Source organism: Colossoma macropomum, unplaced genomic scaffold, assembly GCF_904425465.1.
Source record: "Colossoma macropomum unplaced genomic scaffold, Colossoma_macropomum, whole genome shotgun sequence".
In the NCBI taxonomy this organism is placed as follows: domain Eukaryota; kingdom Metazoa; phylum Chordata; class Actinopteri; order Characiformes; family Serrasalmidae; genus Colossoma; species Colossoma macropomum.
Genome location: NW_023494799.1, coordinates 27,310,822 through 27,371,769, shown reverse-complemented (window position 1 = coordinate 27,371,769; position 60,948 = coordinate 27,310,822). Strand labels below are relative to the sequence as shown.

At 39.0% G+C, this 60,948-nt stretch overlaps 1 long non-coding RNA gene across 1 annotated transcript; it reads right to left on the bottom strand.

Annotated features, from left to right (window-relative positions):
• Positions 1 to 3,439: 3,439 nt before the first annotated feature.
• Positions 3,440 to 26,794, bottom strand: LOC118819503. Its single transcript, XR_005008165.1, has 3 exons — positions 26,577 to 26,794; positions 15,569 to 15,684; positions 3,440 to 4,378 (listed from the first exon to the last, which is right to left on the bottom strand). It is a non-coding gene; the product is annotated as an uncharacterized LOC118819503 (long non-coding RNA).
• Positions 26,795 to 60,948: the final 34,154 nt, after the last annotated feature.

The following is a 60,948-nucleotide window of genomic DNA, read 5'->3' as shown; positions in this document are numbered from 1 at the left end:
TGCCCTGCGATGGACTGGCAACCTATCCAGGGTGTATCCTGCCTTCCACCCAATGACAGCTGGGATAGGCTCCAGCACCCCACCGCGACCCAGAAGGATAAGCGGTTTAGATGATGTATGTATGTATGTATGTATGTATATTTACACATTGTTCTCCAATGTTAAGAGAAAAGAGCTAACATAATGGCATGTGCTCCTGTCTTACCTGTAACTGATGTTGGCCTGCAGTCCATCAACACAGTGAACATGGGTGTGATTTTGTAACAAACTTACTCAAAAACCTCCTTCCTTCCTTTCTTTTTGTTGACCATCCTGTAGAGTTTTCTTTCCACACATTTCACTGGTGCCAGTTTTTAACCACAGCCACCATAATGTAGTAGCTAACATAATGGCATGTGCTCCTGTCTTACCTGTAACTGATGTTGGCCTGCAGTCCATCAACACAGTGAACATGGGTGTGATTTTGTAACAAACTTACTCAAAAACCTCCTTCCTTCCTTTCTTTTTGTTGACCATCCTGTAGAGTTTTCTTTCCACACATTTCACTGGTGCCAGTTTTTAACCACAGCCACCAAATCTGAGAACACCAAGATGTTCTTTCTGAAAATACAGCTGAAGTCTGTGGCTTTGAAATTCCTCCCTGGAAACAATAGCAAAGCAACCCACAGTACCTAATTAAAGATGCCCAAACAAAGAGCAAATAAGAGACATCAAAGGCCTTGACAGAGGCAGAATTCTGTAGTTTTCGCAATAAAAAGGCCTTTGATCATTCTCCCTAGGGTCGTCAGTGGACTACGAGGCTTTCCTAGTGGCCAACATAAGAATTTTCTTGTGGAGTAATTGACCAGCCCATTGGCCTGGTGAACCAAAGCTTAAATGAATAGTTTAATGTGTTTAGATCCCAAGGCAGTATTTTATTAGGTAGGTTTTACTTTTTAAAGAAACTTGGCTGTGCAGGCGGTGCTTCTCAGGCTTTGTGCGTGTCACTGGTGTGACACTTCCATCAACACCCCATGAAGCATATAATCACCAAGCAAACCAAAACCCGTACCACCAACACAAAGCTGCACACCGTTAAAGAAGGCAGCCATGGCAGGTTTTAGATTAAACTGTAATCTGATGTTAATTAATCCCATGGATTGACTGGCATTTCCCTCAGATAATGAAGAGTCAATCTCTGTCAGCGCTGTCACTGAGGTGCCTCTGGGCTCTCACCCACACTGATACGATAAGCCACTTCAGCTACTTGACCAATTTAATTTGGATTAATTTTTCATAAACTACCAGCCATGAGCCATAATCTTGGATTGGCCTAGAAACGGACAGTAAAACCGTTAGCCTCTAATTAAGATGCAGCTGCTAAATACTCAGCCATATCCCTCCTCTGATCTCTCAATGATCTGCTCAATTTAGCTTCAATGTGACGCATCCCGAAGTGAATTTCTTAGGGGTGGATATGCAGGCCAATGGAAACCGGTGCATAATTCGAATTAAATCCAGTGAGTCATGCGGATCAAATCCATACTTTGTATTTTTATATTTCGCTGGTGAATCTGAGCTTTAAGAATGGGGAAAAAAGAAATAAAACCTGCTTTTTTGCAATATATCTTACATGAAAAGGATTTAGTGAAGTAAAGTGTTAGTCTGCTTTTTTGGATGTAAATGGAAAATACAGAAAAAGAAGCCAACAGATTTAAAAATGTCTACATGTGAATAGATCTTTATTCCACAGTTCCAAAATACAAAAGACAGCACCTGCAAACAAGCAGCACATATTTTAAAGCAATAAATACACTTAGTTTCGACTTGTCTGAGGTAAAGCAGCTCAGAAGTAATTATACAATAAAATGAGATACAGTGAGCTAGAAATAATCCTGACCTGATTAAAACATCATTAAAACACAAAGGAAAATGAGACATTCCTCTGATTAAAACATCATTAAAACACAAAGGAAAAGTAGGCGTTCCCTAGTGTGCTTTATTCTCATTTTACCGATAATGCAAGTCTCTGATTTTCTGTACCCGATGAAGAAGTAGTCTATGCATGTCATGTCTTCATAATGAGAAAACACAAACTATGAGAGTAATAAATATGCACAATCAGCACTGCTGGTCAACGTTCGTCTCCAACGCAGCTGAGATGAAGAAGACTGGGACACAGTTGCATTCATTGTTCAGTGAGCTTTTCCTCACAGTCCAACCCACCGACAGCAATGAATGTTGATTGTGACCTTCGCTGAAGTTCTTCGAGCCAGAAGTTCTCGGAAGTCGTTTGAGGATGAAGGCAATGCCGGAGGACAGGGCCCTCAGTATTTCAGGCCGTTCTGCGGATCAGCGCGTGCGTGTGCGGGTGAACTGGCTCGTCAGGGCTTGGCCACGAGGTACAATCAACGGTCGATGGTTTTTTCTATTTAGCTCAAACTCACCGACAGCGTTGAATGTTCACCGAGGCAAACGAGGACCTGATGGTGAAGCAACATGACAGTCCGCTCCGGGGCCACAGCAGAGACGATGTGGTCAGGTGGTAAAAAGCATCCTTTATGTCTCTGCTGGAAGGACAAGTCACCTATTCACCCTTCAGCCGGACAGTAGTTAAGCTTTATTAGTATGTCTTATTTCTGCTACTAATAGAGTAAAAAAATCTATTTTCTAAAGCCATTCCAAACATTTTGGTTTTAAAGCTTTAAAAATCTTTGGATGGAAATCATAAAGAAAAAGCAGCCATCTTGTATTAGCTATGTAAAGAGCTGTCATCCAGTCAAATGCGCATTCATGTCAGGACACATTAAACATAGGTTACTGACACGTGCACACGCGCACACACACAAAGGTGCTGGAGAGATGGCAACCAGTGGACTATGTATTTGTGGCTCAGAGCTAGAGAGTTGGCCGAAGATCTAAAGATCTGGCCTTAATCCAAGTGACAGCATTCATGGTGCTGCAGGGAGAGGGAGACGGGGAGAGAGAGGAGAGGGGGGTGGGGGGTTGGTGAGAGAAAGAATCTATATTTCACAAAGAGGTAGATGTCTACATTTCCAACATACCAGTGGTTTGGACAAAATTGAGCACTGCATATTTTTATAATTACTACATATGCTGCTATGTGAAAAACATGTTAAAATCACTGTACATGGCAGCACTCAGGGAAAACAACTGAGTGGTTAGTGCTGGGCGGTACTGATAAAATTCAATCACAGTATTTGGTACTAGTTCAGTCTGCATTAATAAAGTTAATGAACCCACACTTCCTGTGTGCTGTTGCTCTCTGCTACAACAATGTCTCACCAACCTGAAACACTGTAGCTTTTTTTGATTGGACTGTTTTGTTCTGTTTTGTTCTCTTAAATTGGCACCAAATGGAACCTTACACTGTATTGTAAACCAAATAGAAACCAGATTTCCGGAAAGAAAATCTTTTTATGTATTTTGAACTGTTCCTTCAAAACAATCTGGCGCATCCAACAAATGGCATACGCTGCTGTTAATGTTTTGTCATGTATCAATAGCACAAAAACTAAAAATCACTATTGTTATTTGATACTAATGCTGGTGTGGACGTGTAACGACAAAAAAATCCTTACAATACGGTAGTGTCCCACTACGATATATTTTACAATACAGCAAGAATAATGAGTACCTGAATATGTACATATGCTAATGTTTGCAGTGTGTGCACATCTTTCACACATACTTACTAGGGGTATAAAAGGTTCAATACCATTTTCAATTTGATTTTGATATATATTGTGTGCTAAAAGTGTCTTGATTCCACAAAGGTCTACTTATGTACTACACAGATTGATTTGGCTTTGATAAATAAAAGCTCTCAAATATAACTTCAAAGCCTGCAACGTAACTGATTTATACAAAGCCTTGTTACTGAAATTTGGTTGCATGCATTAGTCCCTCCCCTTCCTGCCTACTTTAATAGAATGAGAGTAGTAGATGCCTAGTACTGATCACTGACAGTGGTTTCCATAAAAGAAATGATAAATGAGAAGCACTCGAAGAAGCCATGGGGGCATAGTGGTGATACAATTTAAAATTTTGATATACTGTTTCAAATTTGATTTTCCGATATGTAATGAATTCATGACAGTATAAATGATGCATCGCCCAGCACTAAGAACAGTATGTTAACAAAACAATTCCGCATTACAAGAGATAAGTGTGAAAAGATGAAATACACTCTCGTCATGAAGCTGCTAAAGGAAAGCAGCAGTTCACCTGGTTCACTGTGCAGAGGTGTTTACTGTTTCTCTGTGAGTTGGAGTTTACCTGTTTCTCTTCAGCTCCAGGTTTGATGTCCTATAGGAATTAGTTGTACCACCCTTGCCGAAGTATAGCAGCGGAGACATCTTTTCATACTGCAATGGCTCTGAATACACAAACACACATGCACACATAGAAAGAAAGAGAGCAGAGAAAGGGGTTAGAATTAATCTGCGCATGAAACTGAATAGTATACGCCCTACTCATCCCCCCTCCACCCCCTCTCTCTCACACACACACGTCTCCCTTTGACTCAACTGATGCCCGCTTCTCTGCAACACCCGCTCTTTGATCTTGTGATTACAGTAATTGGGTCTGTAAGATCCTCACACTAGAGGTTTCTATGAGGACGAGAAGGGAGGACACACACACAGTCACACACGCACACCCACCAGTCTAATTGCATCCTTCAGTGATAGAGAAAAATACAGTTTCCTCGCATTCAGTGAGACAATAACCTCTGCTCCGGTGTTCACCAGCCAACAATTTCCTATGCAATGCACACACCTCTATATTCTAAAGAGGCCACGAAGCAGCCATGCTGTATGGCTGAGTACGTTTGAACATCACATTGTTTGTGTCGGTGCATGGATAGTCCAGCTAAAGCGTGCTGACCAATAGGTACACTGCAGGGTTTTCAGAGTGAAGAATGCAAACTGACAGGCCAGAACAGCATTTAGGACATATCGTCACAGTTCTTTAGTGATGGCAGCTCTTCAAAAATACAACAGATCGTATGGAGGACATTTTGTTTTACATCTATTATTAGGCACTAATGTCCATTATCATCCATTTTATGTGTGTGTGTGTGTGTGTGTGTATATATATATATATATATATATATATATATATATATATATATATATATATATATATATATATATAGATAGATAGATAGATAGATAGATAAAAATAATGTCAAATAATCATGATTAAAATAATGAATCAATCACATTGGCACAAATATTATTATATATTATTATATATTATTCTCTATGTTAAGTGAGAGATTTTTCCCACTTAACATAGAGAATTCTGTTACAGCTACATGAGTGGACAAAATAAGCTTCATCCAAATTATTATTTCAATAATTAAATATTTCTTTTTGTTGTGTGAAAGGGTTCATATGAACCTAAACATGGAAAACATGTGAACACAGGGTGACCACTAAAGTTAAGGTCAACGCAGTTTCCAAGTTTCATCACCGGCGTTCAGTGAGAGCAACAGTGTTTGCGTGTTTCAACTCCTGCATGATTATCGCCCTCTTGCTCTCACACCGCCACATCTTTGTAGCTTTTCACTTTGCTGTTGCTTTTATTTTGCTGGTCATTGATTTATCCATTTTTTTCATATGTCCACTGTTGTGTGTGAACTGCAGAAGCCATCTGCCTGTGCTAATGTTACTGATATTGCCAGCATCAGCAGTGTGTTTTGCTTAAGACTAGTCACAGCATAGTAGTAGCTGTAAATAACTTTCGTTTTTGTTTTGTTTCATGAAAAGACACATCAATGAAACTTCATGCTATTTGAAAGCTGTATTTAACTACAGGGCAAGAATTGGGGAAAAAGGTATAAAAATGAAAACATGAAAAATGAAAAAAAATTGAGAAAAAATGAAAACAAAGAAAAAGTTGTAACAAGTAAAATGAAAGAAATATTCAAAATTTGCACCTCAAAAACAATAAACAGTGCACAAAAAAAAATCACTTCCTAGGTCTTTAACTATAAGCAAATAAATGACATTGACAATATTAAAGCCTTTGTGCAAAACAGATTTTTTTAGTTTTATCTAAAAAATTAAGTTTAGGTGGATTCAATCTACTAATCAGAGGCTTTTGCACAACCTTGTAGAGCCAGTTTGAGCACACACTGTCATTAAAGCAAAAAAGCGGCCATATCAAATACAAAGAAACTCTGAAATTCATGTAAATATTTGAAAGATTTTACTTTTCACTCAAACTGTTGTGCTGATAATATTATTCCTAATGAAATATTTTGCATTAAATTAAAAAGGAATGCTAAACAGAAGACCACTTTTTTCAGTAGTGGTCACACAACAAGTCATACACAGGCACATACTTATTTACTTATTTCTGTGACAGATTGAGAAAAAAAAATAGTAGGAAAAAAACATTAGCAATAAGCAAAGTAACTGATCAATGTGCCTTTTTTATTGTATTTATTTGTTATATTTCTGCATGTACCTCTCAAGTATAGTGTAAATTATATTTCAAATTATATCAAGTATAGTGTAAATATATATTTCAAAACCAAATTCATTCACACAAATTTTTCAGCACTCCATACAATGCTAGAAAGTAAATCTTCAAAAGGACCCTACTTAAATAGCAACGCATCAATACAATGGCCACAAAGTGATCAGGTGAACTGCAAACCACTGTCAATACACTTGCTTCTCATTTAAGATTACGTATAAGATTTAGAGGCCCAAGCAAAAGGTAAAATCAGAAGCTGTTCAATGCCATGCTGCTGCTACATATGGTATGCAAATAAACACCCATGAGATTGTGAGTGTCTTTCTTCTCAGCTGAGATTAGCTACACAGATTTAATGGATAAGCTCCAAAGTGTGCAACTCTCACAGCTCACTCCATAGCCCTTGTGTTTATATTCCCCCCGAATGAGAGGGGTCTTGCACAGAGAGCAGGCTAAAAGGCACGTGAAAAATAGCACGCCTCATTATTCGTCTTTCACACAATCATTTTTCTGAGTTATTTATTGCTGGGGGTTGAATGAGAGCATCATGTTCATCCATAACCGCAGAGGTTTCTACTTGCCTTGCTTCAGCATCGCATAGATTACAACCTAGCATGTACATGCCAAGCAGATAACCAGATAACCATACATATTGGTATGATGGTGGCTGAAACTAAGAAACTAACATACTGGAAAAAATGTAATATAAAACATATATACACACACATATTTACATTAGTTTATCCACTATGCTATTCAATTGAGGAAACTGAAACGAAGGCAAATTCCAAGAAATAACATCAACTTACAAACTGTGATTATTTGCTAGTATTGCAATATAAAGCCAAAAATAATATTTTCCTAGTAAACAGTATATCGGCAGCTGGTATATCATCCACTTGTATTAAGTAAATGGAAGTATGTATATGATTAAAGCAAACAGACATCACTACATAGCAGCCATTACTCTTGCATGAATAGCTTCTACCACAGAATCTCCTCACTGCTCTGTCCCATTCCTCTTCTCCTTGAGCCCCCATGGAGTGATGCACTTCTACATCTCACTGAAGGAACACCGCAGTCAGCGGGTAGGCAATCACAAAAGTAACAAACCGTTTGAGACGATGGCCCATTTCAGGCTGAAACGACACCATTACCCAAGCTCCACCACGGTATAGAGCACACAAGCCAGGCAGACACTCTCTAATTGGACATTATAATTGCAGATGTGAATTAATGGGCCTAACATTGATAGTGTAAGCACATAAAACAAAAGATCCTCGAAAAGCAGTCTAAATGAGAACCAGACCTCGCGCCCAGGCCGAAAGGAGTTTTTTCCCATGGCAACCCCCGGCTGGGGCAGGCATGCTCTAATCCTGCCAGTTCAGCAGGGCTGTTGTTATAGGGCAAAGCAGGATCGCTTTTCATTGTGTGATCAGACCAATTGTTGTCTAATGCATAGGCCGTAAGTTTTAGGGCATGGAGTCTGCTGTTCATGGTGATTGCAAAGGGCATATCGAATACCCATCAAAGGTCCCTGAGAGAACTCTTTAAATTGTGGCCTTCAAACGTTCATGTGCTTACCAGTCGGCAGATAGTCTGCACCCAACTTAACCTCCATTCAGTCAGCAACAAAATGACTTCTCATTGCACCTTCAGGATTTAGAAAAAAATGCTGGGGCTCATTATGCAAATCAAAAACTACTGGGCATCATTAACCTTAAGGGCTATGGGAAACATCTCCATGCCTCTTATGATTGACTGTCTATAGCTCAGCTATACTCTTCGGTAATATGGCCCAAATAATAGCCAATCAAACTAAAGTAAACATGAATTGTGTTCCAGATACAGTTTGGGAAGATATCATGGGGAGAACTATGCCCATTCCTCAGTTTTCACACATGCACACACCTTGAGGGACAACAGTTCCCAGTTCCCTGGCTACACAGTGAACGTGTGTCTTGTGATGAGACAAGCACAGTTTGGGGGGTGGGGGAAATAAAAAAAATTATGCCTCCATCTCTGGATGTAGGGGGATGGGGGATGGGTAGGGTGTTAAAAAAAAAAAGAGAGAGAGAGAGAGAAAAGAGAGAGACACATTATAAAAGCATACACAAACACTACAGTAGACTTCAGAGATAATTTGTCACAGTGGCTGCTATTGTCAGACTTGTCACAATGTCTGCCATTCTACTCCAGGTCTATAAAGCTTTAAACAACTTTAAGGTTTGAAACTAATTATTAATTATGCTCTGACAGGATAATTTGGTTTTAAGAAAACTAATTGGCACCTTGCGCAACACCTGACCAGACAAGCAAAGACAGCTGGACAACCTGTGGAAACGTCTTTTCTACATTTAATAAAATCAATCAATAATTAGTTTTCAAAGATGCACCCAGGCCTATCACAACTTAAACAGAAACAAATTAATTATTGCTTTTTGACTTTTTTCTCCAAAATGTGCCCCTTTCTCCTAACAGCAAACTCTTACGGGGCTGAACTGACACTTGAATTTTTGCTGACCTTTGTCTGTGAATATGTGTGCGATATTTTCAATCATCACCACAGCTGAATTTTTACATAGGCGCCATCAGACCTTTTTGTCATATCCAGACAAGGGTAGACATTGCCTACTGCCCAGTGTCTCTAGCCACAACATTTCACACTTTGGACACAAGAAGTGCAAAGCCTGTGGCCTAAGTGGTCACTTGTCTTGGAGATTTTCTTTGTATTCTTCCCATTTAATAAACCTGTTTGATCAAACACAGAACTAAGCACACAGATCAGTATCTGCCACAAAACGTTAACTTTAACCACTTTGACCGTGGTGGTCCTCCCGCTGAGCTATTCCACCTGCCGTCATTGATGCCGTTATACTGGCTAATGTTTTCTAGTATCATTCTATAAAGTTGTAGATAAAGTAAGGTATTAAATAAGCTGACGTTACACCAAGAGTGTATCACTGAAGTAGCTAAACACTACCTAATGACATAAGCCAGACTGGATTACATCAGACTTGGCCAGCTCGGCAAGGGGACCTTGGTGGGACCACAATGGCAACGCTCTTATTAATGCAAAGTTTTTATGATATTTTCAACACGACTGGATTTTACTGCTGAAGCACGTTTGCTAATCATAAATACAAAGGGTACAGGACAAACACATTTCTATTATTTTGCTCACAAATTCTTCATTTTGGCCACAAGATGACTTGGTGGTCCTATAGTGGCACGTACAACTATCTATCTCTGAATCCACATACTGACTATGTGAAAACATTAAATGTTGGTGCTTCCAAGTTGTCTTGTGAAAGGCTGGTCCTAGATCAGTACTTTAAAGACGCCTCACAAACATCAGGAAACAATTTAGATTATTTCTTTTTCTGTAAGTGGCTGCTGTGGTAGAGACAAAGTGCTCTTCTCTGCTCTTTAGAAAGTAGCTGCAAAATTTCTGCACTTTCTATGGCAAACAAATTCTGTGGCAGGATAAAGTAGGTACAAGAGTGAGAAGAACACTGTAACCACAGCGTGCTTGTCTGGTAACCAGACTTTCACTTCATTCAGAACCCTCTAGTATATCCTCCTTTTGAGCATGTGTGTATGACTTGGTTTAAAAATGGTCCACTGAAAAAGATCTCACACTGTGTGTAGAATGTGGCTGTATAGACATGCTCTGTCTTTATCAAAGTAGGTATTCAGTTGATCAAGTTGAAAAGTATCTAATTAAAACTTGTGTTTTAAACACTCCTAAAAACTCTTGCTTCAAGGCAAAGCGATTAAACTGAACTGTTCCCTTCTTTGAACAACTTACCATGACACTGCTTAGTCCCACAGCAACGTGTCTATTCTGGTGCCAGAGGGTGCTAGTCACACACAGATAGCACGGCCTGATGCAGCTGACTGAGCCAGACACTGAGCCCCCAGAGTCCTGCACTGCACTGCTGCATTCCTGGACTGGCAGCAGACAATGTGAACTCTCACAGGTCCAACACTGCGATATTCAGTTTCATCCCCTACAATCAAGCTCTCCAGAGAACACCCAGACAATCAGAAAGACTAGAGAACTGCTGTGTGAAGGAGGGCTTAGGCCTATTTGGAACAAATGCAGTGCATTTCCATCAGTGAACTCGAAAGACTATTAGTGACTGCTAAATGAATGATGGAAGAAAGAGGGAACAGCGTTTGCTCTTCCATTACATGGGCTAATAACACAGCACCACACTGATACATTATCTCAAAATTTTAGTTTCATACAACATTTTGTGAATGTGAGCTACAAGATACACTCCCTCCAGAAATGCAAGGCATGTGCTCACTACATCATCAAGAGTACTGCTTTTACATTTTGCATCCCTTCACCAAACTGAGGTCTAAATGGAAATGTAATGATTTGCAATTAGTGCAAATACTAGGAGCAATTTCACTAAGGTAAGCTTAGGAATTTTTACCAAGCTTAGCCAATTATTGGACAGCAGCAGTATGGCTGCACAATGGTTTTTTACATGATTTCATGCTCCAAATTGCAGATTCAGTTACTGACTGATCAAACAGACATAACCAGAGAGCTGAATCCAGCTCAATTTCAAACGGGAACATAACAATATCAAACCATTACATTATGCCTTACTTCAAAATGCAAGGTACTACTATCTTGAAATAACTAACTAAACAAATAAATAAAATAAAATACAGTAAATGGTAAAAACTCATTGTTTACGAAAAAAATGAAATAAAAGTAAATAAATAATAAATTAATAATAAAAAACATGTATGGAAGTATCCTGCTGCATGCATTCTTTTGCTGTATTTTCTACACTAACTGCACCACACTAAGCCTGTGAAACCTTGGTGGGCACTTTTAATTTGGAGACTTCACGCATGCTTCCTGATTTGCTTTTTCACACTCAAATATATGTGCATGCCAGAGAGCTAAATGGGACCACCCACATGTAATCACTCTGTCAGTTTATCCCCATAATAATTTTACTGTACAGGACTGACTAAAATGTAAATTTTAAACACTGAATAAAATTAGCTAAATAGTTGACAAAATATAGATCTTATCCCAAAATATAGATCAACTTACAGAAAACATACATACGGAACTTTAAGCAGACGCAGAGTCTGATTTCAAATACGCTTGTGAAGTAAGACAAAGGTTCGACACCCAACATTACCTGCCAAAAGCTTAGTGATAACTGCAGTCCCTACATGCATCCTAACAGTCTGATGTGCTTTGGGTAGCATTTGGCGTGGCATTAGCCAGTTGAGACTTGTCTTCCCGGCTCTAGACCACCCAGATCAGACATCTAAACAAGGCCTTAGATGTTTTAATTGTCTCCATCCTCTGGGTGTGCCATCGACTTGAAACAGCTCAGAAATAACAGCAGCTCCCTTCCCTGCTCCACACTGCTCTTTTTAGGCTTTATACTTAGAACAAAACACACCACAGATGAACCCGGCCATTACACTCGTCAGGGATTCCTCCCTCTATCAAAAATAGACTGTTAGTATTACAATTACATTTCCTGAGATTAAATTACAGCCATGTTTTTGCCAAAAACCAAAATAGATACATAATGAAGACTCATAGAGAAATCAGAGAGTCAGACTCAGAGCAGGTAAACTCTCAAAGAACAGGATGTACAGCAAGATCTAAATGTCATGTGGCAGACGTTCACAGCAGAGGTAGTTAATCTATAAATGGAGTTAAACGCTTTGCCCAAGCCAACTAAACTGAGCCCAAAAAAACTAAACTGAGCTTACAGGCAGAAAGGTATACCACTACACAGCAACGTACAGAGGTAGGCAGCAAGATGAAAGGGCGTAATAAAGTCACAGACACTGTAATAAAAGACTGTCGCCTGAACCAGCAAGCACTGAGGGAAGTCTGTAATTTACAATGACAATATCACGGACAGTCACGAAACAGGAGACAAAGTGTGGGACGGCAGCAGAACACAGTTTTCTTCCTTACTTTAACGACTCATCCACTGCATCAAAAGCTTTGATTCTAAGCTTAACTAAACAAATTGTTTTCATTTTAAATGTTCAAAGTCCCCATTAAATCAAGCTCCCTCGACATTAAGACCAACAACAGTAAATGGTACGACCGCAAAAGAAAACAGAACAGAGCGCAACTCCCACACAATATGCAAACTCTCCACTTGAGGTATTAATCTTTTCCTATTGTAGCTAAACACAGATGCTATCAAGCGCCACTTGTCATACACAGGGAGGGTAATGACCCTGAACCTGCGCAAGCAGCTCTTGGCTCGCAGACAAACAAGGGTTGACGGAACCGAAATGCGTTCTCACGGAAGAGTCAATGGTTGTGAATATGCCAAGCAAACAGTATGGTAAATGAATCCTCTGCTTTTTCATGGTTGACAGTGTTATGAGGGAAACGTCCTAGGCCATTTATTCCTTCAAAGAAATTACTGTGCAGGACTGACTGATCTAGTATTGTGTTGCTGATATTGTTGTTCCTGGATTCCTTGCTTGTTTTGACTATCTACCTTGACCCTGTCAGAGGCTTATTTCATTTGTTCATTTGGAGCTGTGAAAAATCCGGTTCAAACCTGGCTCTACGGTGAACTATTAGTGAGAGTATGTAAGTATGTGTGTCAGACAGAGTTAGAGAGAGAGACTCTTGCACTCATTTTCCGGTCCCTACCATTCTTGCAGAGAGGAAATGCTTCCAGGAGGCTTTCCAGTTCTTTTTATCAACACACAGCAATGAGAAAAGACTCTTTTGTCCCTGCGGGCTCTGAAGAGCTCTCAGTCCTTCTGAAGGTTCAGCACATTAAGAGAAAGCAAAGGGGAAAAGTATAAAACAGCACTGTGTTCCGAACAAACGACCACTTATCACTGAATTCAAAGCAGTTCATGAACATGGCCAGTATAATGTCACCTGAGATTCTCTAAAATCTATATTTCAAACTAAATACATTTTTATAACATGCATTATTAATACGTTGTGTCTTGTTTTTCTCTTGTTCTTCCCCCAGATATCAATGAACTGACTGGCTATGATGATCTTAGCAGTGGGGCAAGAGACAAATCAGTAATCTTCCTCTGGTGCTGTGCCTGTAGTTGTTATGGTACTTTCTGAGGCAGTCAAGATGCAAAGAAGTCCAGCCTTTACTATCACTATGATTACAACTGATTACAAACCACAAATTCTTCATTGTAGTAAAGATGGGGGCTCTTCCCAATATGCTTCATATAAATATATATATATAATAAATGTATACTTATCAATTTGTCATTTTTCAGTTATTAATCAAGTATACAGGTAGCAAGTATTAAGCAAGTACATAGGTAGGTCAATAAATAAAATCAGAAATTTAAGGTCTTTAATCAGGAAAATTTCTTTCTCTCTCAGGTAGCTCTCCTAGTTTCTCTTCCAGTAATTCTAGCTATATAATTAGTCAATATTTTGGTTTGAGAATGTACATCTATCATCAGCCTGAAACACATTTAACCCAAAAGGCTTTCTTCTTAAAATGTCCCAAAACCTATTAAACTCCAGCAAATTAATTAATAGAATGGGCTCACGCAGCCTTCACTATGCTGCATTTTTCCCTGAAGATGTTGAGGAAACCCGTTCCGAAGCTGTTAGGACGTCAGTGGCAAATCTGTTGAGTTTGTAGAAAGGAGCGAGTGGAGCTTAGGGCTTCTCCACATCACCAAGGAGCCATCATAATGATTACTTCACCAAAACAAGGGATAGGTTTTAAGTGAGTCCTTTAAAAGGAGAGGAATGAAAGAAAAGCTTACAGAGGTTTGCCTACTGTATAACAGTGGAGCTTTAACATCCTCAATTAGTGCTTTCAGCCAGATCAGCCCCCCTCCTTCCAGGCCAGCTATTAAAAGAAAAGCTCTTTGTTGGTTTGAGGCTGGATTCACCTGGCATGCGACAGAAGTCAAAGGCAGTAGGTATGTTGTTAACCCAGCAGGAGAGGACAAGCCATGTGTGAGAGAGAGAGAGTCGAACAAGTGTGTGAATGACACACAGGAAGACAACAGCTGGAGGGGTCATCACTCGTGGGAATCAAAGTAGCTTTTGAACACTCAGAAAAGCTCTGGAGGGGAAAAACTAAAGAGGTAGAGGATGATGAAGAAGAAAAAATAAAGTGGTGTGATCCTTGTTCTGGAGGCAGTGGGACAGACAGCCATGAGGAAAAAGATGGTGAATCTTCAGCATAAGTATCTTTAACTGGCCTCCCCATGTGTTCTGCTCTGACTTTTACAACAGAATGGTGGGGGAAGGAGAAATTATAGCCTTCCGGCCTTTTTATGTCCATGTTACCTATAATCCGGCAGCCCCAGTCTGTCTGGCCACTTGACAGAGCAGAGATGATTTACTTGCGCTTTTAGTGCAGATAAAGAATGCTCTTAGTCTAAGTGGTTGAGAGTTCATCTTGGGAATACTAAGTGGCAGCATAATACAACACTTCTTCTAACCGAAAACAAAAGCTTACTGATACAGTTTAAGCACTAAATGCATGAATGGAGCAAATTTTTTTGTTTGGTTTAAAAATGTTAATGCAATATAGTTACAACCATAGTTGCTTATAAGATGATTTTTCAGCTCAGTTCATAGCTACACTTGCATCACATGACAAATACTGTTTCTCCACATCATCTTTTTTAATGTAAAATAAAATGTACATTACTTAATAATAAATAAAATTAATGCTTACTTTTTATTCCTTTATGTTAAACGATGTACAGTACTCTCACCACTTTTGCTGCATGGTGACCAGGCAACTGCAGTACATAAAAATCAGTAAGGCTTGGAAATCTAGAGAGAAATATGGTGGGATAATAGTTATAGTAGGAGCAGATACTTCGGAAGGTGGGGCAAGTAGTCTGCTCTTGAATCCAATAGTAAAATCCCACTCTCATAAGCATACTCTCTTAATCTCTTTATTTCTACACACTGTAACAAACTCAAAGACAGCATGCATACATACTCATACACAGGTGGAGGAGGGTCATGCAAATACAAAAAACACATCACTTACATAGCACACGCACAACAACTAAATGTCAGTAGGCAAATGCCACTTACCTTTATCACAGGCTCTTCTACCCAGCTGCACCACATCGTGTCAAAAGAACAGGTCTCAGAATGACTTCAGGAACAGCATCTTTTCCCTTATTTCCCTCTTCTGCTCTTTCTGGCTCCTGAACATTTGTAATACAGAAAGGGGGGAGAGGAGGGGAAAGAGAAATGATAAGGAAATCTGTTTGGCTGACAGAGGTGTCTGAGGCAAAGAGAAACCCACAATCCACTGAAGACAACATAAATAACAAAATGCAAAGAGGCTGTGGAGGCACAATCAAGAAGCCCATAGGGGAAAAATAATATGGGTTACTTATTTCTCCCCAACTATCAGGAGGAAAGTACCACACCAGGACAGGCTGTACTCTTTTCCCCAAAAGTAGAATTACAGCCAAACCAAATGTGTCTATTTCAAGGCATTTCCAAGCTATGATTTTTAAAATTCTACATTGGAAAAAATAACTATTTAACAACAACCAAAAGTAAAAGTCAAACAATTAAAATGCAGCTGCTATACACAAATCAATTTTTACAGTCTTCTACAAATGGGTGAAATCTGTCTGTTTTATGATACATGCAGTTGTTCAATGTTCTATAAGTACTGACAACATTCACAAACCATGATTTAATCACAATAACATCATTTTTATTTTATAATATTGCTAGGCAGTAAGGTATGTCACACTGACTGAAGAGGTAACTTCAACTCAGGCTCTTTAGCAGCAATAGGGACTCATGAAATTGCTAGCAGCTGGGCTCCTTTTCATTACCCGGTTGCTCTCTCACTCACTTTTTTTTTAGGGAACAGCTGCATAGATAAAGGAAGAGGGTTAAACAAATATTGCACAGTGAACAGCAAACAGAGAGCTTCCAGAAGCGCTGCTGAGGGAGACAGAAGTAAGGCTCACTGGATGTGTGAACACTCGCTGCTTATGCTGTTCTGTATTGCTCACTATGGTGCCTCTTCCATATTTAATTGCCATTCTTGCCACCCCCTTCCCGTCCGCTGCTCTCAGCAGCCCAGTCCCCCCATCCACCCCACGCAGCTCAGAAGGCCTGAAAAGCAGTGACAGTGCTCCTTTGTTCACCCCTAGCCGGCCCCTCGGTACCCCACCCCCCCAGCCTCCACCCTCCGCCCATCGGCTGAGAGGCATGCCTCGACAGGCTAAGGACGAAGAGAGAAGAGGGAGAAAGAGACTGAAACAGAGGGAGAGACAGAAGGAGGGAGAAGGAGAGACAAAGAGAAAGAGAGGGTCTCAGGCTCAATTTCCACCCTCTACTATTCATGCACTTTTCTGTCAACTCAGCAATACCAGAGGGGGCTCCGAAAAGGGGCCAGCGATGGTAGAGACATGACAATTCCTACCATGATATACAACCATCAGATTACAAGCCCTCCTCAGGGGTGGGCAAGATATATAGGTATGATACACAAGACATACACATTGTTACCGTAATTATGATAAAATACACCACAATACACTTTTCAGAGTACATGGGTATCATCAATACTTCTAGAACGCATATCATTTAAAAAGGACAGAGTTTGACCAATTATATATATGTGAAAATGAATGAATAATTATATTAATAATAATTATTATTATAATATTATAATAATAATTATAATATTATAATAATAATGCTCATTAGCAAGTAGCTGAATGGATGTCTGGAAATTAATTTATTTTGACCAACTGTTTGATTTTTCTTCTTCCTGATCTTGTTTTAGCACATGTTAAAATGTTTCTGGTTTCTCAAAAACGTTTTCAAAACACAGCACTGCTGTTTTGCTATTTTGTGTATTTCAGTCTGTTGGCAAACCTCTAAAAATGTAAATATTGTGATGTGTCACGTGATTTGTAATAATACCATGTATTTTTGCCACATTGGCCAGCTGTAGGGGGAGGAGGGGTTATACTATAAAATGATTTCAAAGCAGCATTTCTATAAAGCTGGAACAACTATATTTTAGTCGCTGAAAAAATATCCAAGAGACTGAAATATTCAGATTACAAACCACATGCTTGCCTTTAATTTTCCTTCTTATATATACATACCAATTTGGAAAAAGGATGGAAAAAGAAATAAGCAATTGTTGGATTTTTACATCAAAACCTTGTCCCCAAATGTGTTCAAAAACACCAGTACTACCAAGTGCCTTTACCAAGCTGGAGGCACATTTCCTTTTGTGTTCCACAGTTTGATTTTGCCCTTAGAACTCAATTAGGGGTAACTAATGCACCTCAGCAGAAAAATGAATCACAATTACAAATATTTCCTACTTACTTGTGATTTAATAACAATATTACAAAAACAACAGTCACAAAAAAGATGTATATTTACATACGATTTCTCATCTCTGTTCTACTCTTGCATGGAAATCAGAATTGATTATTGAAGATTTTTAAATATTCTAGCTGGAATGACAAAAATGAGCGACATTTTTAGGTTGCAAGTAAATCTTGAACATAATAAGCAAATCAGAATAGTACCAAGAAATTTTGTTTTGATTAGTGCTTTGATGTGAAGCTACCATCCAGTAGTGAAGACGATATCGAGGATGTGGGTACACTGAAATGGAATGAAATACGTTGGTAAGTTGATAAGTTGGGTCTATGGCAATATCTGATATTTTTCATTTATGTTTCTGCTGACGTTGAAACAAACTTACATAAATTTATAAAATGTTGAAACTGGGACTAAATCTACCTGGATTCCTATTATGGAGCAATTGCATTTGCTGTGGGCATCTGAAGAAGTCACAGGTCTTCTGATGAAATATTTTTCCCCTCCCTTCTTTTAGCCTTTATAAACTGCATAAGATGGTAAGTCCACTATATTTACATCACTTCCACTTAATATAAAGATGTGTAAGATCTTTATTGATATAAAGATGTTTAACATCCTCAGAGAAATAAAAAAAAATATAAAATACAAATTTTCAACAGTTTTATTTGATCAACTTAACAATATGGTGAAATATTTTGGAATAAAGGAAATGTTCTGTGCTAGAAATGCACACTTCTGAGGTATGTAGGAAAGGCTCCGTTTAAATGTAAGCAAGTGTGAGCATAATTACATTTGTTTCACTGCACCAGTATAAAATGTTGATTTGAAAACACACAAATTGTGACACATGCATTTCTTTTATTTACAGAATTTTCAATAAACTCTTGACACAGTTGGCTAATCTGGCTATGTCATGCAATGTTATGGATTTATATTTATGCTTTTTGTCAACTGAAACATATTTCGATCAATAAAAAATGCAATCAATGTGGAGCTTGAATGGACATTTGACTGAAGGTTGTATTCTATCGCTGAAACCTCAGTTTGATTCACAATGATCCCACAGCTGTTTGAGCCTGGGACTCTAGGAAAGCATGTGGGAAGGATGGCTTAATTCCTCTGTGCCTGTTAGTACAGAACGTTGTTAACTGTTGTAAGAGTCCATTAGGTCACATTTACAGCACTGGGCAATCACTGGCTCCTCCTAGTACATTCAGCTGCTCTACAAGTAGAAAATCAAAAAGATGTGTCGACTGGCTACAGGCATCATGTAGGAAGCACGGGCAAGCCCTTCCTGATTGAGAGCACCTAGATAGCGTGGTTCAAATGGGAATGACTAACAACATATAGACGGGGCACAAAGTTAAGGAAATAGTTAAAAAAAAAAAAAACATTTCTCAATAGTAGAAAGCCATGGAAAGTTTAGTTATCTGTCAGCCTAAAACAAGCCTTAGAATGGCTTTATTTTTAGTATTTAGATACATGGTCAAGATTCAAGGCCACTGATGCTTAGCATCTTTACATGGTTTGGGTATTTTAAGCATCTCCACTGGGTGATCTCAAGTATGTACTTTCAAACTGACATGAACTTTGAATTAAAAGTAGGGTGAATATAAATAACACTGTACTGGCATATAATTTAGACAATGCAGGTGATTTTATCGGTTAAACTGTTTTATATAACAGCTATTAAACAAGCATTTAAATCTGACTTAAATGACAATAATGACTACAGTGTACAACAATAAAAATTTATTCTATTGTTTTATTCACACTTCAGAACTGGTCAAATGTAGTCTAATTAAAAAAATATATTTTTTTAAAAGTAATTCGATTGCAGTTTTTTTTTGTTTTTACTTTTAAAAGGTTAATTTGTTCAAATTAGTTTAATTTGAAGTATTGGTAACTGAAGTTGATCAGTGCAGCCAGAATACTGGACATTTCCTTCCCACAAAAAAGTGGTTAAAAATGCACCTCAACTGTAAAATCTGGCTAAGCTTTAATCTATAAATACTATTTGAAAACAAAGACATATGCTAACAAAATAACAACATTTGTAGGCATAATTAAACTTACATTTTCTATATGAAAGTTAAACTTAGCCTTCTTATCTTCACATTATAGGAGAGTACTTTGTGCACAACACAACTAGCTAAGGTGTGCATGCTGTGTAGTATTGACTCATGCTACTGGATCTTTGCAGAAAAGATCATGAGTGCTCTAGACTGACTTCAGTTTTGCTACTTAACAAGAACATTCAGACAGGAAGTTAGATTTTTTTCTCAATTCAGAAACAAAAGTGTGTGCCATTTCCTGGTAGTGTTTTAAACACATGAATGCAATCAATGGTGACGTATGTAGCATTTATAGGATCACATTCGAGTAGTACAATAAATGCTCCTTAACTAAGGATGTAAAGCCCCTGCATACAAAGTAATCTTTTGCTAAGGAAAAACAAACACTTCAGCAGATAAATGCGGAAATGAATTAGATATCATAAGCCAAGTAAAGTCATGTCATTCAAGCAGATGCCAACAAAGAGAGTACAACAAGCTGGTGGGGGAGCATGACAATGCCTACTCATGGCAGATTTACTTCAGCACAAATGTTTTCTAAATGGACTATTTAATTCAAATTAGGAGGTGACCAGGGCAAGACCAGAGGGAGTTAAGATGCAGTTGTAAACAGGGCATGGAAACCTCTGGAGATTAACCAGCCCAATACCCCCATTCATGAACCAGAGAGGTTTCATGAAGGTTGCCCCCCAAATAAAGTGGCCCCTTGGGAGCATGGATTTTTATTGTCTACCCTGTTTTAATTAAATAAGCTACAGAACTTTCAGTCAAACTAATGTCCGGCTCAAAATGAGCTTAAGAAACAAGCTTTGCCTGAATGTTCAAATCTCCATCAATAAGAGGTCTATAAATAAATGAAGCAGACTTTTGTTTGTAAGTGGATGCCAGAAAACAATGGAAGTCAATGTGTGAATGGCTGAGCAGAGTGTGGTTTAAGTTGGGTTTGAGGGGGAGCAGTCAAGAAAGCTGTGTCTCCAAAACCGTCCCAACATGTACTGCAGAGATAATGCTGCAAGTGGGTGTTTAATTCCAGTCCCAACTCTAAAATTTATAAGCAAAAACATCATCCCACCCTGAAAAAAAATCTGCTGTGGATATGGAAGCCTGGATTTACACCATGTGATGAGGACAGCATGGAAGCACTTTCAAGACTCTCCATGGCTTATAGCTAGCTTTGTACCAATACAAACCCAGAGAGTTAGCTATGCCAAAATACAGCAACCACAAATTCATTATTGGATATGCCTCCACACAATGGCCTGAGAGATGATAAACATTACTGGGCTGAAGGCTAATGTAGCAGCAGAACTGAAAAATCTTTCACAGACTGCACCCACTAAATAAAGGTCTCCTTACAGCTGTTCTGCTTTGATAGAGTCAGCCAACTGGACAAACGCTGAATTTGTAAAAATTGTGCATTTGATTTCTTTCATCTTGGATTGCGCCTGCTGCGGTGTCATTAGACTCGTGTCCTCCCCTTTTGCCGTCTACTTATGGCGTAGGACACTAATCTGGTACAAACACTCGCACTGAATCTGACATGTTGTCAAATTCGAGCAAGATCATTTTAAATCACGGCAAGCAAAGAAGGCGAGGCAAATTGAGCCCTCATCCAGCAAGAGGAGGTGACAGCAAATTAATCCCACCCATCCACTTGCACTGTCAGAAGACATACTCGGGCTTCTATACCAAAATCAGCCCTTACTTGCAACCTCCTTACTGATCCACCACACCTAAAAGCCAAAGAGCAGGGATCCAGTGTGTGTCATCTTCCTTTTTACAGTCCATCTCAGTCCTGCTCTGAGTGGGTGTTGCTGGATGGACATCAAGCCGATTAAGGTCCCCCTTCAGACAGGTGAGGCCTTTAAGTACAGGCCAGCCACTGTTATCTGATTTCAGCTGTCAGAAAGCTGTCTCTTTGATTCTCTATTGGGTCTCTTAAACAGCGCTCAATTGCTCTCTTGCTTGGCTATTGATTGTCAAGCGGTCATCCTTTGTCCATCACTGACTAAGAGCAGCCAAAAAGACCCATTTTGAACAGGAGCACGGAGATGACAGAAGTCACATAAAGGTAATTCTTTCTCCTTCAATGATGGATCTTATTGATTGTTACAAGCCAGGACAGAGAAGCACTAGAAAGAGAACCCTTCCTTAAAGCGCTGAGTGAACCATACTGAACTACACTGCTACCTTTGGGGCAGCACTGATAATATACTGAAAGCAAAATACATCAAGCCAAACTACAAGGAATTATGTTAGTGGAGACCTTTGTAACTGATGCCTTTTAATAGTTTTACACCAAAATGAGTCACTGAACGTGAAAAATGTTACTATTACAACATTTCAAGCTGCGCAATGGTTGATAATTAGTTAAAAGAACCAAACAGAAACCAAGTGTCAAAATATGAAATATGCAGATTTTCCCAAAATGAATTTTGTATTGTGTCTCTGCAATTAAAAAGCAAAACACAGTGGCAAGCCTGAAACATACAATGAGAACAATTACTAATTAGCATGATGCAACCTTGCACAGTGAACCTTTAACAAAGGGACAAAAGCCAGAACAAGGTTTTCTCATGTACGCCACAGAAAGAGAAATGGTTACCTGCACCTCTACTCATGTGACTTCCCTTATCCCATTGCCCATGTTACTCACTGCATCCAGATGGTGGCAGGACATATGTAAATTGCCTCATTAACCTTACAGCACTTAAGTACTGGGCTGCGCTGATAGTTCGGCCCACACAGACATTTTTTATTAAAGCACATTAATAGCATAAGGCAGCAGTCACCGCTGCCTGAGGAGGTTTGCTCTGGCACTATCAAACACCGCAATAATTATACACGACAACCTCCTGATTAATACATTCATGAATATTACAACAATGCATTATCTTCTGTTTTTTCCTCTCTTTTTTTGGTCACAAACGCTTTTACAAATAATTCCAACCTCGGGGGTGAAGTGGAGAATTAAGTGGGTGCTGGCCCCCTTTTCAATGGTTTTAACCCTTCCCTGCCCAGATATGCACCCCTACATAGAACCACAATAGCACATGAAGTGAAATGTGGGAAGGCTTCATGTCGTCACGCCATGTTACCCTGAGCCCTCTAGAGTGTGAGTGTGTGTGTGTGTGTGTGTGTGTGTGTGTGGGTGAACTTGCTAGAGAAGAGACCTGCACCTGGAGCAAAGAGGGGCACAGCATAGGTCAAAGTTCACAGCTCACACGGGACACTGACTAAATAGGCCTGCGCTCCTTCCCCGTCTGAAAGGTCCAGACAACCCCTGCGGCGACCATGCATAACATGGGCCTTTTCGCCTTTCTTTTCTCTCTGTCTTTCTCCCCCTCTCTCTCCCTCTGCTTTCTTTCTCTAATCCATAACCACTCAAACGGCCAGCAGCTCAATTATGCTCCCGTTCCGCCATTTTCTCTTGCTAGATAAAGATTCAAAAACAATTAACCTCATCTGAGCCAGATTTTTTCTCAGGGAGCAAAAACGAATAAGTCAGGAAACATTCCGTTCAATTTCCTTGCCAAAACTTAGTAAACAAATGTTATGACAAAAACACAATTTGTAGGCTAATTTTTTTCAGTCTGTAGCTGTATATTGTTAGCTTTAGACATTTACACATTTTATATCAAAATAGTGTTATTCTGGGTTGTAGGACTTGCAGGGGAAGACGATAAACTGTCACCAGGATGACTCAGGATGTCATTGTAGGTCATAATATTTTTTCAAAAAATGTATTTTTCCAGGAGGAGCTATTAGGCGTGGTCATGCCATTTCCTTTTTTCTTCTCTCCTGCTGAATCAGTTCACTGCAGCAGAACACGCAAACTCAATGCATATGAAGGCACACACTAATTTTACACTACCACCTTACATATTTATTGCATGAAGCAGCATGTAAAACTTCCAAATAAGCATGTACACACTTGTACATGCATGAAACCTAGAATGTCACATCAAATGAGACCTACACAATAAACAAATAAGATATTTTCCCCTTTTCAAAAAAACAGGTGGCCCTTGGTATACAAGGGGGTGATGCTGGGGAAAGCTCCAGCCCACAGCCGCTTGCTTTGAGCCAATAATACACCTCAGTTCTCCGTGCGTGGCCGTTTTGACTCTGTAGACTTCTCTGGCCCTTCAGCCCTCAATAAACACTCCTCCTGCGAGCCAGGGCTTCAGTGGGCCTCCTATTCATTGGCAGGTAGAATGCCTCAAAGAACGTGCGAGAGCAGAGGAAAAAAACAGCTTGTTGCTTCTATTGAACCTTTTATTACGCTCCTTCAAAGGCTTATGGCAGAGGAGGAGAGAGGGGAAAAAAGGGATCTGTCGTCCTCTTGGTGCTATTACACTACAGAATGTCTGCTCTCAGCTTCCTCGTGAAAACAAGGCTAGACTTCAACTGAGACAGTGTACATAACTCTCACATTCACGCATAGGAGGAAATTTAGTAGGCTGGATGTGAATTTTGAAGGAAAAAAGTAAAAAATAAATAAAGTGAATAAAAACAACAACAAAAAAAAACAAATTAGAGGACAAATGTATGTGTAAACATTTTTGACAAGAGCACTGAAAAAAAGCGTGAAAACAGATCATTTAACTAAGTATGCAGATTACTACCTCTTATATATAAATGTAGTCTTTATCAGCAGCACAAAAGATGTGGGGGCAAAAACCTTGAGAGGGATTATGAGAGTATTGTCTGCCACTGTGAGCGAAGAGGGCCTCTTTTTCAGCTGCTACACCAAACGCTTCATGTCACGCCACATGTACAAACACTAAGCCTTAACGTTATGTTCCTTCTTTCTCTTTCTCTGTAAGTCATAGCAGAAATGAAACATGGTTAACATCTAATATAACAAACCATACTCGCAGGTTCAATTTATCTATAACCCTCACCCCTAAAAATACATTAAAATCATAAAATTAAAAAATATCGCAGGAGCTGAAAAATCAACTGTGTTCTAAAGATCAAGTGAAAAGGAGGTGCTGTAGTAGAATGCAGCTGGCGTGATCAAGGCTCAAAACCGGCACGCTTCTATACTTGCCTTGGGGAGGAATCTACCTTGCACTCGGCCAAATATGCTCTTCACTGCAGGACAAACGGAAGCCTGTGCTGCATGGAAGTCCCACTGCATGCAAGAGAAACTGTAACTGCTGCTCAGCAATTTTTGTAGGTGCATGCTAAAATTTGCACGACGGAAAAAAAAAAATCTCTCCCTCACACACGAAAGAAGACAGTGTTGCCTTTCATGTTTCCATGGGGTGTGTGTGTGTGTTGTGTTTGCATGTGCATATAAGGGGGAAAATCTCCCCCCCAGTCACATAAGGAGACAGTTGTCCATGTTTCCTTCTGTGTGTGGGGGACACTCCATCCTCCCTGGTTTAACATACCGGTGAACTTGGCCCCAGCAAACACTGCGTGCTACTCCTTGATTGTACAGTAGAAGAGACGCAGGGAGCAAGAGAGGGAAAAAGGGTGAAGAAGAAGAAGAAGAGATGGAGGAGGAAAAAAAGAACAGGCAGCAGTCCAGACTGACTGGGACTCTGTTGATCATTATGTCTAGCCTTCAGGTGTCTGTGCTGGCTGCTTTTTGGGGGAGGTGTGGTTAGCAAAGGAGGCAGACAAAGAAGGTGTAGTACATCAGCAGAGACAGAGAGAGAGAGAGAGAGAGAGAGAGGAAAAAAAGAGAGAAAAATGCTATAAAAATTTGATTAGGCGATCTTCTACTGAAGTGACTTTCTATGTTCTGTGGCTTTTTTCTTTTTCCAGAGCATCGCCCCAGAGAGCGGGACAAGACTGCCTTCTTTTTTTTTTTTGGCAGTTCCTAATTAAAAACATCTGAAGACTCTCAAACATCAAAAGCTATTGTTAAAGTCTGGTAGTACTGTCATCCTGAAAATAAATAACTCTTTTATTCACCCTTTTTCTTACCATAATTCCAACCATAAAATAAATATGAACAGAAAAGTGCACATGTATAATACATTGAGGAGCATGTACATGAAAAGCAGAGATGGAAAGGCTCAAGAAACCTCAGGCTGACGTGGGTCAAGATGTCACGGCTTACTGTCCTGCGCCTAGACGTTTAACAAATGTACGAACATTTTTTTTAAAGACTTTAGTTCCACACTCCAAATGTAATGATCAAAATAATGACCTGAACCTAAAGCATTTCAACCTCGCTCGCACGGCTAATTACAGTAAGTCAGCCGTGTTAGCCGGACTGGAAGCTCCAACCTCACCGAGCCCCGCACCTTCCTAACGGGTCAGCGGGTTTGTGGTGCCCTACACTGACACAAAAACGTTTTATACCGCTAACGTTGATTTACAACACCAGGGCGAAGGCGGTCGGTGTTAAGAAGACAGAAACTGAGGTAAAAGTACGTTAGCGTGTATAACTTAACCTATACGCTAATTAACTACGTTAGCCTAGCGCGAATAATTCATTTTTTAACCGCCACATTCCGGTTTTAAACAGGCTGTTAAAGGCGTAAGTTAACTCACACAACACAAACACGTCAGTCAAAATGGATAATGTCATGAAAGTGATACTTAAATAAAGGTGTTACCTAAAACAATTTTCACACTCACAGTCTGAAGAGAAAAAATAACACAAAAGTGATTTCAATACTAACCGTCGTTTGCGCACGCGACGCCGTCGTCAGGGCGAGTCCTCAAGCACCACGAACGCTCTGGAAAGTCCGTTTGGTCATAGTAAAACCGACGAGAAGGCGACACCGCAGCGTTTCGTTTCGCTTGGGACTAAGAAAGAAAGTTCGTGAGGACTGCTGGACCCGCCAGGCGCCGGTAACGCTACGTTCCACGTCCCACAGCTGCGACCGAACCCTCACTGACACTTCGCCGCTTTCCTGCGCTTCACCGAGTGAGCGCGGTGGGAAAGAGACGAGAGGGAGACCGGCCGTCACGTGACCCGTGGAGAGCGACACGATTGGTCGAGCGAGCATAAATCGATAAGGCTTGTCTTTGTTCCATTGGATCCTCACCTCGCAGGCGAGCGGACTGGTGTGCAAGAATGTGTGAGAAAGAAAATTGTTCACTTTGCTTTCTTCCTTTTTTTTTTGCTTTTTTAATCCGAGAGGAACCACGTTAAAGATTTTGCGATGCCGGATGTTTAAAGGTGCTTCTCTGGTAACGTAATGTGCGTAAATCGAACAAAATGTTTAATTTGAAAGGAAGAAATGCACAAAATGCGTTTTCTTATTAGTACTCTTGAAGTTCTTGTCGTCTCTAAAATGCTTCGTAAATGTAAAAAAAGTACATTTAAAATATACATGTATACATATACATAAGACATGCATATGCATACGTATACAGTAGACTCACTGTACATCTCATTTACCAGAAGCCATCATTGCATTTCCTTTCCAGATAAAAGCCTGGGCCTGTGTTTATCAAGCTTCTCAGACTAGTAGTGCTGATCTAGGATCTGTTCCTGTCAGTAAGATCATCTTAAATAAATAAATTTTAAAAAATATGGTCCTAGATCAGCAGTACTACTCTAAGAAGCTTGACTAATACAGTTCCAGGTTTGTCTACACTGCATCAGCCAATAAGCACACTAATGCCCAGAATTACTAAGTATAGATTGTGCTTTTCTGAGAAATCCTTGTGGAAATACAATGCTTTTTTCATTCCGGGGGGTTTAGGGATATGTTACTGTTCTTTTTCATCAGCAGTATTTTTTGTACTTGACAATGGAATGTGTTAAGTAAAGTAAAAAAAAAAATCAATATAATGGTTTAAAGAATGACTACACATTGAATTGAATCTCCATTGAATGTGAAAGACAGCTATACTACTTACCTAGCATGTGCTGAGGCCAACATTTGGCTTAGATGGCTGGAGTAGAGAGGATAAAATCTCTCTTGGTCTGACAAATCTTTCAGCTTTTTGCCATGTTACTGTAGTTTCATCATGAGTTTCATACCAGCACCTTGCATATTTGGATGAAAACAAGACGTGAAAATCCTGCCTTTACTGGCACCTTATGCTAATTGAATGGCTGAGTAAAAGCTACCTCTTTTCAGTGAAAAGTGATGAGGAACTGTGATAGCACAACATAAAATCAGCTCCAGTGATTGCTTTTGCTATTCGGATTGATTCAGTTCACGGTTGGATTCTGAAATGGCGAGGCCCTGTGTTAGATGCTTAAGGAATATTCCGCTCCCCTCCTCTCCAAGTGGCGTGAAAGCAAAGGCCCAAGGTATGGGGGGAAATAGAGCGTGTGTAATACAGGGCGCACATCTTCCACTGCTTGAATGCAGCATTAAATCAATATTCTGCAAAGCTTTCTCTTGTTGTGTTATTCACTTGACTGCTGCCATGATGCACCATGTGGGTTGTGCAGTTGTTTTCTGATTTTTGTGACAATCTCTCTCTCTCTCTCTCTCTCTCTCTCTCTCTCTCTCTCTCTCTCTCTGTCTGTGTGTGTTTTTTTTCTATTCTGTGCCCTAATTTGGATTGCTTGCAGGCGTTATATGCACACAGCTCACCCTCTTTGCTTTGATAATTCCACAAAAAGAGAAGAAGCAGAAATTTTGGCTCATGACACGGCCTTCTTTTTCATTACGCATCTTGACGAAAGAGCTCAACCGACAGCTGATTATCCTGCGTTTGCTTTGACAGCCACTCGAATGGAGCTGCACCTGCTACTAGCAGCCTGTTTTTTTTGTTGTTTTTTTTTCTCTAGTAGGTATTTTCACTCTCAGAATTACGTGGTTGCTCAGCTTTGGACAGACTCCTCAACATGTGGTGTAAAAAGCTCTCCTGCCTTAGATGCGTTTACCAGAAGCCACTTTTGCATTTCCTTTCCAGAGACAAGCCTCATTGCATTGGCTCACGTTGCATCAGCTTATAGTCACTCAGAAAGACATCATTGAAGCTAGAACCCAACCCTATTGAAGCTGAAAGATCCCTCAGTAGGAAAATGGAGGCTTAATTTACACAATAGGTGGTTGGCAATCACATTCGGTGTTGATAAGATAAAAAAAAAGAAAAAGAATTGTTCAGTCTCCATTTTCAGTTAAAGGGGAATTACATCAATTTTTCGAAATTTCTGCATAATTAAATTGTTAAAATCATGAACAATATCATTCAGATGTGAAATGCTCCATTCTAGATAAACTTACCCACTCAGAATTGTTTACAACGGTGGTGATGGAAACCAGACGTCCGAATTGTTAGATGCCATCTCAAAAGTGACTCACAGAAAGCTATTGTGTGAAATGGTTACAAATATGCCGCCTGATGCCTGAGGCATTGTTTTATTTCAAAAACGGTTATTATTTCAAATTATTTTACCATCACATATATATATACTGAAATGAGCCTATACATGCTTTCTGAATATATATATCTATATATATATATATATATATAGATATATATATTCAGAAAGCATGTATAGGCTCATTTCAGTCATTTCAGTAAATAAATTGTCTATATTTGCACTTTAGATGACCCCTGTGTTCTATGGCCACCACTGTAAAGAAATCCAAGTCAGTTTAAATTCCTCTACAATGCACCATTTCACATCAAACCACTCTGAATGAATTGTTCACATCCTAGCGATTGAATTATGCAGATTTTTTTTTTAATCTTTGGAATTCCCCTTTGATAAATATAACCAAGTGTTGTTAACCGAAAACGAAATGTGTTTTCCAAGCAGATGTCACCATATACATATACTTCATTTGCGCTACTAGCAATCATCTCAATGCAGTAATATGTCAAAGCCTAAATGGCTGCCTCATTGTTTCCTCTTGTAGATTCAGAATTAAGACTTGTCAGTTTGGTGTCACAATATCCTGCTGCAGGTGCATGTGAGCAGTGGTTGGGGGAGGGGGGGTGTGGAGGAGGGGGGCATAATTCAAAAGTGGGAGAAGATCACTGGCAAAGTGTTTAGCTCAACACAAATGAGCAAAATCTTATCTTTGTTCCACTCCTATATTTAGACTGACGTTTTGCAGGGCTTAGCATAAATTGTAGAGCACGAAGACGATTTGGTGAGCAGTTAATGCACAATGATTTAAGTCTAATTTTAGTCTCAGCAGTGGTGCAAAAATAGGAAAAAAATGAGGCCTGCATCCTGAAGTGGGCTTCAATATGTCTGTGCTGATTTTTCCATATTTTTTACTGACAGCATTTTACCTACTTAGTTAATCGACGATTAGCATGTTTGAATAAATTACAGCTACGTATTTATGAATATTGATGTCTGATCAGTTGGTGTGTGGGTGAGGGATGGAGAGTGGGTGGTTGGGTGTCTAGTAGGAGGCATTAGCTTTAGCATATGCATATGAGCATGTACATTTATCACTTCCATTATATAGATGAGTGTGATACTGTACGTTCCAATACAGTTTGAGCTGAGTGCAGCGGAGGAGGTAGGTGCCAAACAAGAAGGGTATCTGCTGCCATGTTCCAGTTTCATTTAGAAGAGAGAAAATTCTGCTTCGCAAATATCATTCTCACTCTGATTTCCATGGAAACATGACACAGTGACAGATGATAGCCTTGTTTTCTTGCTGGTGTAAAAAAGCATACTATAGCCTCAATCTTAGGCAAGAATTACAGTGACATAAATCCAAAATCACAAAAATATTTACTTTCTTGCTAGCTGCCTTGCCAATTTACTACTAAAAGTTTTGCTAATTTCTTATGCCAATGCTTTAAACTTCAGGCTTGTTCTTCAGCTATTAATCTAAATTCAACTTAGTATATTCAACTCATTATTGATTATTCTTTTTTTTCAGTAAGTACTATGAAACTTGTGTGCGAGTTCTGAGAGTGAGCAATTAAAGTGTGGGCCCGTAAAACGTCTCTTAGAGTTTAAGGGGTTAAACCTATGACCCCCTACATATGTCATTTTTTTGTTTTTTGGTGCAAGAATGGATTAAATCATGAAAAAAAGAACCTAGGGAGTCTTATTAGTTATTAAACTTAAGACGTATTATTCAGTAAGTACTGTTAATGTTCATGTAAATGTTCTTTAGTTATGAGAGTGAAACATTGAAGTGTGATACCACATACACTCTCTTAGGCTGCAAAGTGTTAAACGTTTAGCTCCTACACATTTAATTTGGTAAAAATACATTCAGATTTAAAAAAATGAACCCAAGGACTTTTCTTAGTTTAAGCCCAGTTCAACTGCAGGCTTACTATTCACTTATTAACCTTAAGACTTATTATTCAGTGACTACTTTAAATGACTTGGTAATTACTATGAAACTAACAGCTAAGTTATTTAGTTATGAGAGTTACAAAATTTAAGTGTGGTCCCACATACAGTCTCTTAGACTTTAAAGGGTTAAACATATGGCTTCTATAAATGTAAAAAATGTAAATCTTCACAGTTTAAGCCCTTTAACTGCAGGCTTATTATTTAGTTGTTCCATCCATCCATCCATCATCTAAACCGCTTATCCTTCTGGGTCGCGGTGGGGTGCTGGAGCCTATCCCAGCTGTCATTGGGCGGAAGGCAGGATACACCCTGGACAGGTCGCCAGTCCGTCGCAGGGCAGACAGACAAACATACACATTCAATTCAGGCAATTTTAGCACGTCCAGTTGGCCTGACTGCATGTTTTTGGACTGTGGGAGGAAACCGGAGTACCCGGAGGAAACCCACGCAGACACGGGGAGAACATGCAAACTCCGCACAGAAACGACCCTGGTCGCCCGGCTGGGAATCGAACCCAGGCCCTTCTTGCTGTGAGGCAACAGCGCTACCCACTGCGCCACCGTGCCACCCTATTTAGTTGTTAATCTTAAGAATTATTATTGAATAACTAATATAAAAGATGTAGTTATGAGAGTGAAGAATTGAAGGTCTATGAATGGGTCACTAAGTTTAAAGAGTTAAAACTAGGGCTTCTGCAGATGTAATTTCTCTATTTTATGGTGAAAGTGTTTATGCAGATTTTAAAAACAACATAGGGACTCTTCATGTTTAAAACCCTTTTGACTGCAGTCTTTTTCAGTTATTAATCATATAATTGTGTTATTCAGTAAGTACTTTAAATGACTTGGTATGTACTATGAAACTCATGCGTATGATCTTGTAGTTATGAGAGTGAAAAACTAAAGTGGACACACATACAGTCTCTTAGAGTTTAAAGCATTAAAATTGTAGCACCTAGAGATGTAATTTCTGTATTTTATGGTGAAAGAGTTCATTCTGATTGAAGAACTTGGGGACTCTTCTTAATTTAAACCCCTTTAACTGCAAGCTTATTATTCAGTTATTTATATTAAGACTTATTATTCAGCAACTACTTGGTAAGTACTATGAAACTGAGTTAAGTAGTTGTGAGAGTGAGGAATTGAAAGCCTATCAATGGGCCCCTTGGAGTTAAACGTGACTTCTACTGATGTAACTTCTCTGTTTTATGGTGCAAGAGTTCATTCAGATTAAAAAATGGAGAGTCTTCATAGTTTAAACCCTTTTAAATGCAGGTTAATTTTTCAGTTGTTAATCTTAAAACACATTATTGAGTAACTGCTTTTCATTTTTGGGTAACAACTACAAAACTAATACAAATTCTGTAGATGTGGAGGCTCACATACAGTTGCTTAGATTTTAAGAGGTTAAACGTGGTCCCTATGAATTTCTCTATATCATTATGAAATAGTTCATTCAGATTAAAAACAAAAATAAACTAAGGACTTAGTTTACTGCAGGTAACTACTAGAAAAGTAATATGTGGGTTATGTATTTATTACAGTGAGAAATCGCAGTGAAGGCCCTCATACTGCATCTTAGAACATAAGGGGTTAAACATATGGCTTCTGCAGATGTAATTTCTCCATTTTATTGTGAGAGAGTTGATTCAGATTAAAAAAAGAACCTAGGGACTCTTTTTAGTTCCTTAATCTGATTGAATGCACCAGTTCCCCTGAACCTACATAACTCTATATCCCCAGCCTGATGGCTCAGTCCATCTGTTGGAAAGGCCTCACTATCTGACACTCTGGTGCTACACACAGTCTGTTTAATGTTAGTCTCTTCCTCCTCGAAGCTCCACAGCCACAGGTTTCATCCAGCACACATACATACAGACACACATATGGAAACACACACACACACATATACACACATGCCCGAGGGACTCGAATGGCATCTGCCCTGAAGTTTGTGCCAAAACAGGAGGAAGCAGAAGCCTGCAGCTTGGAGCAACAGCCTGCCAGTCGACAGCACTGAGGGGTCTGGCAGGCCTTGTGGTTCAGCTGAGGGTTGCTGATAATATCCACATGGGTCTGCCCGTGGACACCTTCAAAGGACGCCATTTTCTCGAGAAAAAAGTCGCCTGGCCGCTAAAGGCAGCCCCTGGGCATATAAGCACGATACGCCTACCGCCAAAGCATAATTTGTTACAAAAGAGACATAACGACATTAAAGCTGTCTTGCTGTATGTGGTGACTGTGGAGGTAATGGCAGTTATTAGATTTAGCCTCCGTACACAGCGGCTATTATTATTATTTCCGGGAGACTGATGGATGACACGGCTGACCAGAACGTTTCGGTTTCCACTTTGGTCAGCAGAGGTTGTGTACGTGGCTCCCTGAGATGGTTAAAATGTGAAGTGTAACTCGGACCACTTGAATTTGGGCTTTGACAATTAATTGGTTAAATTCAATTAGTCACTTTAAAAAAAATACCTTCTCAATGAATTAGCAATTTTGAAATTCTTTCTGAAATTAAATTTAAATTTTATTTAATTATTTTTTAAAGTTATTTTAAACTCTTCTACTGGCCTCTTTCACTGTAAGAAACAGAGTCTGATGGATATAACAATTTATATATACATATATCGCTGCTGTCGGAACAAAACCTCATGTCTCCTCCAAAATGGTCACTTTACAGGAGAAGGAAATAACATACTTCACTTTTAATGTAAGTCACTGGAACCAGACTTTTTTACAAGTAATTTTGGGCCGTTTCTTTTAATCCATTCATCATGAAATTTACATATAATGTAAACGGAAACAGGCATTTTCAATTCTGTCAAAAACTGAAAAACTAAATAATATATAAACTATATAGGACATGAATATATTGCCACATAATGTTATACGGTCTTTTTTAAGTCTTTCTAGTTCTGTCTTTTACCAATAAAGCACTTTTTGAAATACTATGCACAATTTGTTATTAAGTCTGCAGTGGAAAACACTCTGAGAAGGGCTAATTATTTCTGTCCAATAAAAGTTAATTTTCTTTAATAGAATCATCATACTTGTATTTAAACTCTGCAAGTATTGTAGCAATATTCATATTTCATTGTTAAGTTTTGGTCAGAAACAAAAGGAAAAGGAAACTTATCCAGTCATGATTTTTTTCTCAGTAGTGTCTAGGTAGACACAGCTAAACTGGCTGTCCCATTGGTTAGGACTTCAGAAGCTGAACTAAAGGCCAAACACATCAGATTAACCACTAGCACAATTAGGAGCTTGCAGTGGAGTCAACCAATCACCATTTGATTTACCAATTTTGTGTTTCTATGCTTTCTGGATGTTCTGGGTATGTCACTGACTGCGAGAGCAGTAGCCTGACCGGTGCATTTCAGATGTTAGAAATGGAAAACATAAAAAACATTAAGTGAAAAAGCAATTCATATGACTGCATTTAGTCTAGAATGCACAAAAATGTTAATGTGATTTGCCATTAGCTTGGTGCTAAAATACTACTGGAATCCCAAAGGTGGCACTAGCAGAAATTAGCATTATCTTGTGAGTGTTTTGACATTTCTAGCCAGCACTGAAGGCACTGAAAATGCTTGATCACCCAATAAAACCTCAAAATCATTAGTATAATAATTGATTACTACTATAGTCAGACATCCTTGGTTAAGATTTGAAGTTCCGCGACACAAAAAAGGAAGCCTTGGCTATGTGGTGGGCTGGACAAGGCCTCTGAAAGGTAGGAGATCCTGGCACAGTTTCAGCGGGTCTGTGATCCTAAACCATGTCCAAGCCACAGATGGAAAGTATAAATTATTAGCGAAGCATGGTGCATTTGTACATAATGTTAGGATTTTTTTTCACTAGCATCTATCTTTGCACTTTTGCTAACAGTAGCTATGGGAGCTCTAATAAGCAATATTGCAGTGCTTTTGTAAAACAAGCTGTGGTGTCATCGGATTCAGCGTGGAGAACGGTGGAGGATTTCTGAGGAGCTCTAAGCTGTTTAAAGTGTGCTGAGTCTTAGGACATGGAGAGCGTGGATTAGAGCTCAAACGCACTCCCAGCGATGATAAAACCAATGCGCTTCGGCTCATAGATGTCAGAGTGTTTCTGAGCATGACCACGCTCTACTTTTTTCTGGGCGTAAGTGCAAATAGGTGCCCTTTCCCACTTCTCTGCCTTTAAGCATGTCAGAACAGAAGCTGCTGGAAGGAAAAAAAAGCTTTGGGATGACATTCGCTTTTAACGTAACCAGTGGTTTTTGGAGCTAAAAAGAGAAAAGAGTTGCATTTTCTACACTTGTCAATCAGAATATGTCGGTTTCTCATTAGCTGCTCCGTTAGCCGCCATGCTGTGCGTTCGGATTGAGCTACTGCAGTGGTGCTGCAGTAAACTGGAGCGCAGGGCATGTGCTGTGCAGAAAGCCTGGATCCAGGTCAGCTGCCTGCAAGGGCCTCAGCTGCGGAGAAGGGCTTCACCTGTCATCGCCCAGGGGCCCTATGCCCCCTGTGCGCCCCCACCCCCAACCAGCACGTGCAAGCCCCTCACCCACATAGTCCAGCCTGACCCACTCCCTCATGCATGCATTCCAACGAAACATGCATATGTGCTGCAGTTTTGTTACAGCCAGCAATGAAATTGGACCAGAATGATCCGGAAAGACATTCCAGCACTGTCTAAGTAACTTACAAAAGGAAAAGATTTCACCACCCTTCTACCATTAAACCGTTAACCATATCTGTGTCTCAAATCGAGTACTTCCACAGTGTATTACCAAAAAAATGAAATGTGTTGAACAGGGGTTCAACAGGGGCTGCCACGCATAGCAGAAAAGGCAAATTAGTGCAAAAAGTTCACAAGCATTCTTGATTTTAATACTGGCCGTTGTTTATAAGCTATTCAGGCATGATTCAATGGCCCAAAGTATACAGTACCCTTTTTTTGTTATTTCTGTTTAGTGCAAACAGCATTTGATTTGAAATGATAACAAACATCCTGTCACTAGATAGTGAAGTACACGGTGTATAGTGTAAGATTTAAATGAAGCCTAATCACATTTCAGCCCAGACAGAAGGCATCTCGTTAAATGTAGCGTGGAGTCTGTTATTATGGAGAAAGGTTTGTAGAAGCTGTGTGAAACGTGAGCCGTGGAAGTTGATTTTAACTGGTGAGTTGAGTTTACTGTTTTCTGTCCACCTAACTGAAGAGGCTGATGTCACTGTTCCCTAATACCAGAGTAAGGACAGATTTTTCATCGGAAGCTCCTTTTTTCATAGCCACGCCCCACACAAACCAATCCTGCTGTAGTACTACGTGACTGACTACCAGTGAGCAGGCAATCTAGCTGTTATAAAACCTGTGTCTGTAGTGCCTACTTTATGAAAGATCAGTCCCACAATTTCACAGAAGCGAAACTGGGCTTTGGAGAGCAGCTTGTTAGCAGAGATTTTCTGTTCCTTCGGTCATTCTCCCTCTGAAAGTCCTTTCTCCATAATTTGGCTAATCAAGAAATGCTCACATTGTTTGAATTGTTTATTGCCTTTCATAGCCTAGACCAGAGGTTGGCAACCTGAATGTTAAGAAGAGCCACTTTGTCCTTTCAACAAAAATCAAACCACCTTGAGAGCCACATTTTATGTCCATTTTATTAAAGTTACGTTTTACCATCTTGGCTGAAAATATGTCTTAATATATGGTGGCTAATGTCCTAGTATCAACTAAAAAAATATAATATAAATGAAAACGCAGACTTACTTTGCTCAGCTTTAAGGTTTAGCTCAGCTATTGTTGCTCTTCTTGCATCTCTGGCAGGAAACTTTACCACAAAAGTGGAATAATTTCTTGTAAAATGTCTCTCAACGTTTGATTTTTTTATGAGGCTGAGGTCAGCTTCACATTCACCAGCTTATTGTTGTAATTTTCCCGTTCCACCTTAAATGGCGCCTGGGGTACCAGATAGCTACTGCCGCACCATTTAAGGTGGAACGGGAAAATTTGAACAAGAAGCTGATGAATGAGAAACTGACTTCAGCTTTGTGACTTTTTAGTATTTGACAGTTTCTTGTTGCAGATTAATCATATCAGGAAACCAGCTGAAGTAATTATGAGTGCAAATAAGTCCATTCATCTCCAAATTTTCAATGTTCATCTTAAATCTTTCTCTTTGCCTTTTCATTAGCTACTAGCTAGGCAAGATGTTGTCTGCTTTGTTATGGTGACCAGCAGTCTGCGTGCCAATCTTCAGGCTTGAAGGGTGAATTAGCAGTTGTAGGCTACATTAACTCCAGTGTTTAAGACCATTTAGTGTTAAAACTGTGTTAGAACGATCAGCACAGCTTTATTTTACCAAAAAAGAGGATTATTTTATTTTTACCTAAAAATCTAATTCTGCTGTGGGACTGCAACAAGGCAGTGAAAGAGCTGACCCCTGGCCTAGACTTAGTATTATACTTAAGTAATTGTTAACATTGGGCCTCATTCAGCAATATTTAAGAAAAAAAGTTTTTTCTTAAATTTGTTGTTGAGAACTATCCTAAAAAAGTCTGTCAGATTCATGAATTGATTTAAGAATTGTCTGCACCTTTGTGCTCTTGAGTGTGTTACATATTCTAGTGTCAGCGAAGAACACGTGGGAAACATTGCACTTCAAACGGTCAGCAAGGGAGGTCCACCGCTCAGTGCTAACCAAGCGGCCAAGAAGCTGGCAGCTCACTTACAGCCACACAATCTCTGTTCATTGCAGACAACCTTAACCTACCTGACCAAACCCACAGCCCAGCACAGAATAACACATAAAAAACAATGTTGCACCTCTTAATCCAACAACAGCAACATGAACACATTAAAGTCTCTCCTTACCAGAAGCTGAGCACCTCCCGAGAGCCTTTTTGCACAGCCATTTTGCATGGCCAATCCTTCTAGTAGCACCACAATACCTTTATAGGATCATTTAGATATTTTTAATATTTGCAATCAAGTTTCTGCCCCCTTTATTGATGGATAAGGTGGTCTTACCTTAAACTCAGTGCTCATAGTATCCAAATTTATATATCAGGTTATGTGTAAATGGAACTAGTTGGTTTGGTATGTGCACGGTGCAGGCTAACTTGTGGCTTGGTCAGCTAAGTCAATTTCTGTAGCCTAGCTAGCTTCAGTAGCTACATGACCTAACTTTAGCAAACTAAGAAATAGATTCACCACCTTCCAAATTCCAATATAACTGAGGGCATCAGCCCCCTGCACTTATCCCTTTTCTTCTCTTGCTAACTCTGGTTTAAGCTACATCATCTACTTCAGCTGGAGCTCCCAAATGTGGCTCCAAAGGTGCAAATTAAGGGGAGCTGATTGGAATGCGAAGCCCTGGCATCAGTGATTTGGAAGTGCTCCCATTTGGCATCATCCCCGCACCCAGACACACATGTGCGCAAAAAAACAGCCTCAGTCAGCTCACCAACGTAAGTGCATATGGTGCGTAAGCAATGTATCCCCCTAAGGAGGCTGTTTGCTTTTGGTGAGGCAGAATATGAGGCACGCAAACACTTCAAAACAGGCAGCTTTACATATCTGGACGTTATAATCTCAGTTCACAAGACTTTCCATGCAGATCTTTTAAACAGCATATCCCAAGGTTAGCATATAGCTGATCTAGAGAGCAATCACTGAGTTAAAAATAAGACATAAGTACATTTTTATTTGTTGTTTGTAGAATAATGTCTGTGATGGTAGAATGATATCTGTGAACAGTCTGATTGTGAGTGAGATATCAGAAGAGGTTCAGATAAGAGTTAGCGTAAAGCTAATATACGAAACAGTCATTGAGGTAAGAAGAGCTCAGTAAACATCTTTTGTTTGTAGAACATTGCCTGGGCTAGATAATCTGATTGTGGGTGAAATATTAAATGAGCCGTATCTAGAAGCTAGTACGGTGATATGAAACAAAAGACCATATTTGACTTTTGGATTTGGATACAAATCAGGGGCTCATTGCTCAACGCACCACTGAATCCTTTAGCAGTCCACTTCAAGAAATCCTGTGCAAATACCTTCCATGCAAGGACAAAGGGACAAATCCCACACTCTCTACAGTTAAACTGCAGCCTCTCCTGCATGTGTGGTGTTCAATAATTGAGCTGTTTGTACCTGTGGAGTGATGGGGTCTCATTCAGAGGCTCTAAACTGATGTATAATTAAATGCTAAGCTACATGGAAGTGCATAAGAGATCAGGTCAAAGTGTCTTTATAGAATCTGCCTCCCACAGCCATAATGACATAACACTGAAGAGACTTATTTCATAAAGCTGATTCTCATGTAATGAAAAGTACTATTCTTATGCTTTTTGGTGCATTTTTAGCTTTGTTTTTGTGGTACGTTTAGCTTAGCTAAAAGCTAACTTGTCCAGAAAGGTTGTGTATTTGGTTTTTAGTTTTTCAGTAGGTTAATAATGTCAGAACCGGGACAGAGCTAGGCCTTCAGTTCAGGCCATTAATGTCAAAACTTGATCAGAAAATGAGGAAAAATCTCATCTATATGATAACATTTCTGCTAGCATCCCTATGGGATTGTAGTTGTATGTTAGCACTACGGTAATGGCAGTGCACTTTTACATTAACACGTAAACACATAAACACACAAACCTTAGACTATGGTGTCTGTGACATATCTAGAACCTAAAAATGGTCGGTAGATTCCACTGTCAGTTATGTTAGTAGTAAAGTTGAGGCATTAAATCTTCAGTCCAGCTCATAAAGGCCTAACTAATAGGAAAACTAGTTTAGCTGTATCTACCAAGATACCACAGAGAAAAAATTCGGATTGAATGATTTTCCGTTTGTTGTTTTAAGAATTGTTTTAACCCTTTTGTTTCCAACCAAAACTTAACAATACAATTAGAGTATTACTACAGTACATGCAGATTTTCAATGCAATCAGTATTCTAATGAATAAAAATGAACAAAAAATTATAGACATGTATTTTTTCAGTTTCCAGAAATTGTTAGGCCTTTTCTGAAAACTCAGAAGGCCCTGAGGATTCCCCTTTAAAATGAATACAGACATATTCCCTAGCCATACCAAAGCAGCATTTCAGTATTCTCAGCGAACGACTTTGTGACAATTACTGTATGACAGTGTAATGTTTGCTGTACAGAGCAAAAGCCATGAGCGTTACTAAAATACATACATATGTTGGGATCTGTCTAATTATGCTTGTTGCTATAAGCTTAGAAGTAAAAATTGCGAAACAGCAGCCCCTGAGCTGAAACGCAACACCTGCTAGGCCTCACTGATGAACTTTGTCATTCCGTTAAATGAAAGCAGGTCTGACACGAGATGTTTGCACTAATTTTTGAAATCACAAGGCCTAGCCTAGCAGCGTTGAGATCTTCACATCTGTCTAATGTTGAGTTCTAATATCTCTACCTTGCAGGCTGCCGCGGGGACAGCTTAGAGTGTGGCGCTTCCCCTCAGAGCTGACTGTGAAGTTAAGTCTGTGGTGTCATTCTTTCTTTTCTTTTCTCTCCTCCGTGAAAGGGTGTGTGGAGTCAGTGAGTCTGCGTATTATGGTGGGAACTGGGAGAGAGCGATAAGAACCTCAAAGCACATCTATACATCCGCGAGTGAGCACCACACTAAGAAAGAAAGACACTAAACAGATCCTATACATTCCAATGCAAGGATTGACTCATGGGGTGCGCATGTGGCTCTGCAGCTATGGAATCAAGATATTAGCATAATGTATACGGTATAAATGTAAGAAGGCAAATAGTAATCCAGCACGCTCTCGCTCAGTCTCCCTCTTGAAGGAGCCAGAAGCCCCTGCCACAGGAAACAGTTGTAAAAGTGATGCCTCATTTCACATCTTCATTCCAAAAATTGGATTGCCCAGCATTCTGACTACAAAAAAAGTTAATTTCAGTCAATTGGTAATAAACAGCGTGTGTTTTAATTGATTCCACCACAAGCTGAGTGCACTTCAAGATTGCCTTCCACGCAAACAAAAGCTTTTGCAGCACTCTCTGTTCGCCCAACTCTGAGACTACAGTCTGTCACTGCCATTTTCTAACCCCACCGCAGCACTAAAACCTGCCTGTCAAAAGTGTGACGATCTAAGAAATTCACAAAAGGAAGGCTTTATTCTCTCGTGATGACTTTTATGAAAGGAAATTGTGAGTCATTCAAGGTATGTGTTTGTGTGACTTCGGTCTGCTGTCTTTTCTGGGCCAAATGTCTCAAAGCAGTCTCACAATAACTTTGTACAAATTATTATGAGCGAGAGCAATTTTGATGGATCTGATAGAACGTTATGAGCGCTAAACTGCTCCTTTAAATCGTTATGGTTAGTGCATGCAAACTGATACAGTTTCCATCACAAGACATTGTAGCTTGTGAGGCTGTTTGTTTGCTTTCTAACCCAAATGTAGAAACTGTACATGAACCAAATGTGTTCCTGTTGGTTAATGAGGTTAATGTTAGGGTTATGTTAGGTGTAGATGTACTAATGCTTAGAGTAACCGATGACAAATCGCCATAAAGATAGCACTACAGACCCTGCAACAGATTTGCAGTAAGAGTCATAACCATACTAATCTCTTAAAAGAGACACTCTGATGAAAAATGTAACCAATGCTGCAACTGTAGAAAACGTCTTTTCACCTTCTACAGTTGGGACAAGACTAGGAAAACCCCTTTCTGATGATGTATCACAAAGGAAACACAAACTTTTGGAAAACTACATGTGCTTTGGCGTGATTACTTGAGGCTGGACTGCTTGCAGTGTTTGGTTTTCTTTTTATGATAGCCGGCGGATGGAGAAGAAAGCCAGATAGCTAACATTACTGTCAGAATACTATGACTGTATTAGCTTCTACATGGATTTCTTTATTGCCATAGGCAGATATCCCTAATTGTTGTATGACATAATGGTGTAGTGCATACTGGATATTTTGAATATTACTGGTCAAAAAACAGCACCAAATTGTGAGTTCTGTCTTAACAGTGAGGCTGGGGCTGGGGTCGGACCTTCTATGGCCCTGTTGCGGTTCCACAGCAAAATTCAATTTTTTAGGTAAAAATAAAATAATCATCTGATGTCAGCTTCTCATTCATTCTTGTTCAAATTTTCCAGTTCTGCCTTAAATGGTGCAGCAGTTACATTCTGGAGCCTCAGGCACCGCTTAAGGTGGAATGGGAAAATTCAAACAAGAAGCTGGCGAATGAGGAGCGACTTCAGCATCCTGAAAAAACTTGAACGTTAAGAGACATTTTACAAGAAACGCTTCTGCTTTTGCAGAAAAAGTTTCCTGCTGGAGATGCGAGAAAAGCGGCTATAACTGAGCTAAAGCTTGAAGAAGACTAAAGTAAGTCTGCATTTTCATTTATGTTAGACTTTTTAGCCTGTACTAGGACATTGGTGCATACTGAGACATATTTACAGCCAAGATGGTAAAATGGACATTAAATGTTGTGGCTCTCGAGGTGGTTTGATTTTTGTTGAACAGGACAAAATGGTTCTTCTTAACATTTGGGTTGCCGACCTCTGGGCTGGGGGATGCAATGCTGTGCTACAGAATCCTACATGACCAAACAAATAACAAATTAAATGCCACTAAAAAAGTATAATTGCAAAGTTGTTGGTTTTAATAAGTGTTCTCTCATTGATATTACTTAACAAATGCATGTAAGTCAGTGAAACTCAGTCAGTTGTGCTATTTCAATGAAATCAAGTGAGCTGTCAGATTTGCTTGACAAGTCTTTGTTTGGTCAGTGTGATCTTGTTGAGTGAAACTCATCATCTTTACCACTGGCTCCTCTCCTATTTGCATATTGTTTTACTTGTTTTACTCATCCTCTACTTGTTGTCTTTCCCCTTGCGTGGCCTACCTTGTACTGTGTGTGAATTATTCTTGTACGCCACAGTTAACTGCCTAGCCTACATTATTGCTGCCTGTAAGCGCATGTTACCACGTGCCTTTCTGCTGAGTGTAATTCTACAACAGCTCAGTATCGCAGTAACAACCTGATGAAATTATGTAGCTCTAATTTAATTAACATACACTACTCAGCTGAGCATCTTAAAAGCAATATTTGTGTGGAATCTCTTGCAAAAACATTTTGCATTTTGATCTTTCATCTTTAGGTAATGCATAAAAAATCAGTTTAGTTAATTAGAACTTACTACTTGAAATCACCAGGTACATAATACTCAATCAAAAACTACTTAAAACATTTAGACTTCACATTTTTTAAGCAAATCCAGCACTTTATTTTTTGAGTTTTAGGCCAGAATGTGCCATTAAAAATAATCTCCAGGGACAACTATTTTGAACAGCTTTAGTCTACTGTTTTTGCCACTGGAGAGACTCTTTTGCTGAGATTTTGTATCAGTGATACCTGGCAGGAAGAAAAAGCTAAACTCAAGCTTTATTGAAGGGTATTCAAAATACAATGAAGCAGCACAGATAAAGGGATATGAATCATGATCGTGTGGATTTGAGGTGCTACACCACAACACAATTGCCCCACATTAACCACTTCCAGACACTTTTAAACATTATGGTTCGCCTTGTCTCCTTGTACTGGCTGTACTTCTTTGTCTTGCAGTGAGGGAAAAGGCTTTCTTTTATACACTGTGTATCCACAGCCCACAAACGCACATTTTAAGGAAGTATTTGAAAGATCACATTTAGAAATTTGTTGAATATTTCAGCAAATAGGTGAATAAAATAATAGACTGGAGAAAGATCAACTTAGATGGTAAAGCCAACAACACTTTCAACACTTTCTCTCTAGTGGTTCTCTTTAAAAGGCACAATAAAAATGGGCAAAAAAGGTTATAAATACATTGACTCATTCATAACTGCAAAATCAGTACATTACAGATGGATTAGATACAATTACGCTGATACATTTCCACATATCACAATATTTTTGACGTAATGGACAATTTATTACATGATGAATCATTTATAAATGATAGTGAATACACCTATTTACAAAGAGTATATTTTGTAATGGTTCAAATACATATATTCATAACAAACCTTTGTGTCCCCAAATTAGTGAAAAAAAGTTTACTTTATTTAATGAAATAAAAGTTTTGGATCATTTTTTGGGAACATTCATCAAAAAATGAAAAATCCACACTTTGTAAAGGCCAGCTGCTGTTTTCAAACGGAGTGTGAAAAAAGAGGTTTTAATGTAACAGCGACAATAAACATGTAACAACATTTGGGAAATTGGCCTTTCTTTAATTAATTATGTTAATATATTTACAGTATTTAATTTATGTGCACTATATTCAGGGTAAGATTGTCATGCAAAGCGAGTGGGAGTGTTGAGCTCAACCAATTGAATGTACGGTCTCCTAAAACAGGATATGACAGTGAAACTTCACGAGAGTTGAGTCTTTGCTTGAGTACTGCTTTGGGGTTTAGGTTAGGGAGGGGTCGAGGGGTGGTCTAGCAGAACACACACACACACACACACACACACTAATGAGCTAAAGAATGAGGGTACTGTGCTGCGGCCTGAAGGCTAAGCAGGGCTGGGCTTTCACAGGGAGGAGCTGTGGATGCGTACATTTGAAATATATCAAAGTAAACAAGAGGTCCGAAATAGCAGCTGTGGTCCTCAGGAAACACCACACACACACGCACACTTTCACACATAGAGCTTGAGAGCAAAAAGGGTTGTATAGAATTTAACAATTCAAAGTTTAATATTTTAGCATAGTAGGGATAATATCACATCAGCTGAACAGACTAGTGCACTATAGAGTTTGGTTATTTCTATTGTGTCTTATTTTGTCTTAAACTGTTAATTCACTGTTACATGATTATTCTAGACCAGATGCTCCTTTAGAGCCCATTGGGACCACCAGTGGGTCAGTTCTAGCTTCTAAAACACAGACACAATTGAATGTTGTAGAGAACTGATGCTAAACTGCTTAGCATGTTTTTCTTTAACATGTACCATTTTATTTTCAAGTTATTTTTACACTGTGTATTAATATCTCATGAATTCCCACAGTAGAGATAAGACTTGATTTTTTTTCCATTTGATTTGGGTGTCAGAAACGTATATGCTACAGCCAAAGCTACAAACTGATTTTTCTTTGTCACTTTCCGCAGCTGCTCACGTGAATCTTGCCTGTAGTAAAGGAAGCTGGTGGCAGGTTTAGGTGGAAACTGTATTTATTTATATCTAATTTATTTTTGTTTCAGGTAGATGTCTGCAAACCATTGTGCCATTCAGTTAAGCTATGAACTGTGAAACCAAAAGTTCCTCAAATGTCAAATCTCACAAATGCAAATTCACAGAACTTCCCATGAAGAAATGACAATGACAATTGTACACAGCTAAGGTCAGGAATGGAACTTTTAAAGGTAATTATTTGTAAATATGTCATAGGAACTGCTTTATTGACCTCATTTATTGTATGAAAAATGTTGCGCTAACATTACATTTTTTATTACACCACAAAATCCTTAGGTGTATATATATATATATATTTTTTTCTTTTTTTCTATATAATTATATATATATTTTCTATATAATTATATATATATATATATATATATATATATATATATATATATATATATATATATTAATGTAATGATATTTTATTCATATATTATTATTTTATATTTTATTTGTCCATTCATTAATGCATGTTCATAATATGTAAAGCTGCTATTTTCAAATGATGTAGGAAAATAAACATTGAAAAAAAAAATTAGGGGTGGTTTTGATTTGACAGTAACACAATACTTTTCTGCCTTAAAATCTGTTTAAATTATGCATGCTTTTTCAAAATTAATGGACATTTTATACTTAGTAGCTATTCTATATTCTATACTAATAATCAAAAAAGGCTTACATTTTTAGTTAGTTTAGCTTGTTGTTGTTGTGTAGCTGCCACTGAAAACACATTTCAGTTTTTTTTTTTAAATATATACGTGTTTATGGTTTCCAGTCCCCTTAAAAAACATCATCGGCCTTTGCATCCTGTGTCTGTCCTTATCTTCAAGCTCACACGTTAAGCTTGAACCCGTCTCTGTTGTAGCACAGCTAAGGCACTGGCAGTGAAGGCACTGAGTGCGATGCTATCGAGCCTGGCAGCTGTATGGTGCTAGCAGACAGCATCCAGGGCAGGCAGAGAGGGGTGAGCGAGCGCAGAGGAGGTGGAAGTGGTTAGAAACCGTTAAAGACGTGGTTGAGGAGGTAACGCTGTGTGGCCAGTGATGGGAAACAGTCGTTAAATGGAGGAAAGAGTCACTGCTTAGTTCATAACAAAAGAGGAGGAGATACAGGGAGGAAGAAATACATGAAATAGTGCGTTTGTTTTTTTGTCAGCTGTTGGTGGTGACGGCTTAATTGAGCGTGCAACGAGTGCAACGTATACATTCCTCATTGAAAGAAAAGAATGCATTGAACACGTTCTACTTTCTCAATGATTTCTTGACCTTCGCTTTCGCATGAATGGACAAAACTCACAGTGACACATACACTATATCAAGATGTATACAGTGTGTCTCAAATTAGCTCACATCAAAGAGAGGAAACTGACAGTAAGCTGAATCATAGATAACAGTAAGCGCAAACTAACGACAAAATGAGATTACAGATTAGGTTTCATTGAGCGCCTTTACCTCCTCCATTGTCTCAGGTTTAGTCATCTGCATAGGAGGAGGGTGCCAGAACATCAGGCACTGGAATAAGCTTATTTTGAGGACCATCACCGGGCCGAGGCTGAACGTAGGCTGATTACATAATGAAGATCATTAAAAGTAGAGCCTTGAGAAGCTCATACTCTCCCATCCGAACCTGCTCTCGACAGGGGGCTATCAGAGAGCTCCTAATCCGGAGGCTGGATTGATTCGCGACTCCTCCACAGCTTTTGAGTCCTCGCGATGTCATTCGGCGCTGACAAGTCGAGAAGATCACACTCTATAATTTGTCATGTGCTTCCTCGCATTCAAAGCTACCTCGGCTCGCTCCGCTGATGCTGCTGGGGGTAATTGGCCTTTGTGATTTATGCTAATCATGCTGTGAAGAAGCTGTCAGCATCCTTACCTTCATGATCACGGCTCCAACAATGGCGTCATCTTTCATCCTGCTCTTGATTTTGCTTCAGAAGATGTGGCACTATAGCATATTTAGGTATAAATAACATCAACGCTGTGGCAACCTTTTTGCTCAAGATTCTTGCACGTAAATATGTAAACATTTAATATCATAAGACTGATTTTGTTTAAAATTACTTTAATGAAATTACAGATTAATGAAGATACACATTTTTGCGCTAGGGCAGGTGCCATAAAGGGTTCTTTGGAATGAGGCCCCAGAAGAATCACTTTTGGTTCCCTAGGAAACCTTTGAAAAGGTTCTTTATATACCCATTTTGCAATTGTGAAGAACCTTTTTAAAGTGTAATGACCTCCACTTAATGTTAAGATTCTATACCAAATCAAGGTTTTTTTCCTAGAACCATATATCAAGAACCATTTAAAACTTTCAAATTTCTACGCAATTCAATCGTTGGGATGTAAGCAGTCATTCAGAGTGGTTTGATATGAAATGGTTCATTGTGGAGAAACGTCTTTAGTTCTTCTTTAGAGAGGTGGTGATAGGAACCAGGGGTCGTGACATCTGCAACACAAATATAGCTATTTTATGTGCTATCCCAGTTGAGCAGTAAGCCTATGTATGTCTTCTGGGTTTGTATGTAACATTGATAATGATGAACTAGTAGTATGTTAGAAAAAATAGGTTTTCTTTTGGAAATATTTTACTTTACAACATCCTGCATGTACCTGTCTGCTGTGAATAGATTTCAGTACATTCATACATGCACCTGTGATGTTTCTATATACGTTTCTCTATCTTTGCGATAATATAGCACAGAAGTATGGATTAAACATTTCCTGAATCTGTAGACTCGCCCTTTCCACTCCATCTTATTGCAAGATCGTGTGTGAATCACATCCAGAGCTATGAGGCTATGGAGAGGGGTTGAGATACAAGTCATCTGGCTTTCAATGACTGTGTTTACATGCAAAGATTTTTGCCAATCCAACTGAAATCATTCCAATTACAGATTAAGACTGAGGTGTTTATATGTTCACTCTACTCAACAATATGATGGAAAATCTCCATTTACATGCAGACTAAAAGTAATCTGATCCCAAATTACGTGCATGTGTAGAGCACCACTTAGTGTAGACGTTACCATGGTAACGAGCATCAGTTGAGTGCAGTCACAATGAGATGAGCAGCAGTGAGCAGTGCTTGTGTTTTAAATCGCTTTAAAATGATGTCAGACTCAGGAAAATGTGCTTCACATGTACTTACTAAAGTAGGGCGAGAGGAAGACGTTGTGTTCTGAGACGGGTGCCCGTCCCACCGCCGCCTTTTACAGTTCAAAGCATAAACTTCGTCTCCTCTGCAAACCAGTTTCTGTTCCGCCATGTTGAAAGTTATAAAATTTCGCTATGATGAGAACGCACATGCACAGAACGTACTTAAACTTTCCGATTGGGAACATAATCAGATACAGGCATTTACACGGATATTATTCTTCTGTTATTTGCAGGATTACCCACCTTGCTCAATCGGATAGAGATTGTATTCCGAATGGCCTCAATCAGACTAGTCTATTCCAATTGAGGTGTTTACGTGGATGTGTTCTATTCCTATTGAGATATTAGTCAGATTATTAACGGGTTATTAGGCTTCATGTAAACGTGGCTACTGTGTGTAATTGGTGGATTTGTGTGTCCTACGTTTTGTGTGAAACTGATCAATGGACACTAAGAAAACACTAAGGACTGACTCATCACATCAGAAACCCTTCATTCTTCATTCAGTCAACATCGGAGACACATGTGAAATGGCGTGCTAAGAGTTTACAGCTGCTAAAGTTGCTGCAGCAGTGTTAGAAAGTAGCGACAACGATAACATATCATTTAGATGTGACTCATATGGGTATCATGTTATATGCAAGTGCCTTTCAAGGTGAATTTAAGAAGATGAAAAAATTGAAAATCCCCTTAGATTCCATAGAGTTAAGCCAAAACCCAATCTCAGTTCTGTGAGGGAGCTTTCAGAGGCATTAAACTCTTCAGACGTCTGGTTCCTATCACCACCACTGTAAGCAATTCTGACTCCAAGTTTCTCTATAATGGAGCATTTCAAATCAAACCACTCTAAAAGGCTTTGTTTACATCTTAACGATTTGCTAATGTAGAAATTTCGGAAAATCAGTGACATTGCTCTTTAAGCTGTCAGAACAAAACCTTGTATCTCCAAAATGGTAACTTTACAGGAGAAGGAAAAAACATACTTTACTTTTAATGTAAGTTAATGGAACCAGATGTTTTTCCAAGTCATTTTGGGTCGTTTCTTTTGGTCCATTCATCATGAAATTTACATACAATGTAAAGGGCAAAATGTATTTTCAAATTATGAAAAAATCTGAAAAATGATAAAGAATGAAGATACAAGGTTTTTTCCGACAGTGACATGTATGTATTGTAATAATTTTGTTAACACTTAAGTGTAATTAGTGTGACATTTTCAGACAAACAGAATGCCTTTTTCTCCCCGAGTCTACTTTTCCACACAATGGTGCCAGCGCTGTCTCTGGGATGGGGGACGTCATATGAACGCAGCGAGGCTTGCTTGACTTGTGTACGCTAACGCTCCATCGCTCTCCTCGGGGACGTGTGGCGCATCAGTGCTGTTTGGCCTACATGCTCACTCAAGCACAATCCTCTGCTTTTCCATCCTCACCTTTCAGCAACTGGCCTCTCTGCACAGCCATATCCATGGTCCTTTTTCTGCTTAACAGATTCTATCCATTGCTAATATTTGTCAAAAAGTAGTGTTTAATCTTTAGAAACCGGTACTTAAGCAGATTACCAACTGGAAGGAGGGGAAAGATATTTTCTTTTTAGCTTTGAGGGCTGCATGAAAAAATGCCATTTGAAAACACTTGGAAGACTAATGATGGAAAAAGTGACAGTTGCACGTATGTGGAATAATATCTGTTCATATATTTCCACAAAATACATTCCTAAAATGGTGCCAAGAAGGGTTCTTTGATAATTCCTTAACTCATTTTCACAATAGTCATAAACTGCGTTTTCCATCTGTTTTGGAGGTCCCACAGTTGTGACCTCATGATTCTCTTCAATAACTTTGATGGAATATATTTCAAGGGAAGTGTGTATGATTAAAAAAAACGGAAGCAAACTGGATTCTCACCTTTATAGATGCGCAAGCGAGATAAAAGTGTTTTTATTGCATTTAAATGCTATTTTTTGGTGGTAGTTGCACGTATTTTTTTTGCTATCAAGAATGTTGCAGTTGTGACCATTTTATTTCAGCATGGCCCTTTTTTCACAGCAAGGGGTTTTCACCCCTCCCCCTCCCCTTTCACCCTTCATTGGCTATGTTTACATACAATGATTTTTGCCAATCCGATTGAACACATTCATAATAGATTAAGACTGAGGTGTTTATATACTCACTCTATTCAACAATCTAATGGAAATCTCTGTTTTCATGCACAACTAAAATTAAAAATTATAAAATTATATGCATGCGTAGTGATCCAGTCAGAGATGAGCAGCAGTGTGTTAGCTACGAGTTTTCGGTTGGCGCACTTGGGTTTTTATTACTTTAAAATGATGTCAAACTCAGGAAAAAGTACTTCACATGTACGTAATGATATTAATGATTGTAATGATATTAATGATTGTAATGATATTCTGATTGAGCTATTAGTCGGATTATTAACGGATTATCAGGCTGCATGTAAACATGGCTATTGCTCACTAGCAGCTCAACGATGAGTCATCAACATTTCACACAGTGAGCCAACAGTGTCCTAGTTACTGGCAACAGTTCTACCTAGAACCATGAGTTCTATGTAGAACGATTTCATGCTTGGTTCTTTGCATGGTGAAATGGTTCTTCAGATTAATGGAGATTACAATATCAAGCTGGTAACAATAGAAGCTTGTTACAATATCAAGCTTGTAACAATAGAAGAACCTTTTTGGTGCTATGTAGAACCATCCACAACATGTTCGCCATCAACCTGAAGAACCGTTTCACTATGCAAAGAACCATTTAAGTATGAAATGTTTCTATACAGAACTCATGGTTCTGAAATAGAATCATTGGCTTTACTAAAGAACCCTTGAAGAACCATCTTTTTTAAATGTTTGGAAAAATACATGAGCAAAACATGTATGATTTGAACTATGTAGAGCACAGATAGTAATTGCACTGCAGTTGTGTTATGAGTTAGCTAATATGCAGCTATCTGATGTCACCCTATTAATGATCAGATATATCCCTATCATATGGAAGCCTACGTAAGTTCTAGGAGATCACATTCTTGAAATGATTAGACATCTCATGTGGCAAAAAACACATTAAAGAAGCTTTGATCACCAAAGTTCACTTACAAAATTATAAAGTGTTTCATATAGGATGTCATTTTGATAGTGTCGACTAAAGGACTCGGTGATTTTTGTGGTCACCATAAAGGGCCATCTGAAACCACTGCTAGAGTTCCACTGAGCACCAACCAAGAATTTCTGTGAAGCTGAAGTCTTGGGAACAGACTTTGCTGTTTTTTTGTTAGCATAGCTGGCATTACTGCATTGTGTTACCATTATCAGCCATGCTACACCCCATATTTCCTCAGAAAGCTAACAAAAAAGTGGACAGAAGATAAATTCAGGTCATCATGATGGTCGTGCAAGGCTAGTACATTTCTGACAACAAGGCCTGATATGAGGCATTTAATCTTCTCACAGTACTTTTGTCATCGCGGCTCCAGGCAAAGGATATTCGTACATCTGGTCGGAGGAAATTTTAGCCCAAGGCTATGCTACTTTGTACACCTGTCTCAGGATCAGTGCTTTACACCTGCTGTCTTTAAACTGTGTTAGTCTACAGTGCTCAGGGTTACCATTGACCTTTTAGAACTACATGTGAATTGGCAGAATGCTGAGGATACAACATTGTTTAGCTGCTAACCACCACAATACAGTTGATGTGATTGGATTTAAAGGATCAGTCCTATTCGATCTCTTCAAAAATATGTTTTGACGTTCAGAGAGTTGGTGTGTTCTGTGAAATGAGTGCTTCTAAAGAAATATATGGCACATAAATTACCTTTCACAGACATGAGGCATAGAACAGCATCCAGTTTTGAGTTAGTCTTGCACGGATAAACAGTTATTATGATAATCGTTACTGTAAAAGTACAAGATCTTGAGGAATTGAGTAAACTGTAAATCTGTTTTTAACCTCTTCACTGAGATTTTTAGCATGGATTGGTTTATATTAGCTCATATTAGCTTGATAGCTGGTACCGTTGCTTTGCTAACTTTAGTCAGTTGTGTTTAAAACTGCCAGGCAAGTTAAATGTTTATCTACTTTCTCTTCTTTATCAGGTCTTGCCATTATATGAATTGCTGCATTAGCAGAAACTATGCCCCATGATTATTTTGTATAATATCTTTTTCATATGCACACATTGCAACACAAAAATCACTTTAAAAACCTTGAAAGTTCATGCTAATTTAAATAACTGGTATCAGGTAAATAGGTAGGTATCAGGGGTGCAAATTGTATAGGCTATAGCCTACACACAATGCTAGTACCACCTCAAATGTTACACATAAATTAGGTAAATGAAGTACAGCAGGTTACCATTTTTAAAAAGTGTTATTAAGAGGAAACACATATGCAGACATAGTGATAGATAATAAACATATAGTGTTGATACACTTAAAGGGTGGTGAAGTTAGCTGGAGGCTACCTGCCTGACAAAGTACTGCTGCACACTGACAGAGACTCATTTTGGCACAGCTTATTGTGCATTTGCACTTACTCAGTCACCCCCTGTTTTAGCTTGAAATGACAATGCAATATTAGTGCTGTGGGTGGCTTGATGGAAAATATTATCAGTAATATAAACTAAGGCAGCTATCCGGTTAAACCTCAAAAATTATTTTGCATAGTTTCAAAAAGAGGAGGGAGGTGACACCTGTCACCCCCCACCCCCACCAAATTTGCACCAAGTGTACATATAAGTACTCATTAACTGTATGGTTGTATTTGTGTTTAAATAGCAACATATATTGCATATTGTGAAAGAAATGTGTCACTCTTTTTTCAGACAAAATATATTAATGGTAAAAATGATAATTTTGTACAGACTCAGGGCTTGTCCTGAATATGACAAGCTTTTGATTTAATGATATCTAATGGCGGTTTACCAATTAATTTCAGCTGACTAGCCAGGATTCAAATGAATCAGAAAATAATTGGCCCTGCCAATTATCATGATGGATTGTAGGGATGAGTCAAAATAATGGGAATGTTGAATAATGGGAGTTGAATGTTCTTGGAAAGAGTAAAATATTAATGTACAATGACTTCATTGTTATAAAAATTAGTATTCACTTACTGAGTAAAAAGTATAGAAAGTGATAGCTTGAAACTGAAGCTGTCAAGTCTTCCGTCTCTTATTTTAAGTTATCTGTACTACTTCATGGTTCAATGTTAAACTGAAAAACTTCTGCAAATACAGTCCTGATAGTTGTGACTACCTATTTGCTAGTTTTAAATCATGTCATCATCTATAAGACCTTACTACCCACTTCACTACTATTGACCATAACTTCAAGGTTAGAGCTTATTTTTTATAGTTGATTATTTCATTCATTGACTGATCAAAGCATTATGCCTTCTACCATTTAGTCTCACTTTGCCATCATTCAAAGTTGTGCTTGCACAACAATTTGTGCTTTTATTGCAGCAAAACAACAGAAGCCATATCGCCCCCTTAATTTCCTGTAGTGCACTGCAGTCTGTCAGAACTACCATAAGCATTACAGAGCACATTACACATTTTATGTTTTAAGACGTTTTCCCCCTAACTGACCTCATAGGTGACTGATCTTCTACTCAACTAATAGCCCTGTTATCAACTGTCTTCCTTCTCTATCTGGTGATTTATTGTTCTGGGCTTAGCATTGAGCACCTCATACATGTTAATATATTCTGAAATTGTAGAAAATGACTTTAAAACAAGCAGCATGCTTAGTCATAATCCCACAAAGCTATCTTTATCCACTGAAATGCAGTATGCCTAGGACTATAAGCTGAAAGCAGTGTGAGAATATTCTACCCGAACTGAACCAAACTGAGTGCCGTCCCACCATTCACACAAACAGTTCAATACAGTGCAATGGGCTTATAGAGAAGTCAATGCCAGGCTTGTAATCATGGAGATCAGATGATCCTGCTATGGTTCTTTTCTTCCTGCTGCCAAAAATGGAACAGGATTCTCTATGTGGTGCAGTACAATAGCTTGCTAAGAGCGATGTGGCAACAAAGAGAGCTAGAAGTGTTTGAATCTTTTTAAGTTGCAACTGTCACAAACATTATTTCTGACACAAATGTGCAGATTCTAAACATTTGATCAATACCACATTTGTGTTTTTAAGTAGAAGGAGACATATTTTATAATAATTTGAATTTGATGAAAAGTTATTATTTTGTGTACTGGCTTGATTTAAAAAAAAGGGCCCTTTTTGTTTATTTATTTTTTTCTGTTGTCATTTATTGTCATTTTTTAAATAAATATTTTGATTTGGAATAAATGGAAGTCACAAACTGATATCTAAACTGAATGCAAATGCATTTCCTAATCTAATTAAAGCTACACTATGTAAATTTTTTGGCTAAACTTGAAAAATGTACCATTACTGTGCCAGGAGCAAAAATACATGCTAAAATATGCTATGCGTTGCATTTTGCATGAGCTGTCACATGTTTGCGTATTACTGTCACATGCACAGGCTCAAATAGAAGGCCCAGCTCGATGGGCTGGGTACGGGAGTTGCGGGAGCATTGCTCCCAGTGCTCACCTGAACAGCACTTTTATTTCTTTACTTTTATTTTCTATTTAGAAAACAGAACGAGATCTCGCTCAACATGGAGACAACAGAACAGCAAACCCGGTCATCCTCTGTGGTGCCCCTGTTAATAAAGCTGAGAAACATAAAACCACAAGTGAAAGAGGAATCAAGCAAAATGGGAAAAGCAACATGTTAAAAATGTTCTTCCACACGTTGCGTGCAATTGCACATTTTCACCAGAGAGGCCTCCAAATCCCCATATCTTACATAGTGCAGCTCGAAAAGGCCCACATCATAAGGAAATGAATTTCTCTCACTTTTTTGAAATAAAGTAATACAGAAACATTTCAAAATTGTACCATTCACTACCCAGTCCATGGAAACTATGCTGGAAAAACAGCCCATTTTGATAATATCACGAGAACCAATTCATTTACATAAATCCACCTATTCATCCTACAGCAGTTTAGCCCCAACCATTCAAACTGAAGTTCTAAGGAGCGTTTCAGATCAGAGTGCTTTTTGAGCACAGGGGAGCCAATGAGATCAGAGCTCATTCACACATATCATAAAAAGATAAAAAAGAGCTTGGGAAATGGTCATGTAAAAATTCAGCATCAGAACCGCAATCACATTATTTCACCAAGTATTATTATCACAATTATTGGTACATAATACCACACAAATGTTGTAAGAGGACCTTGAAAAGATAAAATAAAAGAAAAATATAAGATATGTGTCCTCTGTAACTCTGTAGTTAACTATGCAATTATGTGATTATGTAATGTAAACAGAATGTACATCAAAACCTCAACTCTTCTTAGAGTTAATAAATAATGATACTCTATCACATTTTAGCATGTTAGCAATATGAGGAAGTTAAGCAGCCAAGTGTTAACATTTTATGACCTTTTGTGAGCCCTCGCCTCAAAAGACCCACATCTGCACACCTCCCCCCAACTTGATGGGGGCTCTGGTCAGATTTGGCTCTGGGCCTTTGCCTTCCACGGCTGCCTGCGCGTATGCACACGCTCAACGGAGACTTCAGGGCCTGTGGGCCCACTCGTCCTGAAAGTCACTTCCTGTTCTGGGGCCCAGTGGCCCGTGGGCGGTCTGGTGGTCACACCACCCATTACGGAGATGGGGTGGAGGCAGGGGCGTAGCAAAGGAACAAAGTAAAGGGCAAATTAGAGCATGTTTTCTATTGGTTTTAGAAAACATAACAATACAGTGTGTGGACTGTGGGCATTATATGACCTGCTAACATTGACCAAATGAATAAGAAAAACAGTATTACTGAAACAAACAAAGCCTTATTACATTAGAACTAAGAATAAAACTGACTCAACAGTCAACTGTAGCTCAGCCCATGCATCGCATAACTTTCTGGATACGATGTGAAATTATAGGCCTCGCCACAGAACACATATGGAATGTATTTATAGCCTTTATAGCAAAGCTTTAGGGTTCAGGCTAAGCACCCCAGTGGCTCGTAATCTTTCAAAGTGAGAATGAAATTGTTTCACTCAGCAAATTGGGAAAAAAGGTGCTTACGTGAGGAATATTTGTCCTGTAGTCTACTAAAAAAAAAAAGCCAGTTTTCTCACATTTTACCCGTGTGACACTCACCTTCACTCTGATCTGTTGCATCCAGTTTTTTAGCTCTCTAATTTATTTATTTGTTTGTTTGGATGTGAGAAGGCAGTGCGTAAATGACAGTTGTTTTTTAATGTGTTTACGTGGGTTGAGCAGTGCTCAATGTGAGTCATGCACAGTCATAATTAGCAAGACGGAGCAGAACAACCGACAGACGAGCTGAAGTACACACAGAACTAGTAGAAGTCATGGTCACATCACATTTGCTGAACAGAAGTCTCTAACAGTACATAGGCCGCCAAAACAAATTAGCACTGACTATGTTAATGGCATGTACATCTGATTATATATGTGCAATATAGTCAAAGGAAAGTCAAAAGAAGTGTATAAGTAGGAGTTTCCACTGTAGTTCAAAAAATGAATAAAAGATACTGAGAAATTAGGCCTCCTAACAACCACCTGGAAGACCTGGTAGACACCAAAACTGTCCCCATTAGATAAACAGCACCTAAAGCTTTCATCTTTGAGAAAGAGGAGAAAATCAAGCTGCTTCAGATCTAAAAAAAACACAGGTGTTTGTGTCCATCGTTTCACTGTGAGAAGACAACTCAACTCTGAATCTGAAAGGATGTGTAGCTGTCAAAAAGGCCCTCACTGAGAAAAGGAAATAGACAAAGAAGAAGAAAGAAGCTGCTAGAACAATGGACTGACCACCCCAGAGTCCAGACCTTAACATCACTGAATGTGTTTGGGTTTATTTGGATTGTGTGAAGCAGAAAATACAACCAACTTCTAAGACTGAACTGAGTTAATAAATAATGATACTCTATCACATTTTAGCATGTTAGCAATATGAGGAAGTTAAGCAGCCAAGTGTTAACATTTTATGACCTTTTGTGAGCCCTCGCCTCAAAAGACCCACATCTGCACACCTCCCCCCAACTCGATGGGGGCTCTGGTCAGATTTGGCTCTGGGCCTTTGCCTTCCACGGCTGCCTGCGCGTATGCACACACTCAACGGAGACTTCAGGGCCTGTGGGCCCACTCGTCCTGAAAGTCACTTCCTGTTCTGGGGCCCAGTGTCCATCGTTTCGCTGTGAGAAGACAACTCAACTCTGAATCTGAAAGGATGTGTAGCTGTCAAAAAGGCCCTCACTGAGAAAAGGAAATAGACAAAGAAGAAGAAAGAAGCTGCTAGAACAATGGACTGACCACCCCAGAGTCCAGACCTTAACATCACTGAATGTGTTTGGGTTTATTTGGATTGTGTGAAGCAGAAAATACAACCAACTTCTAAGACTGAACTGTGGAGGTGTGGAAAACTATCTCTGCAGATTTCTTTGAAAAACTACTTCTTGAAAGGAATGAAAACTGTAATACAGGCAAAGTGTGGACACAAATACAGACAAAATAATCTTATATTCAGTTTAGCTTTTTTTCATGATGCTATAACAATGAATACCTTACACGTATTGCCTTATTATATAAGTTTTAATACTTTATGCTTATATAATAGGTACTGCCAAGATGAATAAGCTTTCTTGGCTGCCTAAAACTTCAATGTACAGCACTGTGCAAAATGTCTGAGGCAGCCAAAACAGTGTATCTTGGCAGTAAGTGTGTTTTATTCTGGTTAAAATATCCTATAGCATTAGAATAAACACAAATAAACATAAATTCAGATTCAGATTTTAAAAATACGCTAATAGAAGAAAACAGCTAGAAGAACGCATGTTTGGTTCCAGTCCTCTCTGCGCTTTTCAGCTATTGCATGGATTTGTTCAGTTCCATAAAATCACATATTATTAATTTTTTTTTATGTGATTTATTCAAATGTTATGTAAGGTTAGTGTTTTTCCAACAAGTACATTCTCACTATCTGCATAAACAGCTTTCCATCTCATTTTCTCAGACCTTCTGCACAGTACTGTATAGATGTTAAGCTGAATATACATGTGCAAGCAGCATATTTGTCTGTGTATGTCCTGCATATGACGTATGGTTTTAGAGATGAATGTGCTGAGCAGTACAACTAATAATGAAACTAATAAGCAAACAACTATATGACGTTGCCTCAACCCTTACCAGCCTTTCAACAAAGCACAGACAACCAAAATAGACTTCTTCAGAACACTCTTTTCAGTAGTAAGCAAGTGCTTTCCCCCTCATCTCCCGGCACCAGACTGGGCTCATCACTGCATTGATTAAAGGTTTGCTGTGCTGCCCTAGGGGGCTCTGAGAATAGGCAACTTCCTGTAGTTTAAGGCCAGTGATTAACCAGCCAAGCCCCTTTATCCTGACCAGGCCCGGAGCCTTTGTGAGCGGTACGCCTCACTTCCCCTCACTGAGAGCGCGGGGAGAGAGAGGGCTTGCCGGCCTACTCAAACATACAAGCTAAATAATAGGCCCTCCATTGTTGTGTGCTCCATTGTTGCTCGTCAGGGTAATAGTGGTACGACCCCGTCGCCATAAAACTCCCCGCGAGCTCCCGACCAACAAGCGCTTTGCACCAGGGAGTTGTTCTCTAATTATGCTGCTATTGAGACCCCTCAGCCGTAATTAGACGCCACTTTCATGCACGCGGGGCCTCTTTAGCATGAGAATGTGTCCACGGTGTTGTTGCAGTCAGTCATTATTGTAGGACAGGAGGTGTAAAAGCAGCACGAGACGGCACGAAGGCTTCAGTTTTGTCTACAGTGCGGAGCGATAGAGCAAATATTTGTCCTCAAGTTGAAGCATAATTACGCACATTTTGTCACTGAATGTAATTTTTGTAACTTGTTAATTTGCTGTTTCTTTTTAAACTGGATGTTGCTTTTTTTAAGATGTATTTTTAATATTTCCAATTATCTCATCATATTAAAGTGATAAGGCCTGAATATTACAGTGACATAAATAAAAGAAGAAGTTAAAGCAATAAATACAGTTGTAGCCGTTTTAAATCTAGCAACAGTAAACACATATTGAAGCTTTAGCAGAGTTAAAATGGAATTTAAATTCTCCTTATCATTAAACTCTGTACGTGTGCACATGTGAAAAATAAGGAAATAAGGAAAAGCTTAATTTTAAGAAATACATTTTCAAAAATTGAGAATATTGAGGCAACATTAATGATGACTTTTATTATTTACAGGAAATTGGCTCAGGTGTTTGCCCCAGATTGCTGCGCTTGGTAGGCAACCTCCCTGTTTTGATGTTGTTGTTGTTAAATAAATAAACAAATGTACATTTATTTATTTATTTATTTATTTATTTCCCGGCACATTCTTTTTTCCTCCCCAATTTTTGTTGCTAGTTTTGCTTTTTATTTTGTCCATTTTGTGCAAACAAATACAAATTGTGTTTTTGTTGTTGTTGTTGTTGATGTTGTTTGCATTTCCTTTTTTTTGGTCATTTTCATCATTATTGTTATTATTATTAGTATTAGTAATATGAGCTTTAGTTTCCCAGAAGCCCTCCCCTTGCTCCAGCGGAGAGTGAGACATACCTCTGCAGTCTTCCTCCACCCTGCTGAAGAAATGGCGAGCACATGTAAGTAATGTGTGTGCAGTGGCCGGCGGAGGAGGCCCCCCTCAGACTCGCCGCATTGATCTCCCCCCACATTCTCACAGCTCCGGCATCCACTCTGATGAATGGAGATGACACGGAGGGCTCCAAGGCCGCCACCTGGCCGCCACCTCCCTTTGTCTCGGACTGATGATATTATCTGACCCTGGGAACAGGAGGCCCCTCCAGAGTGACCTCTGCCACTGACTGAGCTCATATCTACACACTGAGGTCACTGCTCGACATGATTATTACAATCAAAGAGATCAAGCTTATGTATTTACATATAAACAAGCCTAAAGGAGCATGAGAGCCCGTGTGAATCAGGGCTGAGTTCTTAAATAAAGGAGGAAATAAGAAAGAAAGAATATATAAGAAAACAAACAAACAAACAAACAAATAAATAAATATAGCTCATGGAAATCAAAATGTATATTGCAGTAAAAATAAAATACAAAATATTTTTACTAATTATTTTGTTTTGTTTTTTAGCTTTTTTAACTACAATTTTTAGTTAAATATTTTACATCAGATGCTTAATGATATGCAAGTTAGGCTAGATTTTCTTTGCTTTATTATCTACAGATTACAATATATTAAACTGTTGTATACTTATATTTCATAGGTCTCAGTGAACGTCCAACAGTTGACCAAGACATTGAAAACGTCGTGCTTCTGTCAGTTATTACTATCTGACCACTTAACACTGAAGTC